The 70,768-nt window shown below is 48.9% G+C and overlaps 2 protein-coding genes across 6 annotated transcripts; both read right to left on the bottom strand.

Annotated features, from left to right (window-relative positions):
• Positions 1–11,002: 11,002 nt before the first annotated feature.
• On the bottom strand, positions 11,003–33,439 carry LOC124231952 (phosphopantothenoylcysteine decarboxylase). Of its 5 annotated transcripts, none has more exons than XM_046648956.1 (6): positions 33,375–33,435; positions 28,941–29,149; positions 18,178–18,273; positions 17,178–17,306; positions 13,338–13,506; positions 11,003–12,878 (listed from the first exon to the last, which is right to left on the bottom strand). In XM_046648956.1, exons 2-6 carry the CDS (start codon positions 29,124–29,126, stop codon positions 12,793–12,795), a joined length of 666 nt encoding a protein of 221 aa, XP_046504912.1. In that variant the 5' UTR covers positions 29,127–29,149; positions 33,375–33,435; the 3' UTR covers positions 11,003–12,792. The 5 variants fall into 5 exon arrangements, with proteins under 5 accessions (XP_046504912.1, XP_046504917.1, XP_046504924.1 ...); XM_046648961.1 differs by lacking the exon at positions 33,375–33,435 and adding an exon at positions 32,964–33,111; XM_046648968.1 differs by lacking the exon at positions 33,375–33,435 and adding an exon at positions 30,199–30,385 and having other exon boundaries at positions 13,411–13,506.
• Positions 33,440–36,828: 3,389 nt separating this feature from the next.
• On the bottom strand, positions 36,829–42,444 carry LOC124235152 (secretory carrier-associated membrane protein 5-like). Its single transcript, XM_046652760.1, has 5 exons — positions 42,294–42,444; positions 39,156–39,312; positions 37,961–38,062; positions 37,392–37,509; positions 36,829–37,135 (listed from the first exon to the last, which is right to left on the bottom strand). The coding sequence occupies exons 1-5, from the start codon at positions 42,442–42,444 to the stop codon at positions 36,941–36,943; spliced, it is 723 nt and encodes a 240-aa protein (XP_046508716.1). The 3' UTR covers positions 36,829–36,940.
• Between the last annotated feature and the right edge of the window lie 28,324 nt (positions 42,445–70,768).

The raw sequence follows: 70,768 nt of genomic DNA, 5'->3' as shown, positions 1-70,768 counted from the left end.
GCACCAGGATTCTGATTTCAAAGGCTCCCCTGAGCCAGGCCTGGCCCTATTCCTTCAGCTCTCTGAACCTGCCATGGTGGGTGCTCAAGCCAGGGATCTCTGGGCCCAGACGGGAGCTTGGCCAACTCCACGCTGTAGCCAGTGCCCTCTGGGAAGGGCATTCTATACAAGGAGTTCCACACATCTGAGCCCTCTGCTGAGAATGTGTGTCTTCTGGCTTGTGCATATCATCCTGGGGGTGGCAGGTCACCTGAGCAGAAATAGCACAGGGGCCGGTCCCGTGGCCGAGTGGTTAATTTAGCGCGCTCCGCTGCAGGCGGCCCAGTGTTTCATCGGTTCAGATCCTGGGCGTGGACATGGCGCCGCTCATCCAGCCATGCTGAGGTGGCATCCCACATGCCACAACTGGAAGGACCCACAACTAAGAATATACAACTATGTTCTGGGGGGGGTTTAGGGAGAAAAAGAAAAAAATAAAATCTTTAAAAAAAAAAAAAGAAACAGGACACTCAGTGCTCAGGGCTTCTCCTGCACTCCAGTGACTCCATCTTTCATCTTTGCCACCTCTCCTGCATTTCTGAGGGGCAACTGGGCTCATATTCTGAGACAGAGTTGGCAAACTCTACACTCCTTATCTAATGGGGCGCAAGGGGCACCTCCTATGGGCATTGCATTGTGCTAAGTCAGGTGGGGCGAGGCAAAAACAGCAAGCAGAATGCATCCCTCTCCTCTAGCTAGTTGGAATGAAAGGCAATACCTGCCAAGTGTCCAATAATAAAGCTGTAGGAACCTAGAGGATGGAGCCATTTTAAAAGAATGGACCTGGAAATGTTCTCTTGATCTTGGTGGTGGTTACATGTGTATGCACATGCAAAAATCATCAAGCTTGTCCACTTAAGATGTGTGCACTTTTATATAGATATGTTTATACATATATGTGTATGTTATACTTCAATTGAGAAAAAAATTCTAACTGGCCCCTGCCCCAGAACTCAGCAGAGAGTAGACAGGCCAAGTCGGGAGCAGATGGCAGCTGGCAGGACCATTGGGGAAGCCAGGTCTGGAGGCCTGCAGGTGGAAGTGGGAAGGAGTTGAGAGCATGGGTTGGAGCCCTTGTCAAGAAAGAAGGCAAAGGCCCAGGGACTAACAGGAACTAACAGAATATCAGAGACAGAGGGGACCAGGAGTGAGAGTTCTGGGGTACAAGAGACGGGGAAGCCCTTTCTTTAGGGAAACCAGGGAGTTCTGGGAAGCCTTGGTATACACACAGTTGATGGGGAAGTAGGGGAGAGATCTGTTGGCTTCTCTTAGGTTCTGATTGAGTGCGGACCACATGACAGGCAGCTGGAAGGTCCAGGGCACCAGAAAACACTCAGGATTCTGAAAAGGGTGCCCTGGGAAATGTTAGATGGTGATGAGATCAGCAGCAGCCAAGCAGGAGGATAGGGATGCATCCTGCTTGCTGTTTTTGCCTCGCCGCACCTGACTTAGCACAATGCAATGCCCATAGGAAGTGCCCCTTGAGCCCCATTAAATGAAGCAGTGTAGAGTTTGCCAACTGTGTCTCAAACCTACCACCCTCAGGATGATATGCACAGGCCTGGAGACACACATTCTCAGCAGAATTCCTGGTCTCCCCAAAGCAGTCAGAGCCCACCCCAGGCTAGCCAGGGTCAGCCCCACCATTGCATGGCGCAAGACTCTGTATTCTGAGGACATGTGTGGTGAGTCTCCAGCTCAGAGTGGAAGGGAGCGGGCAGACAGTATGTGCTCAATCCATGCTGAGGATTGAATCTAGACCACCCATTAAGACAAGCAGAGTCTCTTGCCACATCTCTGGTCCTCCAGCATCTGCTCAGACATCCCCAGAGCAAGAGCTCACTACCTCACAGTAGCTTACTCCATTTTTCTTAAGCCCTAAGTGCCAGGATGCTTTTCTCTCTAAGGGGTTGAACCTTGCCTCCAGGAGATTCCTCAGAGGTCTAGGACATACTCCTGTCCCCTGAGGCTGCTTTTCCCCACTCATCCAGTCTGGTTTTTGTACAGCCGTTCAACATACTGGCTCTTCTCCTGCTGATGTTGGGCAGTAGGGGCCCTGAAAGGATCACAACGCTTCAGGTGCAGTCTGATCCAGAAGGAAGAATAATCACTTCCTTTGACCTGCATGCTATGCCACTATTAATGCAGCCCAAACTTTTGGGGAAGCTATATGCATTGTTGTGTGTTCTCATTTAGCTCATGGGAAAGAGAGGAAGCTCTCATTTCACAAGCACCTGCCTTGGTTTCCCACAGCCACTTGCTTTAACCCCCCAGGGCCTGTCTCATTGGCTCTGTGCCCACCCCACACCCCTTCACTCACTACGCTCTGCCCTATTCATGACCTTTCTTTCAGATTTCCCAGCTAGCCCTCTCCTTCCTACCTTTGCACATCCAGTAGCTTCAGCCTGGAATGTTCTCGCTCGTCTTCCCCTGGCTAACTCCTGGTCACTCATCTTTCTTCTGCTCATTTCCTCCAGGAAGTCTTCCCCGAAGCTCCCCTCTCCCTTTCACTAAGTTAGACCCTGTGGTTAGCCCCTCATAAGACCCTGTACTTTTCCTTCATGGTGCTTATGAGAGTGTCTCCTCCTCCTTGTTTGATAAAAGTCTCTCTCTGCCGCTAGATAGTTAGCCCCTGAGGACAGAGGCACATCTGCTTCTGCACCTCACTGTATCCCTAACACTGAGCACAGCGCCTCAATGGGGTACATATGCAGTAAAGATGGATCAAGTGAATGAAAGAATGAACGAGGCACGGTGATCTTTACCTGATTAGGCAATGCCTCTCAATGGCCACACCACTCCACGCTGCACAGATGGAGCAAGGGGATGTAGTGTAGAGCGTGGGCTTTGGAGACAGGCAGACCTGGGCCTGCGTTCCAGCACTGCCACTTAGCAGATTGTGCCTTTGCTGAGTCACTTCACCTCTCCTCTCCGAGCCTCAGTCTACTCACCAGCAAAATGGGGATGGTAACAGTACTCACCTCACAGGATGACAGATGAAGTAGTCACACATGCGAAGGGCCTGACACACAGTGCTCAGAACCTGTGAGTCTCCTTTCCAGCATGCTGGTGAGAGGAGGGTGTTCATATCCCAAGACCTCTAACAAGGAGGTTCTCATCACCTTGGCAGGGTCCTCTGCTGCGGGCCAAGAGCAGTGGGGGCGGGGAAGAGGGTAGGATTGCTCTGGGAATTCTCTAATCCAGTGTGGGACCATCTTTGCTCTTGGACGGCCCCAGAGCCCCTTGATTCTGGTCCCTCTTTCAGAGCCACAGGAAAAGGGCACACTTTACATCTCCATTTTCTAGCCAGGGCACCCTCGCCAACTCCAAGCCTGGCCACTGCCCCTTACAGGGGGCTCAGGGGGCCAGTTAACTCTGGCTCTGGCTCCAGCTTGCTGGAGAGAGGCGTCCAAAGTCCTTGCCCTCCTAATGCCTTGGTCAGCTGGCTCTATTAGAAAGGGGTTTCTTTTTCTCGTGGAACCGCTTTCCTGGAACCGCTACCAGGGATGAATAAATGGAGAAAACCTGACCTGACTGAGAAGCCCTTCCAGGCACAGACTTGCACCAGGTGGGCCATATCTACTTCATTGTGAGATGTGAGACTGTTGCTGTATCTGGGCAGAAGAGAAGGGAGTGTTGGTCCCTGTGCCATCAGAAAAATTACCCTGTGCTCAAGGGGCTGACACTTGAGGTGTTAGTGAAAACTCTTGGAGCATCTTTAGGACATATTTAAAGCCACAAATTGCACAATCCATTACTGAGCTTTCCCAGACTCTTTCAAGGGCCAGTGCTGGCCCCGCCCACACCAGTAAGCCCCACCTGCCTGCTCTGGCCCACCTGGACCCTCCCTCCTCAAACTAAACCCCTTCGCTTTGGGCTCCTCTTGCCTCCACCTACCATGTCCAACCTCAAAGCCAGACCCAGAACCAGGGTCAGACGCGCTGTCTGGTCCCAGGCCTTTGCACACACTGCACCCTACTCCTTCCCTCCCTGCCCTCTTTGCCAATACCTACACCTCCTTTAGAATTCAGCCCAGTTGGAACCTCCTGGGAGCCCCCTCCTCATTGCTCAGCCCTCCACTGCAGACTGGGCGGGCTGCCCTGCAGGGCTCCTTTGGCACCTAGCTTACTTACCTCCATCCCTTACCCCCTCCTCAGGCTGGTCTATCTGCTCTTTTGTCTACTTTACTGAACTGGAAGTGCCTTGAGAATAGGGCTAGGCCTTGGTCCAGGGCAGTGTCTGGAATACAATTTGAAAAACGAATGAATATGAGGAGGTTGTGCTTGTGTGGGGATGGGGGTATACGGGAACTCTGTACTTTCCACTCAATTTTGCTGTGAACCTAAAACTGCTCTAAAAAATACAGTCTATTAGGGGCGGGCCCAGTGGCATAGTGGTTAAGTTTGTGCACTCCGCTTCAGCGGCCCAGGGTTCACGGGTTCAGGTCCTAGCTGTGGACATACACACCACTCATCAAGCCAGGCTGTGGAGGCATCCCACATACAAAATAGAGGAAGACTGGCACAGATGTTAGCTCAGGGACAATCTTCCTCAAGCAAAAAGAGGGAGATTAGCAACAGATCTTAGCTCAGGGGCAATCTTCCTCACCAAAAAAATAACAAAGTCTATTAATTAAAAAAAAATTTTTTTTAATGAATGATGAAGAAACACCACCAGCCCTTGATTATGCAACGTTGGCTTGCAGATGCCTCAGGCTACTCTACTTGTGTGAAGTGCCCCAGGCAGACTGGTCATCCCTGAAGGCAGGGAATTCCCTTCCCTTGTCAGTCCTGCCAGCCTGCAACCTGCCCAGGCCTGGGTGCACACAGGTGGTGTGCTCTGCCTAGATGGATGACTGGCAGCCAATTCCCTGCCCATCTACCTGTGATGCGCTAAGTCAAGGGGCCTGCAAAAGCCATCTGAGCTTTGGACTGGGCCCTATACTGTCTGTGCTATGGTTCCTGACCCACTTCTGGAAGGCCAGGCTGGCTGCTCAATGTGGGAAGAACTAGCCCTGAGGCTCCACACATGCATGATCTTGCAGACTTTCTGCCCCTAACCGAGAGTATTCCTGTATCATAAACCCAGAGGGAGCCCCAGAGGGACGGAGCTAGAACCACAGTAGACCAGAGAGGACTCTCCTGGCTCCCAGATACCTGCCGGTAGATCTCCCAGTGTTTCTGTTCACCAATCATAGAAATGGGGCAACTCAGTGGAGACTTTTTTATCCTAGAAATACCCTGCCTTGGCTGTCACCTCACTGGAGGTCCAGGAAGATCACAGAAGTCTGCAGAAGACTGTGGGGCCTCCACCCTGCCCCAGCCCCCCACCACACACTCACTCACCTTCCCCAGCCACTGCTTGCATGCAAGTCCTGGGAGAGGCCACACAGAGACTGCGGGGATGGCCTGCTAAATGGTCTGTTAACACTCCAAGACCCAAGCCTTCTAGCTCTGTTTCTCCAGGTGGTCTCTTCCTCAGTCTTCCTTCAAAGGCCCTGGGGCCTGGGAGGCAGCATGACCCACAGAAAGAGCAAGGGCTTGGAGCCAGCCAGAGCTTCCCCACTGAAAAGCTGTGGGACCTTGAGAAAGTTAAGTAACCTCTTTGAGCCTCAGTTTGCTCATCTGTCAACTGAGGATAATAATATTCACCTTAAGGATTGCTATGAGGATTAAGTTCTAAACGGTAGCTGTTACTTCACAGGGCGTGGCTTCTGAGCAGTACTTCCCTCTCGTGCCCTGTGTGTAGGGTGACCACACATCCTGGTTTGCCCAGGACAGTCCCAGTTGATGCCTATTGTCCCGGCATATTTATTGCCCCTTTTCACTCTCAGAAGTACCCACTTTGGATAACAATACACGGTCAGCCAACCTGTACCTCCTTCTATTCTCAACTCAGGTCCAGCCTGTGTAAACAGCACCACCCATTTCTACTCTCCCCTTTAAGAGGCTATGTCTTGGTTTGTAGTTAGGAGAATTTTTATACCCTTCTCTCTGAGCCTCAGGTTGTTATTTTTTCCAACAGGGTTAGCAATGGTCTATCTGGAAGGATGATTAGAAGGATTAAATGAGATAAGGTATAACAAAGCACATGTCTGGTACAGGCCAGATGTCAGATAAACACGTTCCCTTCTATGACCTTCTCTCCCTCGTTCCTGTCATGCCAACTTACCCCCAAGAGTGGGGCTGTAGAGCTCAACTTCTCCCCTACGATGAGAGTGTTTTTCAGAAGTTCTAGGTGACATATGAGCTCCCAAGCCATGATCTCTCCCGAGAGCAAGAAACGATCTTCACCTGCATTCCCAAGCTCCACTACAGGCTCTGAGGGCGTCCCAGCCTCTCCTTCCTGCATGCATCTGTGTGTTTCTGCCTACACTGGCTGTTTCCAAGCCCATCGCTAGAGCTGGAAACCCTTCAGCCCTCACCTACCTTGCCCACATGAACAGAAGGCACCTTTGAACTCTCTCCCCTCTTCAGGAATCCAGAGGCCTGAAAAGGAGTCTGCTGGGCCTCCAATCCCCAGGGACCAGCTATCTGGGCCAGCAGGCAAACGGTAACCATGTAATCTCAGCAGACAAAGCCACCATGAGACCAACCTGTTGCAGCAAGGGGGATGACATGTTCCCAGATCACACCTGGAGAGCTGCATGTCCTCCAAAGTCCCTGAAGCTCAAATCTCCCATCTGCCTCTTGCCCTCACACCCGCCTACTCCCGGCATTCCTTTGCTGTTAGACAACTGGCAGTTCTTCTGACCTGATCCTTCCCATTGCCTTGCCCCAGGTGGTACCAAACCTGCCTTGAATACTGTAGAATATTTGGCTCCACCAGGAAGCTCTCAGTGTAAACAACCTGTCAGTCACTAGGATCTGACTCCAGGGCTCTTTGTTCAGAGGCAGCTGTGTGACATTTCAGATTTTCGTGCTGCCCTAGAAACCACAATATATGTATGAAGGAAGCTATGGGAAGAAAAAGGTAATGAAGCAGCTACTAAATTGGGACTAAAAAAAGTGGTATTTGGTGGTGGTGGTGGTATGCGGTGGATGGGATGTTTCCACGGATCCCAGGGAAGTGAATGCTAATGAGGGCAGCAGCTTGTTTGGAGGTGGCTGTAGGGCAAAAAGAGAAACTGCGGGGCCGGCCCGGTGGCACAGCGGTTAAGTTCACATGTTCCGCTTCTTGGCGGCCCGGGGTTCACCAGTTCAGACTCCGGGAGCAGACATGGCACCACTTGGCAAAAGCCATGCTGTGGTAGGTGTCCCACATATAAAGTAGAGGAAGACGGGCATGGATGTTAGCTCAGGGCTAGCCTTCCTCAGCAAAAAGAGGAGGATTGGCAGCAGTTAGCTCAGGGCTAATCTTCCTCCAAAAAAAAGAGAAACTGGCTGGGGGACCCTCACCTTCCCATCTATAAAATGGAATTAAATATACTAGTTGACTCTATCATGAAGCTGTCCTGTTAGGAGGGTGAATTGAGATCAAAGAAACTCTTAGCAGTGTAGGGAACACAACACATACACATAACCTGAATATAATCTGGGGCTCCCTATGGCTCAACCCTGCAGAGAGTCAACTCAGAGAAGCACACACTGGCAAAGAAGTTTAAAAGGAACCTCAATCTTTCTTTGGGACTCTTGAAGAACATGAAAGTGTGTCCAAGTCACAATCTTCAGCAACATTCCTCAAAATCCCTTTATTTCCCACCCTCATCTTCCTGTACCCCTTAGCAGTTCAGAGACTCTTTTAAGCCAACCCCCAAACTGTACCCCAACTCGTGGCCAGCCTGCATAGCTCTGCTGCCACACCTCCACCCAGGCTCCTCTCAGGAGTCATTAAGGAGTTAACTGAGTCTCTGCTCCTTGCTTTAATCCCTCACCCCCTTCACCCATTACCAGAATTTGCCACAACAACCCCAAAAGTAAAACTCCTTTCCTTTTTCCTCCTATCTTCTCAGTTCTGTATCTCAATCTGTTTTCTCTAATTCCACACCACAAAATGCCTGGGAACCATGAGGGAAGACTTAGCGATCCTGAGAGAAAACACTGTGGTAAGCAAAGCAAAATTCTTTTTAGTGGGTGGGACTAGGGGCTGTTAATAAGTCTTGCACCAACAGGCAGGCACACAATGGTCATGAAGTTCCCATCCCCCCCACTAGCCACAGGATAGTGGTTTTTACACTTGCTAATCATGCTGATTCTCCTTCACTTCATCCCCCACTTTTGCACCCCTCCCCTTCCAGAACCATGGGTGTGGCCAAGGCCTTCAGCACAACCTGGCTGCCCTGGCTTAGCATCTGGCTTCCTCCCTGACTCCAGCTTCTCAGTTTTCCAATCTGTCCTGCATACACCACGCAGCTGAGCTTTACCACACTCCACACTCACCGTGTGCCTCTCCTGCTGAATAGCTCCCAACTTCCCTAACACATGGAGTCTAAGTCCCCATCCAGGTGTCCCACATCAAGTGTGTGGCAGCGCGTCTTCACCCATGGTACCCACCTTTAACTGCGCTGGTCTTCCAGTAAGCACCAGCCCCAGTTCTGCTCCCTCCAAAAGCCCACCCTGACTGCCTCTCAATTCTGAACGATGGCACTTAGAGTCTGTGCTACACGGTCTCGCTTTTGATTTTCTCTTTCATTTTTTTAATTGTTTTAAAGCCTTGAGTCTTATTCCCATAAGACCATTAGCTCCCTGAGATCAGGGACCTCAACGGCTTATAAGGAGCACCCAGGGGTATTCAGAAGTCATCTTCCTCTACTAGCTCATGACAAGAAAAACAGACCTGTTTCTACTCCAAAGGCTTTGATGGAACTCTCCAGATGCCCCTGCCAAGTCATTTTTAAGAACCTCTGGATAAAGGGCAGAAGGAACCCTTTTAAAAATGTATGTAATTATTGCTTTTGTGGTAGATAATGTATTCATCTGGCTCAAAACATAAAATGAAGTTGGCCTCCCACCTTTGTTTCTCAACCACCCAGTTTCCCTGCCAAAAGGCAAACAGTAGACTGGTTTCTTGTTTATTTTTCAGTAGGTATTTGATGATATGCAAGCAAATATGAATACATCCTCCTTTTCTCCTTTTTTTATACACAAGCTAGCATGCAATACACATTATTCTGCATCTTGCATTTTCTGTTTAACAATGTGTCTCAGACATCATCCCATATCAGTTCCTAGAGAGCTTCCTCACACTGTCTTGTGGCTATGCAGTGTTCCAGCGTAGGAACAACTCTAATTTATTTAATCAACTCCTTACTGTGAGACAGTGAGGGTGTTTCCAGTCTTTTACTACCATATACAATCCCGCAACGAATAGCCTTGTTCAGACATGTCACATACATGAGTGTATTTGTGGGACAAACCTTACAAGCAGAATTGCTGGGTCAAGGGGTAGGGTGCATATGTAATTTTGAAAGACATTTCTAGATTGTTCTCCAAAGAAGTTGTATCCATTTGCACTCCCACCAGCAATGTATGAGGGTGCAGTTCCCCACACCTCGCCAATCTCCTAGGTGAAAACTTTCATTTCAGTGTAGTTTGATTTGCACTGCTCTCCTCATGAATGTGGCTTAGTAGCTTTTTATGTTTCAAGGACATTTGCGTATGTGTGTGTGTGTGTGTGTGGACTGTTTTTATTCTCTGCTCATTTTTTTGTGTTCTTAGTTTTTTTCTAATCGATGTATAGGAGCTCTTTATATATGAGAGGAATCAGCTCTTTGTTGTACCAGCTGCAGATAATTTCCCATTTGTTGTTTGTCTTTTGGCCTTGCCTTTGGGCTATTGCTAGGTGGAATTGCTTATTTTTCTGTAGTCAAATTGATCAGTCTTTGCTCTTATGGCTCCCAGGTTGTGTGTCTTGCTCAGAAATGAGCAGGACTGCCCCCCCATACACACTTTTTAAAAATTTTTTCAGTACAAGGAGCTTGGAATGACTTGCTAGGTTTTGTGAGGAACAGGATAACTCCTGCCCCCCAGGAGATCCCAATTTTAGGGGGACACAAAGTAAACTGATGGTTACAATTCTGTGTTATAATAAATAAGAGGAGGCACAATGGGAACCTGGGCAAGGACTACCTAATCCAGCCTGGGTTGGCCAGGGAAGGCTTTCCAAAGGAGGTGGCCCCAGGTACATCAGAGGCATGAGTAGGAGTCAGCCAGGTGAAGAACGTCCTTCCCGTAAAAGTGGCAGCATGTGCAAAGGCAAGAAGCGAGAAGCAACAGGGCTCAGTCAAGGTTGTCCAGTCGTGCAAGAAGACAGGGAGCCCTGCAGGGTTGGTGTGTGGTTAGAGGTGGAGTTACAAAGGTAGGCAGGGACAGATCACGAATGCCAAGTGTGTACTGCCCAGGAGCCAGGGCCTTACCCTGAGGCAGTGAGGAGGCAGCAGAGGGACACATGAGCAGCGTGGAGGAAGAGCTGGAGACAGCCCAGTGTGCAGGCTGGGCTGGGGCTCGAAGACTTCTGCCTCTAGCCCAGCAGCAGCCACAACAGCCTAAAGAGGCTCCAGGGTGCTAAACAAGAGTGCAGATTTCAGACCCAAATGTTCTATTCTGTCAAAATTCCAGAATTCTATAAAAATCATCAGAGAAGCTAGCATCTTCTCTGAGAAACACTCCTACCCAAGATGACAACTTTAAGAGCTCTGACTCTTGGTGGGGAAGGCCATGGTTATCACTCCCACCGCAGTGCCTCTCTGGCAGATGGGGCCAGGTAAATGCTGCTCAGACACTAACTGCCTTCTCCTCTTAGCTCCAGCCTGGCTCAGGGAACAATTGGGCTCTTCAGCCCCAGACAATTCATCCAGACCCCCATTCAAAATGGGCAACAGGGATGCAGGACTGGAATGGCAGACCCCTAGGGATGGGGCCTCCAGCTGACCCTCGTCTTCGGGGACATCTCTTTCCTTCCAGCCAGCAAGGCTCAGTCCTGCCACAGCCATTTGCAGAGGTACCAGGCAGACGCCTGTGAACTTGTCTGCCTCTGTGGCCTTTTAAACCAGGTATTTTGTAGCAGGTCTCCCGAGCAACTGTCTTCCCTAAGGTGCCCAGCACAGAGCCTTGCACACGATAAACACTCAGTAAATGGTAGCACTTTCTGTGAACACTGGAAAGCCTCACCATTCACTAGCAGTTTGCTGAGAGGAAGGGTGATGTGGACACGAGGAGGGAAGCTGGAAACCATTTAAATGGAACTTTGGGATTGTCTCTGGATTTCAGTTACCAGGCCCTCCCCATGCCTGACCCCCAACCAGCCAAAGAGGTTGGTTCTTGATGCTACTATTTTAGCTATATTTTCTTTAGTGACCTAAGGCTATTTTATCCCAAAGGATCATTTGATTAAGTCAAGTGCTGTAGAGATAAAGGCTCTTGGAGGCTGCTGGAGACCTAGGTTCCAGCAAGCAGGCTTCCTGGTGCCCCTCAAAGGCACCTCTACCCTCAGTGGTCCACAGGTATGCATGGGGTGCCCACTCACCCCTGGCCCAGAAGGCAGGAGGGCAGGAAGCCAGCTTCAACCTCAGCACCAAACAAGCAAAGAAGCCCCTCCCCACCGCAGCCACCAAACAGCAACTGGGTCAAAGGCAGGGCAGTGGAGGGTTTCTAGGACAGAGCACGTGTCTCTCTGGAATCTACTTCCCCAGTTCACATGGGGGGAGGGGAGAGACAGACACCCAGGCCCCATCTCAGGCACAGCAAAGCTGCTGAGGACAACACCAGGAAGCAAGGGGCCTGGGTTCTAGGGCAGATTCCAACGTTGCTGGCTGGGCACCTATCACTTGCATAAAGGCCACATCAGCTAGGGTCAGGATTTTATTTTTCCTAAAATGAGACAGTCTATTTCAGTAAATGTTGAGAAAGCTCACTGGTATGTATACATATCTAGCTTTAACTTCTGTTTATTTGACATCGAGGCACTCAGTGGGGTGTTAATCCTTTCAACACTCCATGAGAGTTGGATGATAACACATATGAGGAAAGTGAGGGTCTGAAAGGCTGAGCTCTGAGCCAAGGTCCCACTGCTAGTATGTGGCAGAGCTGGGACTTGAACTAGGGGCTGTCTGGCTTCAGAGTCCTTTGGCCTTAACCACCACATGATATGGGGACTAAGGAGTGCCAGTCAGTCATCAGCCCAGACCCTTCCCCAGCCATACCTAGCAATGCCTCCAATCTCTGAGACCACAGAGGGGCTATAAAGGAAGGACAGAGTCTCCTAAATGGTCACTTTATTCTCCAGTACCCCTGATCTCACGGCATGGTCTCTGGGGAATCTCAGGGACTTGCCAACTCACAGGCTTCCCTGACTCTGCGTGGTACTTGGGCACCCTACCAAGGAGCTGAAGCTCCAAAGGCCTGGCCAGGGGCCCACCATGCTGGGGATCTTCAGCTTTGGCTGTTTCTAAAAGCAGCTCTTGGGCACAACGTAGAATCAAGGTTTTTCAGTCACTCCTCGGTCCCTCTCCCAGAGCACAGGGACAATACAGCAGCTTGCTCCTCTTGCTTGCTATGCCCATCCCAGGACAAGGTGGGGAGGGGCTCCAGAAAGTGAGTGTCTTCTAAGTGGGAAGGAATTGAGACCTGGGCCTTTGGTCTAGTTTAACCTGGGGCAAGTCAGACCCCTCCGGAGGCTCCAGAGCAGGCCCAGGCTGGACCCCTACTCAGCAAATGCAGGACTCTTCATCATATTTTGCCAACATCCATCTTCTTCACCAACTTGGCCTGAAAACACGCTGAGTGCAGAGGGACACACACGACAGAAATCCTGGGTTCAACTCTGCTGGAAGCCACCGTGCAGGGAGAGAATCTCTTTCACTTTGTCCACAATGGTGCCCACCTCAGCCATGGCCCCCAGACCTAGGAGCAAAGTTCTGCTGTGGCCCTGCAGACTGAGGCAGGGGATCATCCCTCCCCGACCCTGCTCAGTACTTCCCCAGTGCTCAGTGCTCCACCCAGAGCCCAGTGCCTGAGAAGGCCAGGACCGTCTCAGCCTGAGCCAGACCCATCAATTCCCCTCAGAGACACCCCCAGGACAGACCCCAGGAATACTTATAGTAGCCGTCATGAACTGTATATGGGCTGTGTGCCAGGGATGATACCAGGCACTTTACATACATTATCTCATTTAATCCTAACACCTCTAAGAGGGAGGAATTAGGACTTCTATTTCCCAGATGAGAAAGATAATATCGGAGGTAAATGGTTTTGCCCGAGGTCACAATAGGCTAGGATCTGAACCCAGAGCCGACTCCAAAGCTGAGCCCTTCCGCAGCCCTGGGCTGTGAGAACAGGCTTTGAGCCTGACCAGATGCCCACCTTGGTCTCCACACACCAGCTTCTTGGCCACACAGGGAATCTCAACATAGCCGAAGGCCCTGAGCTGGCCCACCTGCTGAGCAGTGATGGGGTGCTCCCACATGGCGGTGTTCATCGCTGGGCAGAAGAGCAGAGGCTTGCTGCGGTCCCAGGCCCGGATGACACAGGTCTGTGAAGAAGGGCCAGAGGTAGGGAATAGGTGGGTCTGCTGCTTTGCTTGCCACCCCTCCCCAGCCCTTCCAAATCCTATGCACCGTCCTCTGGGCCGTAGCCAGCCATGGACTCGGGATGACTGCTATCTGCAGGGAGCTGTCTCATGTCCCTCAGGAGGTAGGGATGTGTCTCCTGGCCCCTCTCCACCTTCCCAAGGCTCTTGCATGGAGCCCTATACAGAGAAGATGCTCCACCAATGCACACAATGGCCCAGCCACCTCCAAGCAGACCTTCCGTCCTGTGCAGAAAGGTCTCCTTGTGCCCAAGCATAAGGCTTCTTCACAGTGGGCCACACCTCACAGAGAAGCAACCCTGGAGAGCAGAAAGCAGGCTTTGCAGATCCTCACAAAGCTAAGGACCAGAATGCTCATCAGGTGGGGCCCATCTACCCTAATACTGGCTCTACTTTGAGGCCAATTAAAGCTTGGCAATGAAAATAACATCTTACGCATGACAAAAACCCTCTTGCATATATTATCCCATGAACCCTCGCTGCGACACTGTAAGCTGCACTCCCTGGAGGTAAGCAGTTATCCAAGCTCACACAGAGACAATCATCTGGGGCTTGAGGCTTTGCACACCACCCATGTGATCCTCCACCACACCGTGCAGCCTCACTACCTCCTAATTTTCAGGTCATCCACTGAGTCACAGACCAACGCAGCTGTGAAAGGGACTGACCAGCTCACAGAGTCCTTAGTGCTGTGGGCTGTGAAATCACATAGACTGGGGTTCAAATCCCGGCTGTGCTATCTACTATTACTGGCTGTGAGAACTTGGACAAGTTATTTAATGCTTGGAGCCTCAGCTTTCTCTCTGCAAAAGCTCCTGCTCACTGGGTGGTCATGAGGACAGAGGGTAAAAATGCTTAAAGCTCGTCTCACAGGGCCTGGCACAAAATACAGCCTCCAGAAACAGTAGCCCCTGTTATGGTCACAGGCATAGACTCCCTGGGCCAGGGGCTGCCATGGGGAGAAATAAACTCTGGGGTCCACAGGAGTGAGCTCCCCCGTGCTCTAACTGCTCCAGCACCTCCTCCTGGGCCGTAGGCCTCTCAGGGAGACAGTAGCTGGCACACCCCTTCCCTGACGTGGAGCCGGTCTAGGAAATGATGGGGGAGTCCAGAGAACAATGCCACAAACAGGCTAGGGCCAATGCCTCCCCTTGGTGCCCTTGCCCTCTCCTGGGGACAGGAAGGAAGCGAGACAGCACACAGCCTCAGGATCTGGCTGCTTGCGTAGTTTCAGACACCAGCGTTTATTTCCCACAAGTCCTCCTAATTTGGCAACCAGGCTATGAGTGGATGGTTTCAGTCATGCTTCCTCTTGGTCCTGTGCCACCTGCTGCTTCTGTAGAAGTCATGAGCGTACCTAGAAGAGCCCCTGGACTACGTGCGGGGTGGGGTGGGGGCTGGGTTGGGGTTTCCAAGTGTCCTCAAAGCAAAGCACACCAATTAGAGCAGAAACCCAACACATCCATGTTCTACACCTCTCTAGCTCTTCCCACCTCAGCTCAGCACTTCCTAGACAAACCACAGCTCTTCCGAACCGTCCAGCAGCAGGAGGGATGAGAGGAGGCACCAGTTCCCATGGTCACTTCTGTTTAGCCAATGTGGTGTTCAGCACCTCAGGCTCTGGCCCTGGGAATCTGCTTTGCGGAGAAAAGGCCTGGATCCCTGTGAGGAGACCAGCTCCCAACTAGACTATGACCCAGGGAAGTCACCTCCTCTTTCTGGATCTGCTTGGCTATTTGGCACAAAGAAGGGGCAGGGCCCGAGTGGGCAGAGGGCAGAGGAGATGCACATCACCTAGGCCAAGGTCCCAGAGGCTGGGTGCACAGGTTCACACCTAGCATGCTGCTCTAACTGCACCCCAAGTTCTGGACACTGGAGAGGGAAAGATCAGAAAGAGGGAGGCAGCAGGGTGAGCTTCTTTTCAGGGATATAAGCATGTTTTGAGAGAGGACAGAGCCACAAACCAAAGATGATGACAGATTAAACTTTATAAGATTTGCAATTCCTTGAAATATTTGTGCTTTCAAGTGAAACCCTTTGAGGCAAATGGCCTAGGGCCTGGTCTTGGGAACATACCCCACTGCTCAGCCGACTCAAGAGGAGGGAACCCCAAAGATTTCATGGAAGGATGGCAGCTTTGAAGAAAAAAGGGAAGCAGAGCTTTCGAGAAGGAAGGAGCCCTCAGAGAGCCGTTCCAGGCCAGGCGTCACCTCCTAGAGGTCAGTGTGCTTTGCCACATCAGCTGGCTGCTGACCAGCCAGTGGGAAGCCTGGAGGTTTGGTGAGATGGTACTGTTACACACAACTCTGACCCTCTTAGGCAACAGCGGCCAGGAGCCTCACCTGTTCCAGCTGCCCTGTCAGCCTGGTACCAGCTCCACGGGGAAGCCTTCTTGGTAACACTGCCCCAAGGCTTGCCCTTCTCTGCACTCCCTACCCTGCTCCTGACCACACAATCTGGGTGTTGCTCTCCTCCTGGTCACCTGTGCTCTTACTCAAACGATGCTTAAATCACCAGGAGACTCTTCAAGAAGTACCTTAAGCACCCATCAATAAACATATGAGGAGACTAACCTCTTATCTGACCTCCAAAAATCATGACCCCGCTTTGCTATTCACTTCTTCACCATATTAAACTCTGAAAAACTCCTGGTTGTTTGCCAAAGTCAAATTACTAATTACCTCATACACATAATAAGTATTTATTGAATGCCTACTATATGCCCAGCTCTGTGCAAGGTGGTGACTCCATTGTCAACTGGGGTCATTTAAGACTGTACCACAAACCAGAGCACATTCCCTTCTCACCTGCATGGGTGACCAAAAACCCTCCCCTTCCAGACTGTGTGTCTTGTGTGTCCCTCTGCCTGGGGCCTGGTTTAGGGTAGGTAAAAGCTCAATGAATGAGGGAAGAGGGGCGAGAGGGAGAGGGAGAGAGAAGAGAGATCATGCTTAAACCTTCCCAGGATGATCATATAAACAAAGGTTCTTTAAGGACAACAGCTCCCTAGAGGTCCCTTAGGCCTAAGACAATCCCTACTTTGTACAGCTGGACTTCTGTTCCTCTCTTCCACATCCATCAGCTTGCACCTCTCACTTTGTCTTTCTCCTCTCTTCCCCTCTAAGCTTTCCATAATATACAGGAAAACCACATCTCAGCCTTGTGGCTAATGCTACAGGAGAGATAAGTGAGCCTGAGGGATCCATGAGGAAGTAAATACTCTTATCAGATTGTCCATGTGGATATGCAGATTCTGATGAGAGGGCAGGCAATGGGGCTGGGTAGGGAGACCAATAGAAGAGCACGTCAAGGGCAACCCATGAATGAAGGACAACGGAGGAGGAGCTGAGCGTTGTGTGGCAGGTGAGAGGCAGACACCCTCAGAGAGCATCCACAAGTCAAGTCACTCCATCAGGACCAGGTCTTCTGCCCACTTGCCAGAGCGTAGGTGAGACCAAGGTCAGGGTGGGGGCGGTCCAGGGCGACTGTGTTCTAAGCAAACCAGCCCCACTATAAAAGAATTCCAAGGTGAGAACCTTGTACAAAGGCAGTCTGTACTTTAGCAAACTGCGAGTGAGGCCGAGGGAGGGAGGAGGGCACAGGGAGTCACTCACAAGCAAGTTGTCACAGATGCCACTAGCCACCTTCCCCAGAGTATTGGCATCAAGAGGGGCCACCAGCATCAGATCTGCCCACTTCCGCAGGTCAATGTGGAGAACTGGATCAGATCGGCGTTTCCACATCTGGGAGAGAGAAGGGAAGGGGGTCACTGGGCCAGCCACTCTTTCAGTGTAGAAGGAGGAAGGGGGAGGTGGAGGGCCAACGCAGGCCAGGTACACTAAGTCAGGAACCCGAGGGTGACCCTGCATCAATCCACTTGCAGTTGCCTCTCACAGCTAAGCTGGTGAGCATTGACTGTGGAGCCAACAGCCTGAGAGAAACCAGGCCTGAGGAAACAAACGCCCCTTGTCTCTCCAAGCTATTCCCTTTATGGTTTGGTTTTCAAGAGAACTGACATCTGGCAGGGAACTCCTGGCCTGTCTGCTTGAGGCGGATGCTTGGATTGTCTAAGCCAGTGGAAGGGCTCTGGAGCGGTGAGAAATGGAGGGGGTGGGGCGAGGAAGACAGGCCAGCCAGAAATGTTCTAGGCTGAGAATGTTTAAAAATGCCTGGCAGGGCACCCCTGTGAGGCCCACACTCGATGTCTGGTGAATCGGCCCATGCCCGCCCCTCTGCGGGAGAGCAGATGCAGAGCCCAGTGGCCGTGGGAAGTGAGGCGTTCTGGACAGCCCTGACACTGGGAGCCACGTGGACAAGGGTGGTGGGAACAGAGCTCCTCTGTGGTTTCATCAGCCCAGATAAGTACAAGGACACTCAACCTCAGGCACAGGGCCAAAGCTGAGCTTCGCCTGGGGTGGGAGGAGCAGCAGGCCTCCCACAGGCCAGAAGCTAGACAGATGTTTTTCTCATCACCTCTGCCCAGAGGGCCCTGACCACTGACTTGAGCCTGGCCTATCTGCTCCCACCACCAGGACTAGAGGCTGCAGGGAGGACAGTCCTGTCCTGTTGGTAGAAACGCAATGGTACTCAGCCCTAGGGGCCCCCAACACTAACCTCCCATTCATCAGCATCGCTGTAGAGGGTGACAGGAACATCCTGGGGAGTGTAGAAATGTTTGGCTCTCTCAGTTGTCACTACTGCTACTTCCAGCTGTCACCAAGAAAAAGTGGAGGCGGGGGGAGGGAGGGAAAGAAAAACTGTTACCAGAGCCGCCGGGCTAGAGGCCACACAGGGCCAGACCAGGCAAGGGCTTTCTTCACAGCCTAGTTGTGGCTCACCCTTTGCAGCAGTGAGCCACATGTCTGCATAGCTACTTCCGCTGTCACCCAAAGGTCAGGCCCCCCAGGTGCAGCCGTTTCACTTCCCTTTTGAGGGCCTGCTGAGGAATGAGTCACCAACTGCCCAGTGCATATAAAGCTGCAGGCTCCCGCTGCTCAGGCAGAGTGAGACGAGAGACAGATGCAGGCAGGTGATGGGAAGGGAACCCAAGGCAAGAGGGCCACAGAGGCCATGGCAGGCACGAGGGGCCACCCTGAGGAGGGCAGAGGGCCTGAGTTCTGGGTCACGCTTCAGCCCTGCCCACTGCAGGCCAAGGCACTGGGGAGCTGGAGCCCTGCACGTCGTGTCTGCACTCACATCATAGCAAGAAAGCAGGCAGAATCCCTTCACGTACTTCTAGGAACAAGGCTTCATGGGCTCCAGCTGCAGACAAGCTCCAGGAAAACCAAACCTGTGTGCCCTACACTCAGGGGCAAGAATGAAGTTTACCTTCACATTGGTCATTTACTAGATAAATTAATAATACAAACAAGAAGGATGATTAAGGTGCTTAACGAATAAATGGCTGTGAGAAACAGTACCCAGTAGTGTGAATGGCTCTAGAAGGGTTGCTTTCATTTGTAAAATGAGAGGTCAGACTAACAAGCTGGCAGAGTAGAGGGTCCCAGAAGAAGTGGCTGGGAGGGGAAGGGTCTAGGAAATCACACCTTTGGGGGACATTTATCTAGGAGGGAGAAGAGTCCAGAGTGACAAGGACACAATCATTGACTAACCAGGGCAAGGGTCGTGGGTGGCAGTGTCTGGGCCAGATCCAGCCTGCAGAAGTGCCATTTGGCCTGCACGGGGTTACACACATTTTTGAGCCAATACATACAAATCAGATTTCACAGAGGAAATCCAATTTCTTGGCTTCTCTTGAAAAACTGTAAGCTCTGGCACTGCTGGGCCCACATTCCCACTTGATAATGACTTGGTGGCATTGAGTAATGGCGCCTCTTTGGATGCCCTTGGATGGGGCAAACCCATGATAATTCAACCTAGTCCCTGCCCCTCCCTATCATCTCACCAAGTCCCACTCTGCTCATTTGTTTCCTGCCTTGTGTAGGACAGTGTTCTACTCTGCACCCAAGAGCAAAGCTGGGACAAGGGAGTAGAAATCTCAGAGAGGCAGACTGCAGAAGAACTGCAGATGGTCTGGCGTTCCCAGCTCTACTGGAGAGCTCCTGAACCTGTCCATTCTCCCTCTCACTCTTCCTTAGAATCTACCATCCCCAAAAGTTACATAAAACTCAGAGACCTTTTCTTTTTTTTTTCCTAAGGAAGATTTGCCCTAAGCTAACATCCTCTATTTTTTAGTATATGGGCCACCAGCACAACATGGCCACTAACAGAGCAGTGTAAGTCCACACCCAAGAATGAACCCAGGCCACCAAAGTGCAGCATGCTGAACTGAACCACCAGGCCACCAGGGCTGGCCCTCAGGGACCTTTTTAAAGGTCATTTAAACCAAACTCTCACTGAGTTTGTCCTAGAGGGATCCCCTCTAGGACAGCCCTGAACAAGCCTTGGTAAAAAGCCCTCCCTTCACAGAACCCAGCCCTGGAGAAATAAATCTGACTAATAATGAGTTCCAGAAAGAGAGGACAGAAAAACAGAGAGGAGAAAATTATGAAAGAAATGAAATGAAATTTCCCAGAACTGAAGAACTCAGAGGTGGGAGCCATCTCTTCTGCCTGTAGGGGTCTAAGAAGGTGTCGCACCCTTAGGCTCAGGGCACCTGGAGTACCAAGTCCCTGGCCCACTGAGTGTCTGTCAATGGAGCCTGAGCTCACATCAACTCTTCTGGAAGCCACATTCTCCTGCTGATATTATACATGGGGTTTGCAGTCAGCAAAAACTCAAAAGGGTTCTTCTCATCCATGTTGCTACTAAGCTACAAGCCCCAACTGTACCTGCCCAGTTACTTTCTGGTCCCAAATGCACTCCCTCACACTTCCCTGGTAAATTCTACCTTTCCAGGAGTTGGTCCCTGTTTGCTTGGTCTACAGAGAGCTCCTGAGATCTCAATCCTGTTCTTCCTGGCTTGTTCTCACCCAGCACCCTGAGACATGAATCCAAATCATGAACAGAACAAGGTCATGAGCAGAGCCTCCCCATGAGGTCCACAGGCTGGATGTGGCAGGTGGGAAAGAATCAAGAATGAACCCTTTCCAAGTAGGATCTTTCACCAGTTATAAACACACTGACAACATCACCAGGTAGTCCAGGGGGGTGTCCTAAGATTCCATCAAAGGCCTCACCTAAATCTAAAATACTTTGTCTAATATCCAAAAACTAAACTAAAATTGGTATGCCTTGTTCCCAATCAAGCCCCAGTGACATCGTTTTCTAAGTGCTTGCAAGCCTGGTCTACGGTAATTTGTGGAGCCCATCTCCTTTGCCGTTTGGATAAATGGACACTAGTCATCTCCAGCCTCCAGCCCCTCTGCTGTTTCCCATACATCCTGTAGGTCACCAAACACAACCTCAGTACCCCAAGACGGAACGTGCCCAGGGCAGGACATGAATCACCCAACTTCAAGTCCCTTCTACCACCATTTGTCCTACTTTTTCAAGCTCAAAAGAAAAAACGAAAACAAAATGGGACTCAAGAGTCCCTCCCACTTCTTTCTGTCCCCTCCTAATGTTACACCATTGGCCTCCAGGACAAAGCATGTTTTCATTGTTCTTTTTCCAAAGTATGTAACAGCCCCTTGGTCATCCTGAGTTTCATGGCAAGCTTCAGCTCACCCTGGTGCCTCTAACCATATTCTACCTTCCTCTGTGGTTACAAGTCCTCCTTTCCATTTAACTGCTCTCCAATTTCCTTCAACAGAGGGCTTCCCAGGTAGCCATATCAGCTCCGGTCACTGCCTTCTGTTCCTCATAGGGATTGCTTTCCTTCATTTCTAAGAGCTTCCCAACCACTTAAGAATGTCCCAGTTCATCCTCTCTCTATTCTGAAATTTAGAAGCTGCTTCCTGAAGAGCTAGTTCCCCTACTCTCCTCAACTCCTAAACTGCCTGCCAGTTTTCAAAGTGAGGACTGTGCCCAGGGCCAGCCTTCAGAAACATTGCCAGTTTGGTAATAGCGCTGTTCAGAGGCTCTCTCCTCCCTCCCAGCTCTACCTTTTCTTTCCTTCTACATCCACCTCATGGTCTCACAGCCTTCATACTGCCTCCCCTGGCCCCTGGGGAGTTCCCACCAGGGGTCCAGGTAGGCCTCCAACCCTGGGCACTAGCCCCTGCTTGAGATCTTCCCTCAAAGCTCCTCCCCCAGTCTCTCAGCCATCCCTCTCTGGCTTCTCTCCCAGGTTAGTCATTGTTAGGGCGCTTCCTGGGGTCAATGTCTTTACCTAAAGAGTAATGTAAAGAGTATGTGATGAGCCATCCTTCCTGATGCCCCTCCCCTGACCCCGATGAAGCAGCCACCTCTCCTTAGCAGTGACCCTGACCCCAGTGCTGTCTGGCAGGCCCAGGCCAGTTTTTCTGGTTTTAGAGGGATGTCACTTGATCTGATTCATCAGCCCTACGGGCTTTGTTCTTTCATTTTCATTCACTATGCCAAAAGGTCCTGAGAGCCAAGGTCTGGGCCCTGGGTTTGCATACATTATACACACACACACACACACACACACACACACACACACACACACACACTATGTTGTGCTACCTTCTGACATACTAAATAACTCAGACTATTTACTCATTCACCCTGACCTTTCCCCCAGCAAATGCTAAGGAGCCCTAGTGGGGCCGAAAACTCCCGAGGGCAAGAGCCCTTCTTGGCTTTTTCTCACACCCTCCTGGGTGCTGGTAGAAGCAGGGCTGGGCATAAACAATCTCCCACACACTACAGAGTTCCTGAGAGGCAGCTCTGTGCTTGGTCCCCTGGCGAGACTCCTGCCAACAGTTTTTATATCTAATATGTTTAACCTGAACCTCTTTGAGTGATGTGATCAAGGCTTAGCCAGACCCTGTTATATAAGCTGCCTGCATTTTGCCTGGCATTTATAGAGATTCCTTCCTGAAATCAGTTAGCAAGTCTGGTTTCCTTTTCTCTGAAGATACATCAGCAATCCCATCTGGAGCTCCTGGAGAGTCAGGGGGGGAAATGCAAACACAATTTGGGGTGATACCTCCACTTCTACTTTTAGTCTGACCCAGGCTGCTTCTGGGGCAGATTATCAAAGGGACCTGTAGAGAAGCACTTTCACACCCACAGGATGAGACAAATCCCATGGCCTGAATTTCCACCTCCAACCCCTCTGGCCTCTACCCACTATAACCATGAGACCTGCACCCCCTCCCCACATTATGACAACCAAAAGTGTCTCTGGACATTGTCCAATGTGCCCTGAGAGGCAAAACGGCCCCAGTTGAGAACCACTACTCTAGAGAAATATCCAATAGAACTCTCTGCAGTGATAGAAATATGTCATACCTGTGTGGTCTAGTACGGCAGCCACTAGCCACACACAACTATTGAGCACTTGAGGTGTGGCTGGTGTGACCAATGAATTGAATTTTTGGTTTTATTTAATTTTAATTATTTAAATTTAAATTTGAATGTGGCTAGTGGCTACTGTATTAGATAGCACAGCTCTGGTATATACAAATAAAGAAAAGCCCCAGCTGAAACCCCCAGCTGAGTGGCCAGAAAAGAGCAAGTGTTTCTACTAGGGCGTGTGATGATGGCTCCACAGGAGACTGATGAAGATTCTAAAGAGGAAGCACCAACCATGACTTAACTTGCCACAAGGCAAGGAACCCAGAGATTTGGTGGCTCAGGCCTCTGGGCTGGCACATGCAGCAGAGGCCCCTGACATTGGTGTTGACACTGGCAGTGCCCAGGGCCTGGGGGCCAGCCAAGAAGCTGACACAAAGCTGAACATGGGGGTAAGGACTCTTGGTGCCCAGGGCAGTCAGCACGTGGGGCAGGGAGCTGTGGAGGAGGTGGCCTCATTAACGAATCCCTGAGGGAGTTCTGGTTGGCTGAGTGGGTGTCCCAATGCCTCCAAATGATGTCTCGACTCTGCAAACACTTACTGAGAGGACTATATGCACGGGGGCCAGAGCTGGTAAGACATGAACTTTGCCCTCAGTAAGGTCTCAGTCTAACAAGTAGGTGAGGTATATATGACCCTTGACCATAAAGCAAGGCAGAGCAGGTAAGAGTCCACAATTTCCTGGGGATTCTGATCCTCACAGCTTTCGTTTGCTTGAGCAGAGAATGCCCATGCTCCAGATCTGAGCTCCTCAAGTTCACCTGCTGATGGGAGTCAAGAAACCTGGCCTCGAGTGCCAGTTCTGCCAACTCAAGGGCTGGGGGACCTTGGGTGAATTCCTCTTCCTCTCTGGCCCTGGTTTTCCCTTTTTGAGCCATGAGCCATTTAGACTATACGGCCTCCAGGGGCCCATCCAGCTCTCTCTGAATTGGATGAGCCATCTAGCCCTGTTGTGACCCTTGCCCTTTCCCACCAGGCTCTGTAGGGGAAGTCATTCTCTCATCTGCCTCCAAACGGGCCTCCTAGGGGAGCTGGTATTCTGGTCACATCAGCCCTTCCTGCCATTCAAGCAGCACCAAGCCGCCAATCCCTCTGTGCCCTTCCCCAGCTAGAGAAAATTCTCTAGATGGAACTAGACAGGCAGACTGCAGAGGCCCTCCATGGAGACACTGTTCTGGGCTGTCAGGGAGGGACCCTACAATACAGGACCCCTCAGTCCAGGGCTGGCTCCCTCTGACCAATGGCCTGCAGAGGTCACTCCCTGGAAGAGCAGGCCAGGGAAGGAAGGGGCCAGCCAAGCCAGCAGAAGCCCAAATAAATGCCTCAAAGCACTACAGTTGAAAAGACCAGTTTCTACAGCAGGAACACAGAGTAGGTGGGCAGCCCCGGCCCAGAAAGAAAGGAAAACCTCAAACCAGCCCTTGTTTCTCCTGCTCTCCTTTCCTTGGTGAGCATTAAAAAAAAAAAAAAAAGCACAAAGTTACACAGAATGTTCCATAATATCCCCACCAAAAGCCCCACCAACTTTAATAATAGAATAAATAGACACAGAGGTTAAAAAGTTAAAATTGAATAGAATGATACAAAATGAAAAATGCAAGCTCCTTTCCTGCCCCCATCTCTCCACAAGGGTAACTGCCTCCAGGGAGAATTGCAGGCAGTAACTCAGATATGTGAACAGACAAAAGGAATCATACCATATACCAGTAGTTGGCAAACTTTTTCTATAAAGGGCCAGGTGCTATTTTAGGCTTTGTCACAACTACTCAACTCCGTAGTAGCAAGACTGCACGGGTAGTACTTAAATGAGTGAGTGTGGTTGTGTTTCAATTAAACATTACGGACACTGAAATTTGAATTTCGTGTAATTTTATGTGTCACAAAATATTCTTCTTTTGATTCTTCTTAACCACTTAAAAACGTAAAAACAATCCTTAGCTTGCAGGCCATACAAACACAGGCAACGAGACTAGGTCTGGCCTGTGGGCTACGGTTTACTGACTCCTCCGCCTTGCTCATTTCACTTCTATCTTAACGATTGTCCCACATCAGCACACAGAGATCCATCCATTCTTCTGAACCACTGCCTCATAATCCATTGAGAGGCTGGACCACAACTGCACCACAGCTTCTCTATTGTTGGACGTTTGTTTGTTTCCAGCTTTGTTTTGAAATGATGAATAATGCTATAATGAACATCCTGGTACATAGGGTGACTTTTGTACCCTACAGGGTTCAATGCTATGGGTGAATCAAGGGCTGTGAACACTTCTGATTTCTTTAGATATTGCCAAATGGTCCTCTAGAAAAACAAAATTTATTTCCTACTGCGTTTGAGTGGGGCCCTCTTTCCCTCACCCATGACAGCCCTGAACGTCCCGACAGGCATTCTAGAATCTTATCCTTCTCTAAGCCCAGGGCCTGGCAACCTCCTGAGTGGGAGATTTTCTCCACCTTTGGAAATCCCCTTCTGGCTCTCAGGCCTGCTGCCACCTGCTCTGGCAATAGCTAGAGCAGTGTCTGTCTTCTCCTCCCAAGTGAGAAGGGTGCCAACCAAAGGGCAGAAACTGAGCTGACAGCTCCGTTGTAACTGCTACCCAATTACAAGACAGTCACGGCACTGCAAAATGCCCTGAAGCTCCTGCACCCCAGGACCTTCTCCCAGGCTGCCTTCAGGTCCTGGTCCTTTTTGCCCTCACATCTAGGATCTTCCACCACTAGTGCCAAAAGAGGCCTCAGAGATGGCTCATGTGAGTACCCACCCCCCACTTCATTGCACAGATAAGAAAACTGAGGCCATAAAGAACTGACTTGCCCAGAATCCCAGCATGAGAAATCCTCTATGCTCGGCTACCTCTCTTGAGGTAGGGCTGGCCCCTGAGGTCCAACTCCCCCCACCTCACATAAAGGCTCCAAGATTTCTTTGTTGTTGGCCACTCTCCCCAACTGCTATGTGCAGCATGAAGCCAAATCCACCCCTCTCCATCACCCCCTCACAGTCCCCTGGTCTGGCTCTAGGTCAGTGGCTCTCCTGGGATGCCCAGACACACTGGTGGACCACGATTAGTTCTGAGCCAGGTCTGCAGAATCACCTAGCTCCCTGCAGCCCACACCCCAGCTGCTTGTTTGCTAGCCAAAATTCAGTATGCCTAAGGGAGCTCCGGAAAGCCCTGAGCATGTGAACCCATGACTTAGCAGGCAAAGAGCTGAGAATGACTGTTCTAGAGAACAAAGACTGCTCCTAAGGGTAAGCCAGAAAGGCAGCAACAGGGAGATCAGTACCATCAGGGAATGTGAGGAAAGGCCACTGCCTCAGGGCCAACACAAGGCAATCCAGGGATCCCTCTTGGTTACCAAACTCACAATGACCCTACCGAGGAAACCCAGTTCTTTGGTGAACTGCCTCCCTGCAGGATGAGAAGTGAGAAGGATGCGGGCCCCTCCACACGAGCAGTCGGACTGTGGCTCCATGGCTCTTTCCACAGGGGCTGTCTCGCCAACTCAACACCTCACACCACGTGGCTGGCCCAAAGGACATGACAACAAGGGGAAAGGAGAGGGTGAACGACAGGAAATAAATACCATTAAGTGCTTCCGTATGCCAGGTGCTGCACCCAGTTGTTGGTACAAGACAACAAACTGTTTCATCTGTGTCCCCTGCCCCCAGCCTTAACAAGAGCCTGAGGTGATGGGTGGCAGTAATCATACTTATTTTAAAAACGAGAAAGGCAGGCTCCCAGAGGCTAAGTCAGGGAGTCCTCTGCTCCAGGTCAGTGCCCTGTGGCTGCCTGACTTTAGGGTTCAACTGCAGCCAGGGAGGGAGAGCCAAGTCCTGTTCCAGACATGGCCTGTCCCTGCAAGAGGGGGGCTAAAAGGCCTGGGGCGGGCTGCAGAGCCTCCCTCCTTCAGGCAACCCTTTCCTCACATCCCTATAATGCTGGCTGCGTGGGACGGCAGGAAGTGGTGGAGTTGCCATTTCCCTCCGCTCTGAGGCTGCCCATCTGTTTCCTGGGATAGGACTCCCTGCCCCCACCACCCACAGTCCGGAAATTCACTTGCTCTGGGGCTATGGGAAAAGGGAACTGCCTGGCTCCCTCCCTCCCCAGGGGGCACTGGCCAAGGCTGTCCCTGCTGCAACCCCTTCCAGGCCTCCCGCCCTCACGGCTCCAGCTGGCCAGCTGCTACCAACGGTTCTGGGCACATGAGGGGTGGTAGGCCCCAGGCGCTACTGCCCCAGCAGCACCAGTGCCTAGCCTCAGAGCAGCCAGGAGACTCTCCTCCCTTTACCCTGCTGGTCTGGCTGGCATCCCTGGCTGCCTGCTTCACTGCTTGTCCTAGCCTGGGGGGTAGGGTGAGGGGGTGACTTACTGGGTAGAAGTTTGTAGAAAGTAAAAAAATGAAAGATTTCCCGCCTCTGCCTGTAGTCTCGACATGGTCATCTGCAAGTGAGCACTGCCCCCTGCTGGACATGCTGGGAACATCCACCTGTGCTACCCTGTGTTGGGTGCTGTGCAGAAAAAAGCAAGGGAAAAGCACCGCCTGAGTCCCAGCAGCTTAACAACACCCCACAAAACCAGCGTCCGACAACACAAGCAGTGTCGAAGGCAACCCATGCTTCTACATCTTGGTCAAGATTCTCTCCTTGACCAAACTCTAGTCAGGCTCCTCTGAGACACTTTGTCAACAAGGCCTCTCCTTGAACCTTGTCCTCAAGAGCAATTTCTGCTAAGTCAATTTAACCAGAATCCCCCACCCTCAATATCTGATCAGGTTGGATATCTCATCAGACTCCTCATCCCCCAGCACTCCCCAGATAGTGTCTGATCACCTGGCCTGCCTTCAGCAGGAATCCTGCCAGGACGGTTTAGCCAGAATCCCCCGACTCGTGATGTTCCCTCTGGAATTTTTCATCCGCTGACCCCTATGTGCTCCTGGCTATAAATCCCCACTTCTCCCTGTATTCGGAATTAAACTCAATTCTATCTATATGGAAGCATCTTTTCCCTTATTGCAATAGTTTTTCTGAATAAAATCTGTTTTTACCACTTCACTGTCCAGCTCCGGTTTTTCTTTAATACACCAAGTGAGTTTTAAAAGGAAGGCAGCAAGACCGCATTGGCTGAGGCAGGTCGGGAAGGCTTTTGCACGAACTGTGTGTGCAGAACTTGCAAAGGCCGAGAGAAGCAGGGAGGACAGTGCAGCCTGGCAGGGGCCCGGCCAAGCAAAGGCCATCAGGGTGGAGCATGGGGCAGTGGTAGATCGACAGACGAGTGAAGGGCTCTGGATACCAGACGAAGAAGTGGGGTTATCACCTGCTGGCTTTCACATTGTTTAAAGGCTTGAACTTTTCCTGCAAAAGAATCTGCACCAGAACCCCAATAAACACAACTGATCAAAGTTGAGGTGGTCTGGCCAAGGACAGGGGGCTAAACCCTCCACCCCAAATACACTGTGGTGGCCCATGGGCATCTCTGAACACCTGAAGAGCAAAGTCTGAAACCAGAGCTGTGGGCAACAGGGAGTCCCTGAGGTTCCCGTGCTTTTGGACTGAGAGGACAGCCACGGTGTCTAACAAGGAGGGAGACTAGAGCTGCCATGTTCAAGATGGAGTCAAAGCAGGGGTGGTGAGCCCACGGTAGCAAGGGAATACTGAGAACTTGCTACATTTCTCCAGCCAGCCCTCTTCCCACACCAAGACCTTAGGGAATCTCAGGGTCAACATATGGGAACACAAACCCTCTATTTACCAGGGTGTTCCTTTCCCAATCTCCCTTCACACTCTGTCCACACTATCTAATCTAGCTCCTGGTTATACTGTCACACTGGTCTCTGTCTCCTGTGTCCCCCACATACCAAAGCACACAGAGGGCTTCCACAAACACTACGATTAAGAAAAAGAAAAGCCTGTGCACTACTCAAAAATGGGCTGGCCCCAGGAGCAGCAGCTGTCTAATATCAGAGGCTGCCACGTTTGTCTAGTAAGGATACTCACGCCAGGAATGTCCAAAAGCCTTGACACCAGAAGAGGCAACTTCAGAGCTGCAACACTCCCAGTGACACCCACAAGAACATGGAACTGTCTCTCCACCAAGGGTGCAGCAGCTGGACATGAGGCCCTTGCTTCCATGTGGGGTCTGGCGGCTTCAAGTTCAGGGAGCCTGCAAGGACTGGGCTCCATAAAGCTCTGTCAGGATTTAGGATCTAAAAGCAGAACAAGGTGTACCCATTTCATTCATACATTTGACTGAAATTATTGAGAACCCTGTGTTAGACCCTGGAAGAGATGCTGGGATTCCTAAGTGGTCAGCAGTCCCCACTCTGGGAGCAGACCGTTTGATAAGAAGGTCAGACACCTCGTCACACACAAGTCAGTTACAATGTAATGTGGCCAGTGCTGTGAGGAAAGTCTATAACCAGGGGCTGTGGCTGCCCAGGAATAACAGTCTGAGGATGTCAGATACCACAAAAATGACATATAGGTTGAGCCCTGAAGGACAAGTAAGTTTTCTAGAGAAAGAAGGAAATCACTTTGCAAAAAGGAGCAATCTTGCAAAAGTGAAGCAGCCTGAAGGAGGGTGGCAGGTTTGGGGAACTGGGAGTAGCTTAGTAGTGATGCTAAAGTGTGATGGGGGGCAGGAGGTAAGGCTGCAAAACCAGGTCAAGGGCAGAGTGTCAAGGGTGGTGAGGGCCAGGTGAGTTTTCATTTTAGAAAGATGGTGCTGGTGTTGGAGACAGTGTGGAGAGGGCCCTGGTGGTGGAGAGATTGGAGGGGGCAGGGGAAGGAGCTACTGCAGTGGGCTGGGCTGGCTGACTGACTGAAAAGAGTGGTAGGACAAAACAGGTTTCAGGGATGCCTGAGATAGAACCCTAGGCAACAAGGAGGCTTGGGTACTCCAGGGAGCTGAGAGATTTGCCTCCTTGTCTCTGTCCCTGTGGATCAGACTGGGCACCACCCTACTAATCCAAGCCCAGGAAGAGACAAGCATAAAGGGGATATAGGCCACCCCATGAAAGCAGCTTCTTGGTTTCTTCCTCTGGACCTCAGATATTTCTAGAATGAGTGTCCATGATAATATGGCTGATGGACACACCAAAATATACACTCTGCAGGTTGGGCCAGCAAAATGTACTCATTCCATCAGCAACCACCTCTGAGGACCAATTACATCTAACCCTGGACAAAAGAATTGTGCAAGACAGCCAATGCCTTCAGGGAATCTGTAGATGAGTTGAGAAAACAAGAGTCACACCTGAAATCATCTGAGATGGGTTCTTCTCTGGGATGCACCTTTTTGGTGATTATTGATTCGATCTGTTCCTCAGCTTCCTTGCCTCTCCCTCTCCATTTCCCCAACACCATCACCACCGCCACGAACAAGCTCCCTGAATCTGTGACCAGGTCTAATCGCCAACTGCCAGGCACCTTCCAGGTCCTGAACTGCTTAATGAATAATAAACTGTACCCTCTAAAGGAGGATGGGGCAGAGGACAGAAGCCTGGCCTGTGAATCAGGAGCCCTGGGCCCTGTCCATGGTTGTGCTCCTGACCTGGTGTGTGACCTTGGCCCAGGGTACTTCCCTCCCTGAACCTGTCTCTTCATCTGAAAAATGCAGAGGTAAGACCAGGTGATCTCTGAAGCTCCTTCCAGCAGAAAACTTCTGAGTCAATGCATAAAAGACAATGGCAAGGGCTCTCTGTACAAGAGGGTCCTGGAAGATGCACTCAAAATGGGCAGAATCAGCAGAGGGAGGGGACACCAAGGCAGACCCCGAGGAGGAAGTGCCTGTGAATTGCCCAATGGCTAACTCTGTGGCTGCACTCACAGAGGCCTCCTTTTCACTTCACAGACCCCTTGGTTCCCTAGGGCCTCTTTGCCCAGTATTTCCTTTAAGACTCAGGCACATACCCACATGAGCTGAGGATCATGTTGGGGTCCATTATCCCACTCCAACTTCAGTCTCCCAGAGGCCCAGACCCTTCTCAGCAGGGGTTAAGCACAGGCCAGTTCCCTAGAGCAAGACACCTCCAAAGTTCCATTTGCCCACGATCTCAATCTCGGCTCTACATGAGGGCCTCAGCCAGGGCCGTGCTTGCCCAGAGCCGAACTGAGTCTATTCCAGGGCCTGGGAAGCCCTGTTAGCAACTGGCAAGGTCTAGAGGGCCTATTGCCAGGTTCTTCCCAGAACTAATCAGCATGCTGATCAGCGCCCACACTGGTGATGGAGGCACATTCTGGACTCTCTAGGGAAACCTACCTGCCAGATCTCAAACCTTGACCCTGCCCCACCCTAGCCAATTAGCGCTATGACAAGGAGATTCCTGCAAAACCAGAAGCTGAACTTCACCTCTGCAGCCCCTGAATCTCCTCCACATCAAGCTGATATCATTTTAAGGAACAGGTTACTTAAAGCAGTCAGTTAAACTTGGGGCAGGAATCCATGTTGGTAACTTCAACTACTTCCCTACAGTAGATAGTACAGCCCAGGATTTACTACTCAGCCTACTGAGCAAGCATTGCTAAAGGCCAAAGCCTACTTACCTTTCTAGAAAACGGTCGGTGGGTGGGGAGGCATATGTACTTGAGGAACAGAAAGGGGATAATTTAACCAACATTTGAAAGCAAGGTCAAATTGTTTCAATCAGACAGTCCCATGGAGGGTGATAGCTGGCAGGAGTTCACTATGTTTACTTTCAAAAGTGATCAAATCCTGAACTAGGAAGTCTGTTACTCTACCCAGTTCCTGTTAGAACCACCTATTTGCACAGCCAAGGTAGCTACAGACAGCACCTCAGTTATTTCCCTGGGCTCTGCTGAACTCATAGGAACTCTTGTGCAGCAGAAAGAGCTGGCAACCAGAGAGGTTAGAGGTCTATGATTACTGAGCCTCAAGCTCCCAGGGCACCCGCCACCCAGGTAAGCCACAGCCAAAAAATGGCAGCTTCTCTCCTTTAGAAAGACAGGGCTAGATAAAGAGCCTCAGCTTGTGGCAGGCTTGTGATGAGTAAATCTTCCCTGATGAGTTTAATTAGGGTGGAGTTAAGTAAACGTTTCGGAATACTTGCCAGTCACAATATGGGCAGGTATCAAGCAAAGGGAGAATGAGAGCTAAAAAGCGCCAGAAGTGGTATGAGCCCAGCGAAACACAGGAAGGAGGGGGGTGGAGCCTAGGACAAAGCAGAATCAAACTCCAGCACTGGGGTGGGTGTGAGGAGATGAGCAGGGATCCAGGATCCAGGATCCATTAAGAGCTTGAATCCTTTAGCCTGATGTCAAAGGCCCTCACTACAGGCCCCAGGCTTCTGCTCTGGCCTTATCTCCTACCCATCAACACAGTCTACTCTCTGCCTCAGTAATAATGAACCACTTGTAGCCTCCCAAAGTGTCACTCTGCCCCCAAACTCAAAGTCATTAAAAGGAGTCTCGTGGCCACAGGGGCACTTTAAACCCCTTCCCCCAAGGAAAGGCAAGGAACTCTTCAGGAGAGCTCAAGGCCTTGGCATTCTGCTAAGACTGCTCTCCTCTCAAACCAGAGGCAGACATGCTTGACTCTGATGCTCCTGTAATCCCAACAGGCACCCTCCCTCCTCACAGCCACATGTTGGGAATATATATATATTATATTCACACACACCGGCTACTAGCGAGGGAGTGACTGAGTACTGCCACCTCAACCACTGGGAAAGATGTAGAAAACCCCTGCTCCCAAGACACCCACCACCTCCCCAACCTGGGAATCTCTCCTGCCCATCATCTGGCACAGCCCTCCAATACTTCAAAGGTCAGTACAAAGTTTTCCTCTGACAAAATTTGGCCTCGCTAATTTTTAAATGCCGTTTAGCACATTTCGGCGGATCTAAGGGATAATTCTAGCGCTCCAGGGCTTTCCTTTTTCTATTTTACCAACTTTAAAAACATAGTTTGTACTTTGGGGAGCCCCTATTCCTTTTTGGAAGCAGGCTGATGGTTTCTGTTTTTAAAAGACAAGCAGTAGGTGTGGGGAATTGACAGGGCCACCTTTTATACGAGATGAAACAGCACCGGACAGTCTCAGAGCATCACAAAGCAGGGATGGCAGCGCACAGATGCAAATCCCTCGCTTCAGGCTCCAGCAAGGAAGGGCTCCCGAATGCTCCAGCCCCACGGACACAGGTAGGAAAGGGAGGTCCCCCGCCACACACACACACACAAACGGTCTGGAGCAGACCACACGCACACACACACACACAGCGGTCGACCCACAGTCGCGAGCACAGCTTCGTGGGCACACATGGGAAAGTCAGGTCACTCACACACACACACCCCAACCCACGGAAAGTGACGTCACATACACACACAGTCGGGCTGACCCAAACTCGCAAACAGTGATTCTCCAGGCTCCCTCCCGCCAGGAGGACATAGCCTAGGATACCCCCATTGCCTCCTCACCCGCGCCAGGCGCGTCTCGGGGCGGCCCCCAAATATCGCGGTAGCTCGGTCACTCCTCCCGGTGATTCCTACTGGTACGCAACGTCACGAGAGGCCCTGGCAGCCTACGCGCTCGTGCAGCCTTCTGGGAGTTGTAGTCCATTTCTCTGCCTCCTGGTAGTTGTAGTCCACTGGGGAGAATCCTGCTGCGAACCCTGGCTTCGCGTTCTTGGTGTCTGCTGTGCTGTAGCCTGGGTCTGGTGTAACCGTGCGACCCCTCACCCTCCACCCCCATCCCACACAGACACAGTGCTCATCACTGCGGCACTTCATACTGAATATTTACTGAGCCTTTTCTATGTTTTAAGTGCACAGGATACAGAGATAAATCGGACTCTTCTCTGCTCTTGAGACAAGCAGAGACACAGAAAACTACGGACTGAGGTCCCTGAGGAAGCAGTGGGGACTATGCAACTAGAGGCAGGGAAGCACAGACTCTCAGAGAAGGAGTCACTCAAGGTGAATCTTGAAGGATGACCAGGAACTTAGAGTACCAGGACAGCACACCAAATGGAGGACAGGCATTGGGCAAAGGGAAAGCAGCAGGAGAAAGCACGTTGGGTATGCTTCCCTGCCTTCTTCATTCTTCAGCATCCACAGGCCACTGGTCCCCTTGTGTTCTGTGAGGCTGCTCAATCAGCTGCCAGTCTCTACTGATGAGAGCTGAGGTGGGGCCTTCTGTGCTCTGCCCCTGCCCTTGCCTGCAGGAGCCGTCTGGGCCAAACTGACCCCCACCCACTGATCCAGCCTTCTACTTCCTCCTCAGGGAGCTCTGAACTCCTCCTCCTGATAGGCAGGAGGCCTTTGTGACAATTTCAAGGCTTACTCAGGGCTGCCTCAGAGAAAGAACCACACAGAGGTGTGTAACTTTTGGCCCCTGGGAATGACAGGCCCCAGACCCATTTGACCACTCCTACCTCCATGCCCCACAGCCCACGGTGAAGCTCCACACAGGCCCACATGAAGACACATGACGCAGCAGGACACACAGGGCCAAATGTTCCCCTTTATTATGGTTCACTCAGTTACCACAGACAGACACACTGGCTCAGGCAGGTCAACTGCCAATTGGAGAATGGTCTGTGTCTCCCAGAAACAAGGAGGAGCAGTGGGCACCACAGAATGCAAAGGCAGGTCACTGGCTGGCTGCAGACCTGAAGATTCCCAGAACTGACCTGGGCCTTCCTCCACCCAACCCCCAAGCCAGACCATCTAGCAAAGATAAATCTGTGCCCAGTCCCCACTTTTTATACTGGTTCCTCCCCTCAAAGTGCATAGTTGCCTGGAGATGCAGCATCCCAGGGCCTGGACAAGCCAGGCCACACACAGCTAGCAGGCCTTCCCAAGGGCAGAGCCAGGGCATGGCCATATAGGTCTGAGCCAGGAAAGAGGAAAGGCAGATAGGATAGGAGATCGACTGGAAGTGGCATCCAACAGGTCGTGGATGTTGGGCTGGCAGCTGGACCACAGGCCTCCTAGAGTGACCAGACAGACTAAGAGAAAGGGAGCCAGGGGTCTCTGGTGGGGGAGAGGGAAGGGGAGAAAGAGCCTAAACCTAAGATCTCTTTTCAGGTACTAAGGGCTGTAATTGCTTTCCAGAGAGAAAGTGATAGAGGAGACAGCCAATCACACTCTGGCCCAAGCCTAAGGGACCATTAAGAAGAGAACTTTCCAGAGGTCCTGGATCCTCTTACAGAAAAATGGTATGCCTGGAGCCCAAAGCTCAGGATGGCACCTGAAATTCCAGGTGTTGGGTTCCAAGCTGGAGCCAGCCCTGAGTGGCCAAGCGGGGTTTGGTTTTTCAGGCCAAACAGCCCAGGCAGAAGTTGGGGTGGGAAACAGGCAACTGCTCCTTAGGTGGGAACCCACTTCCCTACAAGCCTCAGAGAGAGCAAGGGCCTCCACCAGCAACATTCTCACAATGCTTGGCATGTAACAGCCCCCCAGACCTGAAATCACTGTCCTGGAAGGGAAAGGGGGTTCTGACAGGATGAGGGAGGGCAAGAATCAAGTCTGGTAGGCAGAGGGAGCAAGTAATCTTCATTAAAAGAAAAAGCCAGAGAGCCTCCCCTCCCACCCTGCCTACCCTGAAATCCATCCCGGCCCTTGTGCTTGTGGATAGGATTGGGCCTGTGCTTCTTGCTAGGCCCTGAGTTCAAATGCCCAGAACTGTCCTGTGACCAAGAGCAAGCTGGGGTGGGGGTGTGGGGCATGCTCCCCTCTCACTGGGTCCTGCCTGCCTTCTCCTCTGCTTTCCCCTCCAGGCCTAGGCCTCTGAGCCTGTCCCTTCTACCAGACCCAAACAGAACAGCTACTGCTCCCAGGAATCCAATGGTCATTCAGAGACACCTAGCACCTGCCCAGTGGGCTTGGGCCAATAATTCCACCCAGGAACCAATAATTATTTACATACCCTCTGCTCCAGCTGTACCTTTACACCTGAAAATTGCCTGGACACCATCCAGCTCTTCAGGGAAGGCAGTGGAATCTACCCTTGTGGATGGCAGACACCACCTGGCACATGGAGGGGGAAGGTAGAAGGATCAGGCCACAGCAGCTGTGGGTGCAGGGAGGGACATAAGCAGAGGGGCTTGAGGGAGCTCTGGGAAGAGAAAGGGGAAGCAAGGCAGGGAAAACAGGAGCCTGCCCTGGCAGGCCAAGCTCTGAGAGTCAAGGAGACAACCCAACATTTCCATTCCCTGGGAGGCAGGTACCCAGATGGGCTCTGTGTCTCCGGCTATGTGCCTTCCCACATCAGGGCTAAGGCTCAGCTCCCCAGCCTGCTTCCTTGATATGGGAATGGGCTCAGTCTCAGGAGCAGATACAACAGGGATACTCAGCCTTGGGGAAAACAAAGAAAAGCCACATGGGGAAGAGAGAGACCCTGGGTGAGAGAAGAGACCACAGGGAATATGAGAGCAGGAATAGAGGAGAGGAGGAGGAAGTTGAGGGGGAGCAGACCCGGATCAGAAGGAGCAAGGGAAGATCCCCTGCCTGTCTGCGCCCCCCGCCAACCTACCACCCCCATGAATGCTAAATACTGTTGCTTCCCAGGAAGACCAGAAGTGGAAACAGTTTCAGTTCATAACCCTGGGGAGGGGGCCAGGCTCTCTGCTGTGCCTCCCTCCTTCCCATGAGGGGTCCCTGGGTCAAGGTTAGATGGGGCAGCCTGGTGGAGGATGGGGGGCTGGCTTAGTTCTAAACATACATCTAGCACCACAACAACAGAGACCTTCACTGCACACTATTTCACAAGGGGACACAGACACAGCTACTACCGCACAGGACAGCTCCCCTTGCAGCCCACAGCTCTAAGAATGCCAAGAGCAGAATCCAAAGGGTGTTTGGGGCCAGGGGTGGACATATACATATATATATATATATATATATATAACTCTGATTCTTTGTACAAAGTTGGGGAGGAGAAAAGGGAAGGGGGAACCCTGCTTGGTCACCACAACAGACAATGTGGCTTCAGCCCCCATCCCACTGGCTCCCAGCCCTGCCTTCCAGTAGGCTCAGCTGGCTCACATCTCATTGGAGTATGTGTAGTTGGGGGTGGTGGAATACTGAGTCTGCGGCTGATTCATGGCACCCTGGGCCGCCCCCATGGCTGCATTCTGGGCTGCCTGCTGCACGTGTGGGTTCTTCCATGCCCCTGTGGTCCACTCCTCCTGAGCTTTGCTGAAACTCCCCCCACTGCCCCGGTAGAATTTATGAACCTGTAGGAGGAGGAGCACAAGGAAGGGTTAATCAAAGGGAAGAGGCAGCCCACCAAGGAAAGACATGGGAGCCAGAAACAAGTCACTGTAAAAGCCAATCCCCCCCCCACCCCACCCATGCCCTGTACACCAGGAGCAAAGCCCACCAAGCCATTCTAGAGTGAGTCCTTTGGAAGACCTCTGGGTCCTCCTACAACTTGGACAGATCACAGACCCTTCCCAAAGCCACCCTCTCACCCTTGAGGTGACCACGTACCATGCTGAGGGCGATGAAGGAAAAGACAGCCACGACCGTGAACATGATGGTGGGAATGAGCATCACCACCGCTGAGCCAATGTTTGTTCCGAAGAAGGAGATGGTAGCGATCCAGCCACTGCAGGAAGAGGCCAGCTGTGGGGCTACCCACCATGGTGAGGGGTAGCTGCCCCACTAGAGCAAGGGACCATCTCATTGTCACAGGGAGGGACCATACCACTGGATGCAAAGGGACCACCTTATTGATATCCAAAGGGCCTATGTCAGTGGTTCAGGAAGAACCCTTTCCCATGGCTCAGGAGACAAGCTCCTCAGACATAAGGCTTCTTTGCCTTAGGTTCTCTCATGATGCTTGACGCCCCTCAGTACCCCCAAAAACCACTGCAAGGTTCTCCTTCCCCTCTGATTCTATGGCTGTGTCTACTACACTATCCTGAATCCTCACACTTCCAATAACTTATGGTGTCCCCACAGGCTATACAGCTTAGCACACAGAGGTAAGCAAAAGACACAGCCAAGGTGCCACCCATGCGAGCCCTGGGTCAGTCACGGACACCCCAGTTTCTTACCAGACACCCCAGCCTGGGATGCCTACAGCCTGGATGATGCTGATGACCAGCTGAGCCATAAAGGTGAAGAAGAATGCCATGAAGCTGAAGGAGCTGTCAGTCCTGCAGCAGAGGAGATGGCTCCTGTCACTGGGCAGAGAGCCAGGGCTTCCCTGCCATCAAGACTCCCAAACCCTTCCAAATTTAAGTGAGTACACAATGGACAGAAGACATTTAAAGGCCTTAACTGAGAGGCCAAAATGGGACAACGTTTGATCCTTGCAAGTTTCCACGTGGTAGTCCTGTGTGTGCATAATTACATAGGGAGAGATCTCCTCACATATGGACCACTCGGTGGTACATGGATGGTTGGTCCCACTGGCACAGAAATAGATGGGTCCATTGTGGCAGGAATAAACAATCCCATTGTCCACAGGATGGACTACCCCACTGGCACCGAAACATCTAGTTCCACAGGTACATGGATGGACGGTCCCATTGGCACAAGAATGGACACCCTATTGGCACCAAGATAATAGCCTCATTGGCACATAGATGGATTGGCAAAGACATTTAAGGCCCCATTGGCACTGGGATGGATACTCCATTGGCACCAAGACAGACAGCCTATTGGTACATGGATGAATAGTCCCATCGGCATAAAGACTGAAAATCCCATTTGACACAAGGTAGACACCCATTGGCACCAAGATAGCTAAGCCCAGTGATACATAGATGGGTAGTCCCTTTGGCACAGAGTTGTATGACCTCATTAGCACATAAATAGTGTCAGTGGTACATGGATGGCTGGTTCCACTGGCACATGGATAGATGGTCCATTTGGCACCAAATCTGCTAGCCCCACAGGTACAAAGATGGACAGTTCCATCCAGACAGGTGGTCACATTGGCAAAATTTAACATGAAGCTGCCTAGAGAAAACAAAACAAAAACGGGCCTGGTCTCTATGTTGCCCCCACCCAAAGGGAGAGTAAGGAAGGAAGGAACTAACAGGAAGGCTCTGACTCCCAGCCCCCTCACCCTGGCCTAGAGCTCCCAGGAAGCCCAAATCCTACCTGGCAGTCTGAGCTGAGGCTGAACAAGTGAAAGTGAGTTTGGGGAACGGAAAAAAAAAACAGTGAGAAAATATGTAGAGAAGAGACAGGGGAGATGGGCAGAGACAGGGTTAGGAGCCAGGGTCAGCACCAACCACTTACTTGAAGGCCTTGTAAATGGGCCGAAACCAGCAGACGTAGGAGCAGGGTGTGAAGAGGATGAGCCAGAGAAAGGCGAGGCCAAAGTTGGTGGCTCCCCCGCCTCCGATCAGCCACGCGAGACAGCCCACCAGGTTCACGGCCAGCGTGACACTGTTCACTGCAGACAGAAGCACACACAGAGACAGACACCAGACATGCACACAGACACCCAGGCCCATGCAGAGATACATAAACACCCAGACATGGACACACACACCCATAACTCAACACAGACAAACAATCAAACACATGCAAACGGTGTAAGTGGAGAGATGCAGACACACACAAACACACATGCAAACCGCATTCATACAGATTCACGTCAACAACCCACATCAGTGAATATACACACACAGATACATGAGATACACACACACATATACACACAGAGGGAGTACAGACTGTAAGAAAGAAAGCTGGGAGCTTAGACCAACTCCCCTCCCCACACCTGCTCCTGGGATCTGAGAAATTCAGAGAACAAAGAGTCTCCAGAGCAGGAACCCAGAGCCTCAGCCCAGCAAGCCCCGTTGAAGTGCTCCAAAGACTCAGAGTGGTAGAAATGACCTTCCCCTTCTATGAATGGCCTCCTTACATCTTCTCTTGTGAGGTAGGGGCATGAAAAGGGGAAAGTAAAAGGCCTTGTGGAAACATCTCTTCAAGCCGTCTTACGATCTGCCCTGCAGGTAAATGGGGCAGGCAGCAGTGGCTGGGATCTCAGTCTTTATCTAATCCATTTCTTAGAAAACTATCATGCCACCTCCCCCAAGAAGTCTTTCCCTTTATTACTGCAACCTTATTCATCTCCCATCCTTGGACTGTTCTCAAGGTTCCCCAAGTACAAATCTCAGCCCATCAACCAGACTAGAAGCTCCCAAGAGCAGGACCCAGGCGCCCTCTCCTCTGTGCCCACATAATCTAGCTGAACCTCCAAATCATGGTATCACTGAGTCACAGCCAGCAGGGACCTCAAAGACTCCTCCTCTGATGCTGGCCCTAACACACACCCAGGTCTTCTGACATCACGGTACTCCCTTCCTCAAACATTAGGCTGAGTCCCTTTAAGGCTCCAAAAAGACCTGCTGAATAAACAGAGAAAGGTGGGCTCAATCTTGGCCTCAAACGGGCCGGGCATTCATGGCCTTGGCTTCTGAATAGAACCCTTAAGCATCTCAAGGGTTATACACATTTCCTTGGGAGCAAAGCATCTGGCAGGTGCCTAGTGAGGACTTAGGAGGATATATATAGCCGTTAAATCCAGCTCCTGGATGAGATCTTCTCAGGGGCAGAGTTCCCAGAGCCCAGGGTCAGGTGAAGTGCTTTCCAAGTCTGGCCGGATAACACAGTCACCTGTGCAGGTACACCCATCCCGGGGCCCCTCTTAATGAGAGTGAGCATTTCTTCCCATGCTCTTCAGCTGTATTTCCTCCATCTCTGTTTACTGCCCCCAAATTTCCTGGAACCTTGGTGCTGTTACTGATTCTATTTGCTCTTTACACAGAACAGACATTAACCTGTTTTTACGTTGGTTCACATCTCTCTTCCCAGTCCCATCTCTCTCCAGCTCACTTGACCTAGCGCCTCTACTGCAATTATTCTGCCACCTCTTTGGAACGGACATCCATGGACTTGGCCACTTCCTCTTTAGCCATCAGTGTTTTTCTGGCTCCACTACTGTCTTTGTCCAACTTAGAGTCCACAATTCGTTACACTCATTTTCTTATTCCTTCCCCTGCCCTGTCTTCTGGTCACATTCACCCTGGATGAACACAACTCCCATTTGTACCTGAGCTGAATGTTGCTAGGAAAAAAGGAGCCCGACAGAGAAGCCTGGCAGGACTATAAACTCATGGCAGCCAACCTCAAATGGACCCTGTGCATGGCCCAGAAATCTTAGGGGTCATGTTTCTTTGGATAATGTCCTCACTCTCTGTCCACAAACGTGCTCTCATTCTAATCCTACTCTCCTCAAAGCTCCCATCCCCACTTCTACATCATATTTGTTGGAAAAAAATGGAAGCCATCAGAGGCAACCTCCTCATTCTCTTCTCAACATCTACAGACCTACCCACACCTGCCCCATCCTTTCCTTCTCTCATGTTAGAAGGGGAAATATCCCTTCTCTACCCATCCAAAGGCCAAGCCAGGACTTGAAACTGAGTCCATCTGTCCCCATACTCTTTCTCCCATTCCATGAAGGACCTGCTACAAAGACAGTTTTCTTTACCATGTTCCTGGCACAACCAATCATCTCCCCAGGTAAGCAGCTAAGTGCTGGCCTGACTCACGGCAACAGCACACGTGTCAGACCCTGGAGATGGTCACACTGCAGGTGTCTGGGGTACCTCGGGGCCAAGACCCAGCATTGGACAGCCAGGCTACCCTCCTTGCACATGCCTAAGAGGTACCTTTGACCAGCCCGGGCACGCTAAGTCCCATCCCTCTAAGACGACACCTTTCCCACCAACCTGCCATACACCATCAGAAACCTGAGCCTTGAAATTCCTGACTTCAAAATCTTAGAACATTAGAACTCTAGACTCTTAGAAGTGCAGACCACACAACACAGAGCTGCATGGAACCACAGCAGTCAATAAGCTAACACCTTCTTTCTACGAATGAGGAACCTGCTGCTTGGGAAGTGGAGTGACCAGCACAGCTTGCTCCCATATCTCCCAACTCCCAGTTGAATGCTATCCTTTGTGAGCAATTTTCCAGAGAAAGCAAGAAAAATGAGGCTTTGAGGGAAGTATTCCTCTCCAGAATCCTGAGGCAGTCACCAGAGATTCCCCTGAAAACTACTCCAGTGGGAAGGGGAAGGGAGAGAAAGAAGAGAGGAATTACACTGCAGGCAGAGACCTATCTAGATGTTCTGTGAATAGATGAGGAGAGGCCTGCTGACGCCCAGCTGGGGAGTCAGGCAATGAGAGGAGCCTACTAGGAGTCAGGGAGGGAAAGGCCTAGTGGCCCATGCAGATGCGGCAAGTGGGGCTGAAGGACAGCCGGGCCTGCAGGTATCCTACCCCAATGCCCAGCACCCACCAGCCTTCCTCCCTCCTCCACCCCACCCACCCTGGCCCACCCCCATCCCACAGCACTCACACATCCACAGGTAGTAGAGGCGCTTGGTCATGCTCAGATGCTGGGGAGGAATGTCTGCCTCGAAGTCTTGGTAGAAACATGGCTTCAGCGGGATGAATTTGGGCAACGGTGGGAAGTTGTTCACTTTCTCTGTGGGCAAGGCACATTGCATGGTATCACTTTGAATGTTCCCCTCCCCGACAATCCAATATGATCATTCTTTCCCTGGCCTGAGCTGCCTTCTCAGCCCCTGTGGCCACAGGCTACTTTACTATCCCCACCTAGCCATCCCTGCTTCCTTGGGTCTGCTGTGAGGTTCCCAAAGTAATTAAAGGCCCTGAGGCAGTGTCACTGTCTCTCAGAAGAATAAAAACAATAAATGCTATCCATCAGGGCTGCGGAACCCTCTTCAGCTGGGAGACAGTTCTGGGCAGAGGAAGCAAGATGTGCGAGTCTGGGGGGGCTCCAGCCTGCATTCCAATATTCATGCTTTGGGCAAGTCACCACCCCTGGGACCTCAGTTTATCCACTAGGGTGGAGGCTGAGCTAGAGAGTCCCTAAAGGTCCCTCCAGCTCTGGCATTGTACACCTGAGCCTTTGGAAACCAGACAATTCAGAAACCATTAGAGAGCAATGGTGACAGAGGAGACAAGGAGTGAGCCACCCGTGCCACTCAACAGTCAGATGGAGAGTAGGACCAGGGCATCAAGATGTTCCATCCCTGGTCCCCAGGGTCAGAGGTCTGACAGAGGGCTAGACACTGTCTTGGTGAGGGTCTCGGATAGACAGGCCTCAGTGGGGAACCAGGGAAAACCTGGGGACTAGAGAACAGAAAGACCCTGCCCTCCAAAAACTAGGGGACATAAAAGGACCCAGAAGAGGGTCACCCACCCTATGCTTACTACCATATCCTACCGACAAGACCCACCCTCTCCTTACCTGCCATGATGGCACCAGCCGGCCCAGCAGCCTGCCTATGCCTCTTTGTCCTGAACTGGAAGGAAAGAAAAGCCAAAGAAGGATGAGGATCATGACCCAGCCCAACCCAGCCTCTCTCTCATCCCCAGGTGGGCTGGAAGCTCCCTGGGGCAGGACCCACCTCATACTTCCATGGTGAGATGAACTCCGTTGAGGCAGTTCCTACTTCACAGAGCCACCATTCTACCAGCTACATCCTGCCAGGGACTCCTGCCCTTTGCCTTCAGAAAACTCCATCCAAGGGTGGGAAAGGAACCTGGGGGGGGACCTCATGCAGGGAAAGCCAAGTGACAGAGAAAGCCCAAGGGTACCACAGACCTCTGTAAGAAGAAATTTATTCCTCAACTCTGAACATGGCAGAGCCCTGGCCTCTCTCACAGGCTGGGCTCCCCTCCCCTCCTGCTTTTGCCTTCAGTCATTTGTTCACTTATTGGGGATTTACTATCTGCCAGGCAGTGGGGAGACAGCACGAGTAAGACAGATGTAGTCCCTGCCTTCTGCATGAAAGAGTCAATAACCTGTGCAGTAAATAATATAAAAGGGAAGGATGGCTGCTATTAAAACATGCACAGAATATATCAAGGTGATCTAACCCAGTCTAGGCAGTCATGGAAATTAAATGTAAGCAGTAAGTGAAAAACCTGAAGAATACAGAGGAGTTTCCTGGGGCAGGGCAGCCTTCTAGGCAGAGGGGAAAGCAGGCACAGACCCTGATGCAGGAAGGAGCTTCACACTTCTGAGTAAGGGAAAGAAAGCCACAGTGGCCAAAGCAAGGAGTGTAAATGCAGAAGCAGCTAGAGAGGAGGCTGGAGAGCTGAGGTGGGCAGGGAGTGAATCTTGAGGCCCTTATAAGGCAAGTTTGAAGTGGTCCTGAGATGGATTTTGGGAGTAGGGGGAGGGAGGCCATCAAGAAGCCTCCTTGCCAACTTAAACCACTGAATGGACGGTGGGGCTATTTACTGAGAACCCCATCGTGGGAAACACCATGAGAAGAGGCTCAGGGTCCTTGCAGAAGACAAGAAGCTGCGTTACAGACATGCCAAGTCTGAGGTGCTGTGAGACCCCCAGACAGGGCTGCAGCCGCCTTGTAGGCATTGGGAATATTCCAGTCAGGAGTTCAGTGAGAGGCCTGGGCTAAGACATACATTAAGTAATGGTTGGTGACATATGGCAAGGAAGCGAATGGGCAATCATCTTGCTAGAACGGTAACTTTGGTGTATATAAATATATGTATATGCAAAATAAAAAACAGAAGATGGTCTACAACCAAGCGCTAAAGCAATGCAACACTTATACATTGAGCAGAGATTTCTATAAAGTTTCAAACCAGGCAAAAACAACTAGAAGTCAGGAGAGTATTACCCTTGAGGGGGCAGAAGCATCTGGTAATGGTCTGTCCCTGGTCTGGGTGCTGGTTACACAGAGGTGTTGACTTTGTGAAAATTCATCAAGCATACAATTATGATGTGTGCACTTTCCTATGTGTTATACTTCAATTAAAATTTGCTTATGGGGCCGGCCCTGTGGCCGAGTGGTTAAGTTCACGTGCTCCACTATGGCAGCCCAGGGTTTCTCTGGTTCGGATCCTGGGCACGGACATGGCACTGCTCATCAGGCCACGTTGAGGAGGTGTCCCATGTACTACAACTAGAAGGACCCACAACTAAAATATACAACTATATACTGGGGGGATTTGGGGAGAAAAAGCAGAAAGAAAAAAAAAAGAAGATTGGCAACAGTTGTTAGCTCAGGTGCCAATCTTTAAAAAAAAAAAAAAAAGAATTTACTTAAACCCAGTACAGCCACTATGGAAAATAGTATGGAGATTCCTCAAAAAATTAAGAATAGCACTAGCATACGTTCCAGCTATCCCACTGCTGGGTATTTATCCAAAGAACATGAAAACACAAAAGCATGTCAATACGCCCTCATGTTCATTGCAGCATTATTCAAAATAGCCAAGACTTGGAAGCAACCTAGGTGCCAGTCAAGGGACGAATGGATAAAGAAAATGTGGTATAGATACACAGTGGAATACTACTCAGCCACAAAAAAAGGTGAAATCTTGCCATTTGCAAGAACATGGATGGATCTTGAGGGTACTATATTAAGTGAAGTCAGTCAGAGGGAGAAAGTCAAATACCATATGATCTCACTCATAAATAGAAGATAATAACAACAACAAACACACACATAGAGAATAGATTGGACTGGTGGTTACCAGAGGGGAAGAGGAGAGGGAGGAAGACAAAAGGGGTGATTAGCCTCTGGGTGGTGAAAATGATGTAATCTACACGGAAATTGAAATATAATGATGTACACCTGAAACTTATATAATGTTATAAACCAATGTTACCTCAATGAAAAAAATAATAACAGGCCGGCCCCATGGCCTAGTGGTTAAGTTCAGCACACTCCACTTCAGCAACCCAGGTTCAGTTGCCGGGCGTGGACCTACACCACTCATTGGTGGCCATGCTGTGGCCATGTCCCACATACAAAATAGAGGCAGACTGGCACAGATATTAGCTCAGGGAGAATCTTCCCCAGCAAAAAAAAATAATAATAATAAAATAAAACAAAAAACAAACAAACAAAAACCCCCAATAATTCCCCTAGGGAAAAAAAGAAAGTGTGCTTAAAAAAACCCTCCTAGAGTTCCAGTTAAATTCCATTGGAGCCATTAAAAGTCTGGGCAATTATAATCTTTGTGGTTATAATTTTGTGATATGAAATCAAACACAGATATAAAAACCCAACAACATTTACCACAAAAGGAAAAAAGACAGGCATGACAGAGACCCACATGAAATGATATCCATACATGGTTGCATTCATTGTAGCATTGTTTGTAATACCAAAAGATTAGAGACAATCAACATGTCCATAACAGGGGACTGATTAAACAAATGGTACAATCAGACCATGGACTGCTCCAAAGCTCTTTTTAAAAATGCTCTGCAGCTATTTAAAAAATACTGATATTGAAAGATCTCCACAACTATTAGTCATTGAAAAAAATGACAGATGGAGAACAGTCTATATATAATATGCTACCTTTCATATTAAAAAAAGAAGGAGGGGAGAGGAGAATAAAAATATTTTTTCCTTTTGACCCAATAAACCTACTTCTGGTTATTTACTCACAAATAAGAAACAACAAATACACATTATTCAACGTGACACTATTTTGCAATAGCAAAACATTGGAAGCAACTTAAATGCAACTGTTTGAATAAACTATATGGTTTATTCAAATGGACTACTGCATAGATGCAAAAAAGAATGAAGATGATCTCTGTGAACTGCCATGGAATGATTTCCAGGATATACTAAGTGAAAAAAACAAACTACAGATGAGTATAAATAGTATCCTACCTTTTATGTAAGAAGGAAGGAGAAACAAGAACATGCATATAAATTTGCTTATTTTTGCAAAAGAAATGCAGGAAGAGTAAACCAGAAACTAATAAAATGACTTCCTACATGATGGAAGGACTAGGATGAGTAGTGAGACTTCTCTGGGTAAAGATTTTTACATACTTCTATACATATAATATCTTACACATTCAAAAACTTACACCAGAAAGAAAAGAAAACCCTAAAAATGAAATAAACAAACAAAAAATAATAATAAAGCTCATAAAGCTTGCTGTAGAGCAAATTGGTAACAATCATACAGAGAAAGGAACTGGCCAAATAACTTGATCAGAGTACTCTGTGTTCTCCTAGAAGGATATATCTCAAGGAAAAAACTAAGTGGAAAGAAATCTTAAATATTAGCAGGTTTATTGTTACTCTTGGTACTAGTATGGTGGTTCTGAAACTTTGTCACGTGTAACTGCAGGAGAGAGCATATGAGTAAATGTGCTGTTTTTGGGAACCTGGGTTCTCACTGTTAGAGTTTGGAGACAGAATATGGAGTGTGAGGTGAGAAAGAGCCCCTCGATGCTGAATTTGAATTGGAGGTATCTGTATGAACTCATGACTTAAAAAATATATGTGGCTGGTCCCAAGCCAGGACAAGGAAATACAAGGTTAGCCGAGAACATCTTGTGGTGCCAGAAACAAGCAGGTATTCAACTAATGGGGGCATGTCAAAAGGACACCAGTTTGAAGGGGCTACCACCAGCCATATCTGGACAATTAAGAGTACCAAAAGCAGGGGCCGGCCTGGTGGCGCAGCAGTTAAGTTCTCACGTTCTGCTTCTCAGCAGCCTGGGGTTTGCCAGTTCGGATCCCGGGTGGGGACATGGCACTGTTTGGCACACCATGCTGTGGTAGGCGTCCCACATATAAAGTAGAGGAAGATGGGCACGGATATTAGCTCAGGGCCAGTCTTCCTCAGCAAAAAGAGGAGGATTGGCAGCAGCTAGCTCAGGACTAATCTTCCTCAAAAAGAAAAAGTATCAAAAATAATAATGACAGTGATATATTATAACATACTGAACTTAAAAAATAATCCATGAGTCTAAAGTAACAAATCTTATTTTAAAAAAGAGAAAGAGGAAGGAAGCAAGAAAGTTTTTCTTTGCAGAAGAATGCTGGCTATAAGTGTAGAAGGAGTGACAAAATTAGAAAATTTCCCAGGGCCGGCCTGGTGGCATAGCGGTTAAGTTCGTGCATTCCGTTTCAGCAGCCCAGGGTTTCCTGGTTTGGATCCCGGGTGCGGACCTATGCACTGCCTATCAAGCCATGATGTGGCAGGCGTCTGACATATAAAGTAGAGGAAGATGGGCATAGATGTTAGCTCAGGGCCAATCTTCCTAAAAAAATGAAAGAAAATTTCCCAATTTTGCAATCACTAACATAATAGCTGATTCAGGCAAGGATTGTCAATGGCTGCTAAAACCATTGGGTGAAAGATCACTGGGGAGAAAGAATCAGAGTGTCAAAGTACCAGCCCAAAGATGAGTTACTAATTACAAAGGGGAACAGGCACTTTTACTGTGAAGAAAGCTAGCAGACACCACCTTAACCAGGTGATCAAACTTAACCTCACCAATAACGGGACTCCCAAAGTGATGCACCAAGAGGGGCACAACATCTCCTTTGTAGCATGCCTGCCCCAAAATGTTTAACCTGAATCAAATCATGAGAAACAATCAGACAAATCCAAGTTGTGGAGCATTCTAAAAACTGGTCTAGATTGTCAAAATTTGCCAACATTCTAGGGGCTGGCCCATGGGGTAGTGGTTAAGTTTGACATGGTCTGCTTTGGCAGCCCAGGTTTGTGAGTTCAGATCCTGGGCATGGACCTACACCACTCATCAGCCATGCTGTGGTGGTGACCCACGTATAAGGTGGAGGAAGACTGGCACAGATGTTAGCTCAGGGCTAATCTTCCTCAGCACACACACACACACACACACACACACACACACACACACACAAATTGCCAACATTCTAAAAGACAAAAATATTTAAAAAATAAAAAGATAAGGGATTCTCTAAACTAATGGAAACTAAAGATACATGGCAACCAAATCCACTATGTAAACCTTGATTGGATCCTGGTTCAAGGGGGAAACACTATAAAGAACATCACTGGGATAACAGAGCAAGCTTAAACATGGAATCTAAACTAGATAGTATTATTGCATCAAGGTTACATTTCTTGGGTGTGATAAGGGTATTGAGGTAATGCAGGAGCATGTCCTTGTTCTTGGGAAACATGTGCTCAAGTGCTGAGGGGTCAAGTGTCATGAAGTTTGAAACTTGCTTCAAATAGTTCATAAAATAAGAAATGATGGATGGATAGACACAGACAGAATCAAAGCAAATGTGGAAAATGTTAACAACCGGTGAAGCTGTATGAGTGTCTCTTGTACTATTCTTTCAACTTTAGTTTAGTGTAAAAGTTTTCAAGATAAAAAGTTGGAGAAAAACATGAATAATGTCAGTAACGAATTATAACACACTGAATGAAAAGAATGCACAAGTCCATGATGATATACAAAAGAAAGTGAGGGGAGAAAGGGGAAGTCCTAATAAATATAGAAAGAATGACAGAATTTTTTTAAATCACCATTTGCAATCCCTTTATAAGAACTGATACAGGCAAGGATCATCAGTGGCTGCCAAAACCACTGAGTGAGAGGTGGCTGGGGAAGAGGAGAGTCACACAATCTGAGTGTCACCCCGCCCCCCCCAGATTACTTAGTAATCATAACAGAGAAAAGAACTTCTATAATGAGAGGATCTGGCAAACCAAGTGACCAAACCCAGCATTTCTGATAATGGGATGAAAGGAAATTACGTGCCTCCTGATGAGATACACACAGAAGGACACAAGATCATCTATGTAGTATTGTTGCCAAAATGTTTAATCTGAAAATAATTATGAAAAAACAATCTGACAAATCCAGATTGTGGGAAATTCTCCAAGACAAATGTGAATGTCATGAAAGACAAAAATTGGTATGGGACTCATCTAAATTAAAGGAAACTAAAGAAACATGCAACCAAATGCAACAAGCGATCCTCTAGTGGATCCTGGATTTTAAATCACAGCTATAAAGGACATTTTCAGGAGAAGTAGAGAAATTTGAATATGGATTGCATAGTAGATATCATTGTTCAATGTTAAATTTCCTAGGTGTTGTGGGTACACAGGAGAATATCTTTGTTTCTAGGAGATGCATGCTCAAGTATTTACAGATACTGTGTCTTGTCTGCAACTTTCAAGTGGTCCTGCAAAAAGAATTAGATAGATAAAGCAAATGTCACAAAATATTAATAATTGGTGAACCTATGTGAAGTACCCTAGTACAGGTGTCCATTGCACTTTTTTTTTTAAACTTCTTTAGCGCTGAAAATTTTCAAAATAAAAAGGGGAAATACATATTTTTTTCTTTGGTAATATATACAATATACAAAGAATCTCTAGTAAGATATCAAGGAAAAAATAATTGCAAGGGCTGGCCTGGTGGCATAGCAGTTAAGTGCGCACGTTCCACTTTGGCGGCCCGGGGTTCACTGGTTCGGATCCCAGGTGCAGACATGGCACCGCTTGGCAAGCCATGTGGTAGGCGTCCCACATATAAAGTGGAGGAAGACAGGCATGGATGTTAGCTCAGCAAAAAGAGGAGGATTAGCAGCAGATGTTAGCTCAGGGCTAATCTTCCTCAAAAAAATAATAATAACAATAATAATAATAATAATTGTGAATCACTGCGGACAGAGAAACTGAATAAATGTGGAATAGGTGGGAGGAAAAATTTTCACTATGTATCTTTATATCATCTAATCCAAGATACCATCAATTTTAAGATAGATCATTATTTTATATACCAAAAGACAGAAAAAACACTGCCAACTTGTAATCGTAAGATGCCAAAAATCTTAAGACAGACATTAAAATGTTTTCAGAAATATCAAAATGTTCATCTTAGAATTGATGAAATTTGGGACATCTTTTTGAATTATGAATCATGCAAATGTATTACCTATTCAAAAAAATAAATGAAAAAAAGGCAGAAGAGGACGAGCTGGCAAAGAACGAGAAGGAGCAGCGAATGAGGCAGGAGGGAATCCAGGAGAGTGTGAAGTCTCCAAATCCAGGAGTAGAGAGTGGACAAATGTGACAGATGGCACTGAGCAGACCAGCATGAAAAGGGCTGGACTAAAAAGATTAATTACACTCAGCAATAGCAAGTCATCTGTGACCCCAGCAAGAATTATTTTGTTGGCCATGGAGGGGTTGGGAGGGTGGGTGGGAAGAGCAGCCAAATTAGAGCTATAATTGAGCAGGTAAGCCGAGGGCAGGTATAGACAGCTCTTTGAAGAAGCCTTCCTAGGAAGAGAATAGAGATAGGGTACTACAGGTGGGATACAAGGGGAGCTCCAGGGAGGGCTGCAGCTGAGAGTTGTTTGTTTAAGATGGAAATAAGCTAGAGATGTGAAGGATCCAGAGAACAGCTGTAATTACAATAGAGACAGAGGTTGACAGAGGAAGCCCCTGAGAAGGGGAGAAGCATGGAGTCCCATGGCAAGGAGGTGGGACAAGCCTCGATCCTAAAAGGTGAGAAGCAGAACGTGGATGCGAGCAGATGCAGGCAGGTTCGAGGCCTTGGAAAGGACAGAGAGAGTCCTGGGTATCTGCTTCCATTTTCTCTGTAATACAGGAGACAGGCTGGAACTGAGAGGGAGGAGGTAAGAGCAGAGGGCCCAGTTAAGTCAACAGACAATTACAACACAGCCTGAGAAGTGATCTGGGAGAAGTACAAAGAGCTGTGGGAACACAGAGGAGCACCTCCCTGGTCTGTCCGGGAGGAGCCAGGGAGGGCTCCATAGAGGAAGCAATATCGGAGCTGAATTCTGAAGGGTGAATAAGAGTTGGCCAGAGAAAGAGAGAGTCGGGGAAGCAGGTGTGAAGGTCAGGAAAGCAACAGCATGGCATATTCAAGGAATAGAAAGAAGCAGAGCAAGGATGAAGCTCAAAGCGGAGGGAAGGAAAGGCAAAAACAGGGCTGAAAGGTGGGACTGGCTGGGTCATCCTGGCCTTGAAGGCCGTGGGCAGGATTTGGGCTTTATCCTCAGAGCCTTGGGAACCATTGAAGGATTCTGTTCTTCTTCTTTTAAAAAATACAGCCTCAAAGTTCTGTAAAATAAAGTGAAAATATGTTGCTTTTTAGCTATGTATAAAAATACCTGCAAGCTAAAAAAATCAAAGTGCATAAAGAAGAAAATAAAAGTTCTTCCAAACACCACCTTCTCAGAGACCACTCCTTTAACCAGTTTGACCTTCAGGTTTTTGGTTTTGATTTTTAATGTATATATAAGCATATATGACAAAAATGAGATCGTTTTATACGTGCTGTCTTATAACCTGTTTTTTTCTACTCAACAATATCTCATCGAAATTTTTCATGTCAATAAATACAGATTATCTCAATCTTTTTAATGACTGGCCAATCGGGTCAACGTCCCTAGCCATGGAGCAGTCATGTGTGACATGGGCTGATTTGGCAGTTAAGAGGTCACAGCTTCAGGGAGTGGTGGGGTAGAGGCCAGGCTGCCAAGAGATGAGGAGGAGGAAGAAGGGACAAGTCTAGCAGACTAGCCTTTCAAAAAACTTGGCTGAAATTTTAATACACACACACACACAAAGACTATCAGTGACAACACTGTAACACCACACACCAAAGGATGAATTGTAGCCATCTCTTGAAAGTGAGATTATAAATTGGTTCTTTTCTTTTAGATAATTTTCTTATAATCTTAAAAAGATAATTTTCCAAAAATTTCTACAGTGGTTTTATATCCCTTTTGTAGTAAGACAAAGCCATAGTTTAAAACAGCAGCAGCTAGAGGACATGGGGTTAGAAAGGTTTTTCCAGATAGGAGACTTGAGCATATTCATAAGCTGGGAGGAAGGTATTGGAGAAGATAGTGGTGGGGCTGAAGATAAAGCAGAGGGGGAATAGCTGATGGACATTGGAACCTCAGGAGACAGTAAGGACCAGCATTCATAGCACGGGGTGGGTGCCTTAGGTTAGGAACGCTCCTACAGGGATTTGAGAAGTGAGGAAACATGCGTGGGTCCACCACCCACACACCCCTCAACCACTCTCTCTGAGAGTCAAGGGCTTCGGGAGAGTAGTCCAGTTTGGAATACTCCTCCCATGGAATGGAATGGGGAGCTGATGAGAAGAGGGGAAGGGTTTCTAGAAGTGATGGAAGAACAGCTGAGGTTGGAGACCCTATTTGGAAGCAGAACCAGACTGCCCCGGTATGTGATAGCCCCCAGAAGCTTTCCACATTCTGAGGGTGGAATCCAGAATAGAGGGGTCTGCTGCTGGAGCGGGACACATAGGCAAAGTGGCATGGTCATTGAGGGCATGGGCCAGAGAATGGTGAAAATCCTGGACCATGGGGTCCAGGAAGGACAAGGAAGGTGTTATGCTCATGGAATAGAGAAAATGGAGGTGTCAGAGAACTAGACATCTCCATGAGGTCACAAAGCAGGTAAAGTAGAAGTTTGACTGTGGTCAGAGAAGGATACTGGAGGTTAAGATTTCAGAGGTGGCCACATGCCAATGATGACCAGACTGAGGTGTGGCTGGCAGAAAGGGTAGCTGAAGGAGGCACTGCCTCCCATGAGACAATGGATGTGAAGTGGAAGACTGTAGTCCAGCACCAAAGTTCTCCAGAAAAACAAGGAAGAGAGGCAGGGGAAGGGTAGGTAATAACTAGATTGTAGGAGCCTCAAAAGAGGAAGCTGGGTCCAGCCTGACCCCTGTTCTGGTCCCAGGCTATCTCCCAAGAGTGTGCCCATGGTTACAGAGAAGTCAAAGTGTGGGTGGTGGGAGAAACCAGAGCTCAGGGCCAGACTTGTATATGAAGGTTAGGCCAGAGGGAATTTAGGCTTGGGAGGGCTGCAGGAGGCTGAGGTCACAGGAATGGAAGCCTCCAGGCTCTGATGCTCTTATTTCAGGGCTAGCCTTTATACTTGTATGTATGTGAGAGAGAAAGGGAGAGGCGGTGAGAGAGAGGGAGAGGGATGGAGGCGGGGGTGGGGGTGGGGGGAGGGCAGCGGGGGGCAGGGGAGAGCAACGACTGGCCTCTACAAACCAAAGTTCTTAGGCTGCAAAATGGGAGAATTAGCAATTTGTTCCTCAATTGAGTCTTTCATAATATTCGGGGGTTTGGGGGAGCACTACATATCCCACCAAAGATGCAGGCCTAAGGAAGCACCTCTTTAGTTATCAATAAAATAGCAAATACTACCTGAATTTTGTTCCAAAAACCCAGATAAAATTTATTCCATTTCTTACTGTGAAGTTGGGAGGACAGAAGCTCTCACAGTGGAGAGAGTGAGGTCCATGGCAGAGAGAAAGGAGCCAAGCCAGGCCTCAGATCAGGACAGAGACCTGGGGTTAGTTCCAAGGCTCCCTGCTCACCAGACCTCCAACCTCCCTCGTCCCTATCATGAGCCCCTCATCCCTATCATGAGCCCCTCATCCTTGGCATAGAAATAGTCATTTTTTCCCTTCCTGCCCAGAGCAGCTATCTGGTAAGATGGAAGTTTCCCCTCTTGCTCTACCTCTGGTCCTCTTATCCCATCCCCACCCCTGAAGTCCCAGAACTATGAACCATCCTCAAAAAACAGCACTTTCCTGGCATTGCTATCACTGTCCTATGATGACTCTTCAGTAGCCCCTACTGATCTTGTGCCTGGCATTCAAGGCCTTGTGTCAATCAGCTACAAATTCCCATCTGGCACCCTTTGCTTCTGTACCATAGGATGATTTGTTTCCCACTCAACCCAGCTTCATGCAGGAGATCACATCTAGCCACCCCCTTTGCTTCCAGTGCCCCTACACCAGAGCCCTGTCAGCTCCTCTAAGTCCTACCATTTTCTCACATCCTACCTCTTCTGGGAAACCTTTCCAGCCATCCCTGCTATGCATCCCACTCATTAAATTCTAAACCAGGGGGCCAGCCCGGTGGCACAGTGGTTAAGTTCGCATGTTCTGCTTTGGCGGCCCAGGGTTTGCCAGTTTGGATCCCGGGTGTGGACGTGGCACCACTTGGCACGCCATGCTGTGGTAGGCGTCCCACATATAAAGTGGAGGAGGATGGGCACGATGTTAGCTCAGGGCCAGTCTTCCTCAGCAAAAAGAAGAACGATTGGCAGCAGTTAGCTCTGGGCTAATCTTCCTCAAAAAAAAAAAAAATTCTAAACCAGTTATTGGGCACCAAGTGCTCATTCATTCTCATCCAATCTCTTCCTTGCTCCCTCATGGATGGGCTTCTAGGAGGGATCCAGAACAGAGCAGGGCACAGAGCACAATGAATTGCTTTAGACTTGGACACCCTCCCAAGGGGTGGGAGTGGAGCAACTGATGCCCTCTCCCAATCAGGCTAAGCCCACAGCTTCTGTCAAGCCTGCTGTACCACACTTCCTCCAGGAAACCTGCAGAGACTCCACACTGGCAGCAAGGAAGGAAGTGCAGCCTGTAGAGGAAATGCTATTGGGGGGGGGGGGGGGGGGGGGGAAAAGGGGGAAGGGAGCGGAGGAAAGAAAAAGGAAGAGGGAGAACTGGGAGGGATGTTCTAAACTAGAACAAGCAGCTTCCTCAGGAGAAATCAGTACTTAGTCCTATTATTTCATCCTTAGAGAAAGGTGCTGGCAAAGAGACGCTCAAGAAGGAAATCAACTTGTTCAGAGATAGCCAGCCAGCCAGGGAAAGGCTTAAAGAAACAGCTACAGAGCCCAAGGGCCCTATCCAGAGCTCCCCTCCCAGGAGCCCATTCATTTTCCATGGAGTTTGCTAGACCTAAGAAGACCCTCTTGCTGTGGCCGACTCACTAGAGACAGTCCTCTCTCAGCTCTGGGGCTTCCACCTTCAGGCTCACCAAGCCTAGATCAAATCTAAACTAGCAAGACTTGTGTAGCCCAAACAAAACCTCTCTGCCAGTCATGCACCTGCAAGAACCATCTCCCTCTTTCAGAGCCCTGCCCAGCGGAGTTAGAACAGGTAGGGCACAGGCTGCAAAATTCTCCAGACTCCCCCACTCCATGACCACAGCCACGTGGCTGGGCTCACAGGCCAGGTTCTCCAATAGCTGTGCTTAACTCCCACCTCTGTGCCTTTGCCCAGACCATTCCCAGGGAATGCCCTCCCCTGCCTCTCCTCCCATGCAAATTTCACCTCCTCCAGGAAGTCTCTCATTAACTGGCTCTTGCCTCCCTTTCTCCTTGTTTCCGCAGGAAAGTCTGCCTGGCCCTCCATGATCGCCAGATCCCAGAGCTGGAGCATTACCAGTTTGAACCGCCTGAGACGGTGAATTCTCAGTCTGAGTCTCTACTTGGTTCCCCCAACCCCCAGACCAGGAGCTCCTGGAGGCAGGGACAGGGACGGTTTCCCAGACACCTCACTGTCATCCTCATGACCGACCCCTGCCAGCGCTGGAATGTGCTACATCCGGCACTGCCAACACACCACCCCAAAGTCCTGGTGGACCCCAGGCGCAAGCCAATGCACCCATCCCCTACAACCCTGAGGCGGCTCAGACCGCCGTCCAAAGGTCGGCCGTCTCCGGGAGGGGGCGGGGGTGGAGGGTGGGGGGTGGGAGTGGGGGGTTGGAGCTGTACAACATGTGTCCATTTGCAGGCGCCTCTTGTGAGGAAGGACCCAAAGAAGGCCACAGTTAACCCGCCTCCAGTCGCCCCCATCCCTGTCCACGAGCGCCATCCGCAGAAGAGGAAGCCAGTTTCCAGGGAACGCCAGGTGGGGATGGAGGGCCCAAGGCCCAGGCTCCAGCATCCAGGAGTCTGACGTCACCCAAGACCCGGGTTCCCTCTGAGGCAGCCGGGGATGGGGATGTTGGGGGTTGGGGGCCTAGGGGCACCCCGGGCGCTCTTCTCCCAGCCCAAACAGAGAAAGTCACCTCGACTCTCTACCTCTCCAGCAGCGTGGTCTGCTCCCTGCATTCAAAGGTGAAGCGTAGGGGGAACAGAGCTGGGGAGGGGGTGACCGCCCTTCGCCCATCTTCCCTGCAAAGCCCTTCTCCGGGACTTGAGGCCCGGGACTTACCCGCCGCTACCGCTCGGCTGCCGAAAGGCCGCCGCGCTGCGCTGCCCTGAGCTGCACCCAGCGTTGCAGCGCGGAGCCGGCGGCGAGCCGCTCCGGGGCTGGAGGCGGGGAGCGCGCGCGCGCACCTGGAGCCGGCTCTTCGCGTGCGCGCGCCGCCCCAGCCTGTAGCAACCGCTCTCGCGAGACTCCTGGGCCACCTCTAGGGCTTCTCTTCCTGCGCTCGCGAGAAGGAAGGCCTGGCCGCCCCCGCGCCTCAGAGGAGCTGTCCGAGGTGCTACGTTCCTGGGCCCTGGCCTGATCAGGTGGCTGATGGGCACTGCTGGGACAAGAGCGCCGCGAGGACGTGGAAGAAGAGACTCAGAGATGGGAGTCTGGTGCCAACAGCCAGAGCCTCAGCTTCCAAATCTGTAAATTGGGGAGAATAACTACCCATGCGGTCCCAGGGGCCACTGGGATGTACCAGAAAGGAGTGAGAAAGAGATTTGTGAGCAGGAGAACATGGTGTTTGATGAAGATCTTTCAGATCCACAGGCCCAAAGTGACAGAGAGGGGATGGAGGATGGAAGATCAGAGATGAGACAAGAAGAGAGAGAGGAGACAGAGAGTGACATAGACACACGGATCCAAGGAAAGATAGACATAGAAAGACAAGAGAGGAGAGCCACAAACATAGACATAGAAACATGGAGAGACAGAGATATGGAGACATGGAGAGATCAAGATTTGGAGAGAAAAAAACATGGAAAAAAAGAGGAGAGAGAGGGCCTGGCCCCGTGGCCAAGTGGTTAAGTTTGCACGCCCCGCTGCAGGCGGCCCAGTGTTTCGTCAGTTCGAATCCTAGGCGCAGACATGGCACTGCTCATCAAGCCACGCTGAGGCAGCGTCCCACGTGCCACAACTAGAAGGACCCAAAACTAAGAATATACAACTATGTACTGGGGGGCTTTGGGGAGAAAAAGGAAAAAAATAAAATCTTTAAAAAAAAAAAAGAGGAGAGAGAGAAAGAGAGCATGATGAAGTGAGAAAGAGATAAGAAATAGGGACCAGCAAGCTACACAAAGGAATAGAAAGACAGACTTAGAAAGAGAAAGAGACACAGAAAAAAGAATGAAAGAGATTGTGATATGCAGAGATGAACACCTAAAGAGAGTAGAGACCAGAGTAAATGTTTAAAAACCCAGGACTAATGACTGTTGAGTGAGACCCACTTGGAGAGATGGGGCTGGGAGTGAAAGATAAGCTTTTATTGTCAGTGTGTTTACATTGTAAACCTCCTGTGGGATCTTTACAGCAGGGACACCCTCTATCCTGCCAGACACTGGCTCCTGCCCTCCACTGTGCCCTCCGCCCACACCATCCTGGGCCTGGAAGGGGGCCTAACTGGGTGGGAGACACTGCAGGGATTCTTTGCCCAGAATAAGGGCCCATTGTCTGGCTCCAGCCTGCTGGGAGTAAGGCCTCACTCCCACAGCTGGGATAGAAAGGGGGCAGGAATGAAGAAAGACAAACAAGAACTAGCATGAGAGAGGGAAGAGAAGGGGGCAGCCACAGAGGCTGTGGAAGTTTGAGCAGGAAGCATAACCTAACCACTGGGCCAATCAGGAGTGAAGAATCAGGGACTATAGGCAGGACAACGGAGTTCTGCTGTTAGTCCTGGCCCTGGTTCACCCACATGGTCACTGCGCTCTATCCCTGCTATAATGCAAGCTTTGGCTGATTTACAGAGCTGTGGGGAGGACCCAGTGAGTTGACGAATGGGAACCTGAGGAGGTTATCAAGCATGGCTCCTATGGGAGAGATGTTGGGAGTCCATGTGGGCCTCAGGAAAGATATAGGGGTTCACATGAGCCTTCAGGAGAGGGGTCTGAGGTCCACATTAAAGTCTACAGGGGAGATGTATGGGATACACATGGAATTTACAGGAGATATCTTGTGGTTCATGTGAGTCCTACAGGAGAAATGTTTGAGTTCCCATCTCATGACCACAGATGACTTTTCCCCCAATCCAGAGAATCAGAATGGCCTCCTATCTGGCTAACAACTGAGGCAGGAAAAGTGCCCAGGTCCAAAGTCAGAAGCCCATCTTTGTCCCAATGGATTGTGCCTTCGGAATTTGGGTAAATGGAAAAGAACAATGCTTCAGTAGTGACAGTCATTTAAATAAAGTTTTATTTAACAAGCACTTGCTGATCACCTATTATGTGAAATAGTATAGTGAAGTGGTTAAGAATATGGACCTAGAAAGCAGACTGCCTGCCCCTTCCCAGCTATGTAAGTTTGAGCAAGGTACTCATTACTAAACCTTAGTTTTCCGCATATGTAAATAAGGATGATGATAACAGGACCAATATCTTAGAGTTCCTATGAGAGTGAAATGAATTAACACATGTAGACACATGTAACACATGGGACAGTGCCTGGTACACAATAAGTATTTAATAAGTGCTAGTTCATAGTGTGTGCTAGGCTCTGAGGACATGTCTATCTCATGGTGGAGGGCAGGAGTGAGAAAGCCCAAGCCAAACCATGCAATAACACATTTAAAGCTTTTTCTCAAATGTGGTGAACATCACATGCTATTCACCAAAGCATGTCTTATGACTAAGGCATGACAGGGATACATGCTCCCTCTAGAGGATGCAAGGCATAACAAATAGTGGGGATGTTTAATCCTATTGCAGGGAGGGAGCAAGTAAGTGAGAGCAGTAATCCAAATCACCCACAGGGCCAGCTCCAGGCTGTTTGTCTTTTCCTGCCCAGCTATGGCTGAATGAGGCATGTACACCCAAGGGTCTCTGGAAGAGTATGTATGTTACAGGCCAGTAAACAACTGAAAAGAAAAGAGGACTAGCATTTACTGAACCCTTAGTATGTCTGAATGAGATGCTAAGCCTCATGACTATCCAATGAAGTAAGTGCTTTTATCCCCATTTTGTAGATGAGGAAAGTGTTGGAGGAGGCAATTGAGAGTATGTGACCACCGGTTGACCTGAGAACTGGACCCGGGCAATCAGAGGCTCCTCATTCACTCCTTTGTCCTTGGAATGTACTTTCTGCCTACCGTTGTGGTAACTGTTCTAAGGACATAGCCTTGAGAGATTAAAATGTTGTTGAGACCGTCTGGATAGTGCATGTGACTGAACGCAGTTAAGATCTCTGTATAAACTTTTAAGATTCTGGTGGATGAGTGCAGACATCTACCGGTCTTGTTGCTGCCCAAGACATGCCTCATAAGTTCCCTGGCTTGTTAAAACTACCACCTACCAATGTGGAGTGGTCTGCCTCTTTCTTTAGTTTCTCCTTGCCCTCTGTGCACAGGGGTCAGTTTACAAACCAACAGAAAGTGAGGTTCAGAGAAGTAAAGTGATCTGCCCAAGGAAATAGAATGATGTATCCAAGAAATGGAAGAACCAGTATCTTTAGATTGGGTTTCCCTAGAAGCAGACACTGAGATAAGGATGTGAGTACAAATGGTCTATTTGAGAGATGATCCCAGGAAGCACTAGTGGAGGAGTGGAAGGAGTTAAAATAAAGAAATGAAAGGAAACCAATTCAAGGTGCAATCATGAGCAGGTTACCACTGTGGGCAATAGTGGTCAATCCTACTGGGGACCCCTGGGACACAGTGTAGAATACAATGCAGTTGTCCCACCAAAGGAAGGAGGAAACTAAGTGTTGAGGGCTGCTGCTGGCACTTCCAGAGTTCCTTGTGTGCCTTCTGAGCAGAGAAAGCCCTCAGGCAGAAAATCCCAGGGGCTTGCAGTAAGAAGCCATCAGGAATAGCTACAGGGGTATGAGGAGGGCACTATGTAGTGGCATTTACTAACAACCAAGATCAAAACCCAAGTCTGTCTGGCTCTCAAGCCACAAAATGTTGCCTCCAAGGTAACCCATTAGTCCTGTGAAAGTTTGCAATATGGAGCTTCCTTTCTTTAAAAAGAGTGTCCTGCTCCCCCAACCCCGCTCCATGCTCCTGGTCTTATGAGATGCCAAGTCCCTGACACTTAGTATGTATGACTGATTGCACAGCACTGAGTGTACAGTGACACACATTCTTGCCGGCAGAGCCATGGTGATGTTAGAGCAGCTCATCCAGTCCTCTCTCACTACCCAGGTGGGCAATCCTGAAGCTCAAAGAGTTCCTCCTAGACCTCCCTGTACAGTGCCTCTCTCCTCCACACCTCCTCCCCACCACCCCACTCTCTGTTTGTCTTCTCTCCCTAACCAGGCCAGGCAACACAGAGAACTGGAGAAAGTACTTGCAAACCATATATCTGATAAGAGACTTGCATATAGACTATATGAAGAACTCCTACAACTCAGTAAGAAAAAGGCAAATAACCCACTTTAAGGGCAAAGGATCTGAATAGAAATTTCTCCAAAGAAGATACAGAGGGCTGGCCCAGTGGCGCAGTGGTTAAGTTCGCATGTTCCACTTCGGCAGCCCGGGGTCACTGGTTCAGATCCTGGGTGTGGACATGGCACCGCTTGGCAAGTCATGTTGTGGTACGCATCCTACATATAAAGTAGAGGAAGATGGGCACGGATGTTAGCTCAGGGCCAGTCTTCCTCAGCAAAAAGAGGAGGATTGGTGGCAGATGTTAGCTCAGGGCTAGTCTTCCTCAAAAAAAAAAGAAGATACACAGATGGCCGATAAGCACAGGAAAACATACTCAACATCATTAGTCATCCAGGAAATACAAATCAAAACCACAGTGGGATGCCACTTCACATCTGCTAGAATGGCTATAATCAAAAAGATAGAAAATAATAAGTATTGCTGGGGAGGTGGAGAAATTGGAACCATCATACCCTGCTGGTAGGAATGTTAAATGGTATAGTCACTTTGGAAGACAGTCTGACAGTTCCTCAAAAAGTTTAACATAGAGTTACTATTTGACCTTGCAATTCTACTTCTAGTATATACCCAAGAGAAATGAAAACATATGTTCACAAAAGTCTTACAAATCCATTGCCGCTTTATTCATAGTAGCTAAAAACTGGAAACAGCCATGAACAAGAGAATGGATAAACAAATTATCGTATATTCATACAATGAAATATGACTCAGTGATAAAAAATGAATGAGAAACCGATATATACAACAATATGGATGAATCTCAAAAATATGTTGAGCAAAATAAGCCAGACCAAAAATATATACTATATAACTCCATTTATATGAAATTCAAAAACAGGAAAATTAATATGATAGGAATCAGAACAGGGGTTGCTGGTTGGGGAGAGAGGTAGATTGACTGGAAAGGAACAGAAAAGAAATTTCTAGGGGCTGTCCCCGTGGCCAAGTGGTTGAGTTCACGCGCTCCACTGCAGGCGGCCCAGTGTTTCGTTGGTTCGAATCCTGGGCGCGGACATGGCACTGCTCATCAAACCACGCTGAGTCAGCATCCCACATGCCACAACTAAAAGGACCCACAACGAAGAATACACAACTATGTACTGGGGGGCTTTGGGGAAAAAAAATAAAATCTTTAAAAAAAAAAAAGAAATTTCTAGGGTGATGAAAATATTCTAGATCTTGTTTTGAGTGGTAGTTAAAAGGTATAAAATTATCAAAACTTGTCAAACTGAAAACCCAAGATCTGTGTATTTGATTGCATGTAAACTATAAGTCAGTAAAGTATTGTTAGCATAAAGAAAATGAGGATTCCTGGGGCAGCTTGAGTCTAGGGAACAAGATGATTCCAGACCTCCAACCTCTTGCCTATATAGGACGCCGGGGTCAATGGCCACCCCTCACTTTCCCTTCTACTGTCAGTGCCTCCAATAGACCACTGGGCAGCACCCACGTCTGCAGTGACTTACACTGGTAAAGCTAATTCTCCACCAGTGAGGTTGCTCTGCTGGCAGCTGGAAGTGCTGGGCCCTGGGTAGCTTACTGGCCTACACACAGCTCATGGTCACGATGCCACCTCTTGCAGCCCAGCCATGAGCTCTGAACATGCACCACCCACTGCTCACTTGTCGAGTTAGAACAGGAGAGCCCACTCAAACTGGCTCTCACTAACTGTCCAGAGAGAAAAATGCCCTTCACAAGTCACAGCCTTGGGCATTGGCTGAGCCCCTGGATGCCAAATCCACAGGACACATTCCAGTCCTCACCTGCCCGATCACTTGGATGTATTGCAAAGCCAGTCTTTTACCTCCACTGTCTCCTATCCTCCTCCTCAGCCAAACACCTTCTCCCCTAGCAACCTCACCCCTCCCAAGTCCTCAGCTACCTCTGAGGTGCCTGGCGCTCCCAGAGCTCTGCTGCTGGTCCAAATTCTCTTCTGCCCTCAAGCCCCATCCTAAACTGGAACCCCAGATCCTTTCCCTATTTTTGTTCCTCCCCCTGTGACCCTGCCTCCAAAATGGCCCTGTTATCAGTAATAAGACGTATTGACACCATATACTTCCTGAAATGATTCACAGACTTCTGTGATATTCTTGCCAAAAAATGTATAACTTCAGTCTAGTCACAAGGAAACATCAGACAAACCCAAATTGAGGTTCATTCTACAAAATAACCGACCAGTACTCTTCAAAAATGATTGTGTCAACCCAGTCACCTAAGCCAGATCCCTGGAAGTTAAGTCCTATTAATTCTGCCTCCCCATATCTTTAGAACGAATCCTCCTCTTTGTATCCCCACAACCACTGCCCTATTCCATCATCTCTGCAATAGTCTCCCCAAAGACATCATCTCCTCTAGTCTCTCCCCACCTGACACCCCTCAAGCCATTCTCTTCTAAGCAGCCACAAAGATCTTAATCATGCCACTCTTCTACTTAGGGCCCTCCTGAGGCTCCCCACTGCTCCTGTTGATACATACCCTCTCCCTAGTTTGGCTCATAGCACCCCTGACCTCACCCCTGGCCACTTCTCCAGCCTCATTTTTTGCATGCCCTCCCCTTCAGGCATTCCAGCCACTCAGAACTGCTTGCAGGTCTAAGAATTCAGATTCTCTTTCACCTCCGTGCTTTTGTACATGCTGTTCCATCCTCTCTTCCCCTCACCTAACTCCCGTCCTTATTCCTTTGCCCAGAAATTCTTACTCTTCTTAGGTCTGGGGTCCCAAAAACCCTCTCGAGTAAAAACTGCTCTTTCCTCACCCTCCAGGTATCACAGGGCCAAGAGGAGCACCCCGTGGCCTGCTGGTTTCTCTTCTGCCTGCAAGCATACCACACCCTGTGTCCCTCAACTTCCCACCTCTGTCCCTATTGTTTCTGTCAACAACTAGGCTTTGCGCACATTGTTCCTCTGGCTGGCTGATTCCCACTCATCCTTTGAGTGCCCACATGAGTCTCACATCCTCTGGATGCCTCCCTGGCCTAGATGCTCTACTTGGTGCTCAGCATCTTCCCTCTTTGCCACCCACTGCTGTGTTGTTACTTAAGTGCCTGACTCCCCATGAGGCTGTGAGTTTGGGGCAGGGATGAGGGAGCAAGCGCACATCTGTATTGCTCACCATCACCCCGCTGCCAGTCTCAAGGAAAGGAGACCAGGGTTAAGTGGTGTGTTTGGTAAATGTTTAAAAACCAGCTCTTCAGGGAAAAATGTATACATAAATGTACACATACATTTAGTATAAGTTTTGCTGATATAAAGGATGTGTAACATACAACTTACACCTCACAAAATATACCATACTCTTTATTGTAAATTCCACATAGCCAATTGATTCTCACAGAATGCTTTCGTTGGTTTTTCCTTAACTCTTATATCCATAGCCACCTACAGTTACAATTGATGAATGAGTGTACATAATTAACAAAACAATAAGTCAAGTTCTTTTGTAGTGTTTGCTAATTTTTGTGATGCAAGTACTTCCGCTCTGGCTTATTTTGAGCTACCAAAACGATGTCGCTGAAGGCTAAGTTGGGCAAAGATGCACCACAGCACACCATGATTTAGTATTTCCACCACACAGATGCAAGAAACGTAAAAGCTTCAAGAGTACAATAGTAAAATGTCATAAAATTATTAGAAAGTGATGAGTTTTAAATATTTATTACCTTGGTTTTAATATAAGTTACTTAGTTGCAAGTTAATATAATTAAATTTTTAATAATGGTAGTGTTTAACAACCAGAACACAAAATTGAAAATTTAAAAATTGGCTCTCATGAGCCAGTATGAGCTGCTTCTAGCACATCACTAGCCCTCAATTTTTTCTCCAGGCCCAATCTTGCAGCCAGTCTAGGCTTTTGGGCTCCTTGGATGACCCACCCAGTGCCTTGGACTTTTGACTCCTCCTCACTCCAGTGACCTTTGTCTCTCCTTCAGCCACCCACCTGTTCCCGTGGCCTCACCATAGGCCTTGTCATCATGTGGAATGGTTTTACCCAGGAATCACACCCTACCCTCTTGCCTCTGGACTGTAGCCTTCTCTCCTTCCAGTACTCTCTGCACCCCCACACGTGTCCTTCAACCTTGAAGGACATCGTTCCCTGAGCCGTGTTTTTTAGCCAAATCCTGATCCCTGGAACATTTCTCCTTTCTGCCCATCCTTCTGCTGGATCTATACTTAAGCCTTTCACTCTGGATATATAGTAACTGCACAATACAGCAATTCACATTTAATATTATTGTTTCAGTAGAAGCCCTTTTATCTGATGCAATTGATGCCAGAAGTTGGTCAATTAAACAAAAAAGGAGTATCATAAAAAATGATACATATCTGGACATTTTGTTTTAACTTAAAACATACAAATGCGTATTAACTTGCCAATCTTTTGCTGTAATGCCAAGGCTTTTTCTTTTATGGCTCTGCTGATTGGAATTCCACATTTCTTTTCCTGCATAACAATACCCATAACAAATTGTTTAGACTTCCCGATTCTGTAAAGTGGATAAGAGCTTAAGGATACTTGCAAAGCAATCTAAGTGCAGACTATTGGTTTTCTACAGAGTTTTCTAAATCTTTTACAGTGTTCTAGCCAAGCCAAACTCAACAGCTTTTTTTTTTTGTTTAAGATTTTTTTTTCTTTTTCTCCCGAAGTCCCCAGGTACATAATTGTGTATTTTCAGTTGTGGGTCCTTCTAGTTGTGGCATGTGGGATGCTGCCTCAGCATGGCCTGATGAGCGGTGCCATGTCATGCCCAGGATCCGAACCAGCGAAACCCTGGGCCACCAAAGCAGAGCACTCGAACTTAACCACTCAGCCACAGGGCCGGCCTCTCAACAGCTTTTTTAAAATATACTTATTTATTTATTTATTTTAAGATTTTATTTTTTTTCCTTTTTCTCCCAAAGCCCCCCGGTACATAATTGTATATTTTTTAGTTGTGGGTCCTTCTAGTTGTGGCATGTGGGATGACACCTCAGCATGGCCTGATGAGCGGTGCCATGTCCGCACCCAGGATTCGAACTGGCGAAACCCTGGGTTGCTGAAGTGGAGCGTGCGAACGTAACCACTCAGCCACCAGGCTGGCCCCCCCAAAAAATTTAGTTTTAATTGTGGTAAAAAAGCACATAACATAAAATTTACAATCTTAACCATTTTTAAGTGTACAATTCAGTAGTGTTAAGTATATTCATATTGTTATGCAACAGATCACCGGAACTTTTTCATTTTGCAAAACTGAAACTCTATATCCATTAAACAACAACTCCTCATTTCTCCCTTCCCCTCAGTCCCTGGTAACCACCATTCTACTTTCTATTTCTATGAATGTATTACTTTAGATATCTCTGATAAGTGGAATCATACAGTATTTCTCTTTTTGTGAACAGCTATTTTTTTTTAGCGACCATCTTTTTCAAAACTTTCCAAAGCAGTAAAGTTAGTTTTCATAGAAATAACAATTTACTTTCCTTTTGCACTCATATTTCTATGGTTTAGTTACACTTAATTAAATTTTGTACTTACAATAACGAGCACAAAACGCACTAACATGTTTAGGAATGTGTTACTCAGGGTCCTCAGAGAAGCTGACACCAAGACAGGATTAAATATACACATTTATTAGGGGAAACCATCTATTAGAGAAAGTGAGGAGGGAGCCAGGAGAACCTGGTAGAGTCATCAAACCATGCTACAAGTCTGACCTGAGTGAAGGAAAGAGGGAAGGAAGGAAGTTGGGTAGAAGCATCTTAGACTGTAGTACAGTTCTAAGGAAAGTTCGGCAAGGCCACTGGGGAGACCTCCAGCCAAAGCCACCCATCCTTTGTCTGTCTCCCAGGAGTGGACCTGCTTTAATATCCCACCTGCACTCATTTATTAGCTGGGAGCAGCCCATGGGAAATTTGGCCTTGGCACAAATGCAGTGATGGATTTCAGAGTGCAGCAGCTGGGTCCTTTGACTAATTATGCTCCCTGCAATAAAAAACGTGAAAAGCAGGGCCGGCCCAGTGGCACAGCAGTTAAGTTCGCAAGTTCCGCTTCAGTGGCCAGGGGTTCACCAATTCGAATCCCAGGTGCGGACCTATGCACCAATTGTCAAGCCATGCTGTGGTAGGAGTCCCACATAAAATAGGGGAAGATGGGCATGGATGTTAGCTCAGGGCCAGTCTTCCTCAGCAAAAAGAGGTGGATTGGTGGCAGATGTTAGCTCAGGGCTAATCTTCCTCAAAAAAAAGAAAAAAGTGAAAAGCCATTCTCATGGCCACCATAGGTAACAAACAGCTGCTTCTTGGTGTATTAGGTATGGATTTAGCTTGGCTACATGTAACAGAAAACTTAAATGACAGTGGCTTAAACAAGACAGGTCTTCTTCTTCTCACATAATGAGAAGTCCAGGAATAAGCGAGTTGGTTCAGTGACTTTAAGATTCAGGGTAGGGGCCAGCCTGGGAGTGTAGTGGTTAACTTCACACACTCAGCTTCCATGGCCTAAGGTTCACAGGTTCAGATCCCAGGTGCAGACCTACACATTGCTCCTCAAGCCACGCTGTGGCAGTGTCCCACATGCAAACTGGAGGAAGACTGGCCCAGATGTTAGCTCAGGGACAATCTTCCTCAAGCAAAAAGAGGAGGATTGGCAACAGACGTCAGCTCAGGACCAATCTTCCTTACTAAAAAGAAAAAAAGATTCAGGGTAGAAGTCTCTGCAATTCTCTCAGTCTTTCCCTCACACTTTTGAGATGGCTTCTCACCTGCAGCCATCATGGGTATACTGCAGGCAGCTGGAAGGAGGAAGAGCAGAGGGCCAAAGTGCATGCCAGCTGAGTCTGCACCCCCATTTAATCATCTTTCCAGAAAGCTCTATGCAACAATTCCCATTTATCTCTCATTAGCCTCAACTGTCACATAGTCACTCCCATTTGGCAAGGAAGTGACAACGTGACACACTTTAGCTTTTTAGCTGAGCACGTTGTCTCTGCCAATAAAATCAGAGTTGTATTACTAAGGAAGAAGGGGAGAATGGCTACTGAGGAGGCTGCCAGCCTTGTCTGCCACACTTGGTGAGCACAAACACACTAGAGAGCAGCCTGCTACCAACTGAGCACATTCAGGGGACTGTGGGCTTCATTCTGCATGTTGTCTGCAGAGGCAATAGGGAGTTCAGTTCATCCGATGACTCAGTGCCGTGGAGGTGGTGATGAGCACATCTACTGGGTTATTTTTGTTTCACTAGAGTGTGAGCTCCACTGAGCAGGAACTGGTCTTGTGTTGTTCACTGCTGTATCCCTAGCACCCACAATAGTGCCTGTTACATAATAGAGATCCAATGATATTTTGAATGAATGAATGATTAATAACAGTGTTGCTTCTTTTTTCAATAAACTCTGTCACCTGACGTGGAATGTGAAACCTGCAAAAGCCCTTTGGGGATAATTCTTCGTCAATATTGCCCATTCCATTCATTCTCAGCAGGTAATCTCAACTCTATCAGTGGGAAAAATTAACCAACTTCCCTGTGTATCCTTTCAAACTTCTTGTCTCAGAGGAAGAGATATTGCTGTAAGCTGAATGTTTGTGTCCTCCTAAAACTCACACGTCGAAATCCTAACCCCAAGGTGAAGGTATTAGGAGACGGGGCCTTTGGGGAGTGACTGGATGGCTCTGCCCTCATGAATGGGATTAGTACTCTTGTAAAAGAGACCCCACAGAGCTCCCTACCCCTTTCTGCCAAGTGAGTATACAAGGAGAAGTCTGCAGCTGGGAAGAGGGCCCTCACCCGACCATGCTGGCACCGTGATCGCAAGCCTTCAGAACCATGAAAAATAAATTTCTGTTGTTTATAAGTCACCCAGTTTGTGGTATTTTTTTTTTTTAAAGATTGGCACCAGAGCTAACAACTGTTGCCAATCTTTTTTTTTTTTTCTGCTTTATCTCCCCAAACCCTCCCCTCCCCATACATAGTTGTATATCTTAGTTGTGGGTCCTTCTAGTTGTGGCATGTGGGACACTGCCACAACGTGACCTGATGAGCAGTGCCATGTCCGCGCCCAGGATCTGAACCCTGGGCCGCAGCAGCAGAACATGCGAACTTAACCATTCGGCTACAGGGCCGACCCCTGTGGTATGTTTTTTATAGCAGCCCAAATGGACCAAGGCAGCTGTCTCTCCTCCCTCTCCCAGGCTAACACCAGTCCCCGAATTGTGCTCTGATTCCCACCCCTTCTTATCTCCTCAGGGAGTCTGATCCATCAGTTATCCTCTTTCCTCAGTGCTTTCAACTTCTCCTTCTTTCTTCTATTCATTCTTCCAACATCTCCCAAAATAAAAAGCAAAACCATTATTCCTCTGTCCACAGCCCATTCAAGCTATTGTCTAACTCCCATCCCTGGATGATTTCAGCCACTTCCAGGGCAGCAAATATCCCTCGTGTGCTGAAGACTCCCTGATCAGCCAACGTTTCTCAGCTGTAAGTGTGAAGAAGACAACTCTGGCTAACGTGAGCAGACAGGATATTTACTGGAAGGGTATCAGGTAAGTCATATAACTAACTCTCTTGCTCTAACTCAAGACCCATCAATCATAATTCTTGTCATTATCTGGCCTCCCTTTTTTAGGGGTGTGATTACTCAGAGGCTGTGACCGCCGGCCTCTTTACCAGTTTGTATCTAGTTTATTGATCAGACTCTTGTGAGCTAGTTTGCTATAAGACAGCCTCATTTTCATGAATTGGTAATTTTGTGGCTATTCACTATTTAATAAGAAGAAAAATACTACTTTCCCTGCTTGACTTTTAATTTTAGAAACTGAAGCAATTTGTACCAGTATTATGCTTGTCACTTTTGATTTCAAGGATCTGGCAGCTGCTTTATTCTTTTGTTACTATATGCAACTTACTACAAAAATAAAAACATTGTTATGCATATTCTCCCAAACAAATGAAATCTTTTTGGATCAATTAAAACAATAAACAGTCAATATCATACATGACTGTCCCCAGAACATTTCTGGTCTTCCCTGATCTCAGAGATTGTTGCCCTGGCCTTGTTCCTCCATGAGTGCATGGACCACTGTGACACTGGGCTCTTTTGTGCACCTCAACTCCTCCCTGGGTCCAGGCCCCTCAGCCTCCTCCTAATTCTTATCTTTCTCTGGAACTGCTGACAATCAGCTTCCCAATCCTGTAACATGGAGAACAATTTAGCCTCTCTATTTCCTACCCTCTCAAACTTCTTATTCTCAGAACTACTTTACATTCTTAAAAATTTTTAACCCCATGGAATATTTTTTTTTTTTCAGATTTTATTTTTCCTTTTTCTCCCCAAAGCCCCCCGGTACATAGTTGTACATTCTTCGTTGTGGGTCCTTCTAGCTGTGGCATGTGGGACGCTGCCTCAGCATGGTTTGATGAGCAGTGCCGTGTCCACGCCCAGGATTCGAACCAACGAAACACTGGGCCGCCTGCAGCAGAGCGCGCGAACTTAACCACTCGGCCATGGGGCCAGCCCCAACCCCATGGAATATTTTAAATGCAGTTGTTTACCAATATTTACTGTATTATAAATTAAAACCAATAAATTAAAAAAATATTTATGCATTGATTCATTTAACAATAATAAACTCATTAC

Source organism: Equus quagga, chromosome 2 (assembly GCF_021613505.1).
Source record: "Equus quagga isolate Etosha38 chromosome 2, UCLA_HA_Equagga_1.0, whole genome shotgun sequence".
NCBI classification, from domain to species: Eukaryota; Metazoa; Chordata; class Mammalia; order Perissodactyla; family Equidae; genus Equus; species Equus quagga.
This window is presented reverse-complemented; position numbering and strand designations above follow the sequence as displayed.

What these genes read in the sequence shown, in the direction of transcription:
- LOC124231952 (XM_046648956.1), bottom strand. Translation starts at nt 29,126, where the DNA reads ATGGAGCCCAGTCCTTGCAGGCTCCCTGAACTTGAAGCCGCCAGACCC. An exon ending in GGCTTTTGGACATTCCTGGC is followed by an intron (nt 18,274 to 28,940) that starts GTGAGTATCCTT and finishes TCTTGGTGACAG; the next exon opens with CTGGAAGTAGCAGTAGTGAC. An exon ending in GCTGGTGTGTGGAGACCAAG is followed by an intron (nt 12,879 to 13,337) that starts GTGGGCATCTGG and finishes CTTTGCTCCTAG; the next exon opens with GTCTGGGGGCCATGGCTGAG.
- LOC124235152 (XM_046652760.1), bottom strand. Translation starts at nt 42,444, where the DNA reads ATGCAATGTGCCTTGCCCACAGAGAAAGTGAACAACTTCCCACCGTTG. An exon ending in CCCATTTACAAGGCCTTCAA is followed by an intron (nt 38,063 to 39,155) that starts GTAAGTGGTTGG and finishes CCTCTGCTGCAG; the next exon opens with GACTGACAGCTCCTTCAGCT. An exon ending in ATCCCAGGCTGGGGTGTCTG is followed by an intron (nt 37,510 to 37,960) that starts GTAAGAAACTGG and finishes CTCTTCCTGCAG; the next exon opens with TGGCTGGATCGCTACCATCT.